Below are 72,089 nucleotides of genomic sequence, written 5' to 3' on the forward strand. Positions count from 1 at the left end.
ATTCCACTCAGCAGCATCAAATATCAGACAAAAAAAGTGGCCAAAACAGTAATTATCTACGTGGAATTCAAAGGCTTGAAAGCCAGTAATTCCAAAGAAATAAAAACAGAGTTCTTTTCATAGTATATGCTTCATCTTAAAGACTGTAATAAGAGCCAGGCCCTAGCTGTGACCCTTTACACTTCAAGGTGAAAAAGTAGGTTAAAGAAAGTAATGGAAATAATCATGGGGCTTTTCTACATAAAACAGTCTCTGAGTGGAGGTCAAGGATCAAATACCCAGGGCACTACCTGCGTCACACAAAGATTTGATCCACAATAGAAATAAAGAACTAAACTAGCAGAAGGGACAGTAAGACTAATCCATTATATCATTATTGGAAAAAGAAAGATGATGAGAAAATAATTTGGTTGTCAAAAGTCTGGATTAGATAAACTAGTATTTTCTTTTATTTTCTTGAATTAATAGTTCTCCGAATTTCCTGGACTTTACTGAAAACTTTCAGAAGAAATGAATTTTAAATATTACCATTTCATCTCTCTCCCCACCATCTAGCGACATGGTTTCACATGATCTGAAATGGACTTTTAAATCTTTTTTTGAACCGCTTTGGATACTTTTACATACAACTGTAAAGATGGGCTTCTCTCAGGGTTGTACTCTATCTCTTTTTAGCCTCGTCTTGTTCAGTTTTAGGAGCCATAGCAATTTAGATCTGTGTTCTAAACTGTACTATGAATTATAGGAACAGATTTCAGATTAAATATTATTAAGGGACAAACAGTTACCCTACTTGCTACTGTGGCCTTCAAGGGTATGTCCACATAATGGCACGTAGGAATGCTCTAGCCTCTGCAGTGTAATGCAGTATTTTATCACTCACCTCATGTAAGCTAATGAAGATAACACTTACTTTTCATGTAAAGGTAGGACAATTCCTAATGTTTGACTTAAATGATGCCTTATTTTACAGCTTTGATATCCTCCAGTGGCTCAGACCTGAAGGGTGCTTAGTGGAAAGGCCTTATTATAGCAAAAAAATGTAGACATACGTGCTTTACTTTGTATACACAGGTGGTTCTATTAACAAGTAGGTGAAAAAAATATAAAAAATAAAGCTGATGGTAAAGCAGATTGTAGAATGCTGGAAAGGGTAGATGCAAAGGCTATAATTTCAAAACTGCATGATCTTGTGAAAAAGGCTATAGGAACTATCACCTGAAACTGCACAAAGCTATTTACATAATAAATATAGGGTCTTCATTTTATCAGCCAATCACTTAATGGCATCATACCTTATAAACACCAGTACCGTCAGAAAAACAGGGATGTTTTGAATAAATACCGATAACAGAACTCCTGTCATCACTGGCTATCTTCTGGTCTGTATTATGAAGAACTTTTGCAGGGCTTATATATTATATCATTCCTATTTTGCAGATACAGTGCAACAGAATAATAAATACAGGATATCACTCCTGGGTTTTTGAGGAAGCTAGCAATGACAAAAGACTATGTTCTCTCTTTTGCTGCTATCACGGAATAGTAAAAAATTCCTTGGATGTCTGAATGCTTTATATCACATAATCTAATAATTCAGTACAGTATTGGGTCACAGAAGGCTGATTCATCTATCTGGCACATTCAGCTACCTATTAGATAAACCCTAACCCTTATGCCCACACCGTACAGAGTACATTCTATAAAAGCTGAAGGAAAATATGACTTGCCTTTATTTTTTCTAATAGGTCAGATAGGTCACAGGGTTCTGAGACCCTGTGCATGGGGTGCACTGCCTATACAATATTTGTTATATTAATTGCATGTGGAATCTCTGTACATCTTCTGTGGTTGAACTGTTCTTCATGATTTTCAGATTGGCTAGGTTGAGACATAAAAACTGTTCCAGTTAGCCTGTAATCTTGGTCCTTAGGTAATCATAATCTAATTTTCTCCCCATACATATTTTAAAACACTCCTGAATGTGTGTGGTCACATTTTTCTCCTGATAAATGAACCCTAATTATTAAATTACCTTTAACGTGTTTAAGTCAAATATTTGCATTCTTTGTCAGATATCAGAAATCATTTCCTCATGATGTAGTTTCAATTAGGAATTATTGGCTGATGACTCCCTAGGAAAGAGAGTTCTTAATGACCAGTGCACTAGAAGATATAATAATGGTCACATTCGCCTTTTGTTTTAGATCTTAATCAGCTAGCAGAAGGTCACTGGGCCTCATACCATTTGATGCAATCTGACTGAGCATGAAGTTAATGCTATGTTCCCTCATTGGGCTGTGATGTTTCAGTATGCAATGTTACAATAAGCAATAACAAGGCTATCATATTGCATCTCTAAAATCCGGAGTTCCATTAATATTATTTCCAACATTGTGGTAGCTCATTTGATAATTATTTGCTTAATTTTATTTTTTAATGATGATTTTATGGTAAATTATAGCCTATCTGTTATGCTTTCTTATTACAAGATAAAAACTTTAAGAGTTTAAATGATTAAAATTGTTTCAGCATCAACCACCTTCTTTGCACCAGATCCTGCCTAACCTAACATTGGTGCCTAACCTAACAAAAGGTGAATGTAGGTGTAATGTTGAATTCAGTCTCATAATAACACAGGCAAATATTGCATATAATTACTCATAAATGGATCAAATTTCACCTTAAAACTAATTTAAAGGTTTGGACAATTCTCTCCCCATGTCATTATTCCTTACTGGACAGGCTATTTCAGAATCTCTCCCTACTGATGGTTAGAAATATTCTAATTTAATTCTTAGCTTATTTATTACCATTTGTTTTTGTGTCAACATTCTTGTTTAGCTTAAATAATAATTCTCCTTCCCTAATGTTTAAACCCCAGATATATTTTCCAAAAGCAACCTCAGCTTTTGTTCTGTTAGGGAAACAAACCAGGTTCTTTTATCCTGCCTTTATAAGACAGGGTCTCCTTTCCTCTGATCAGCCTCATAGCTCTTCTCTGCACCTACTCTAGTCTGAATTCATCTTTATTAGATGACCAGATGGCTGACCAGAATTGTGTGAAATATATCAGACTGCATATAGACAGACCACTAATACTCCCATATCTCTACTAGAAATATCTCATGAGGCATCCTAGGGTGGCATGTGCCTTTTTCACAGCCATATTACACTATTCTTCATCCTGTGATTGATCAGTACAACCTAGTCTCTTTCTTCCTCAGTCACTTCCAACTAATAAGCTTTGTGGCATAGCAAAAATTCTTGTTATTTGTCTGTAAGTGTGTGACCTTGTACTTTCTTGTATTAAATTTCATCCTGTTTCCACTACTCTAGTCCTCAAGGAGTCATCTCACTTTAACTATTCTTTTGGAAAGTTCTTCTACCATTTCTCATCTTCTTTAGGCTAAATAATAATTTTCCATGTTGCACTATATCAGATGCTCTAATGATACTTATCTAAGATTTCTCAGATATCCCAGGTACCCCAGATGTTTACTATATCTGCCTTATTTAAAAAATCACTTAAATTAAGTGAATGATACCAGGTTAGTCTTTTAAACCCATGTTGTATTTCCCCATTTACCTACACAATGCTCTTTCCTTCAAAATTTGACCTAAATCTTATTATAATGTTGATGGCAGATTAATGGGCCTGTCATTATCTCAGTCACCAGGCCTGTATCTGGTTACTGTGGTGACTGAGTTAAGTTAGTATAGCTACTCCAGATTTACCACAGGGTGTAACTCTGAGAAGAATCCTGAAATCATTCCTACACTACATTCAATTATGATCTTCTGTTTTCAAATGGCCGCACACAGGAAAGAAAATATTTAATTAAGAGGCAGAATTGGATTTAGAATCAAACTCTGGAGCCCCTAATCCATGAAGTCTCTATGCTCCACTGTCTCCACAAGGGTGCATCCCCATGAGTGCACACGTGCAGTGGTCCATGTTTCCCGTGGGACAAACAGCAGTGGCGCAAATATATGGCACTGCTATTTGTCCCTGGGCATGGCCCTGAGGACCTCCCGGGGAAGCAGTGGTGCCAAGCTAGTTGCTTGGAGTCTGGCTAGCAGGCAGAGCATGGCTCTGACTGCCCAGGCTCCATTTTCCTATGTGTGGCATATTCTGCTGCCGTGTGTGCTGCAGTGGTTTTTTCAACGGTGGTTTTTGACACTGGGATCTAATTAGCAGTATGGTGAACCAGCGCATGTGCATACTTGTGGGGATGTGCCCAGAGAGAACCACATGCTGTCTTTCACTCGTAAGTTAAAAGAAAGTCAGAGATGCATGCAGTACAGGAGTGATGGCAGGATATAACTCTCAGCTATCTGTATTCTCCTTTTAGACTTGCACAAGGTATCACCCTAGAAGCTGTGTTAAAGCAATCCTGATTTCCATGGAAGTCTAGTAAAGGATGTCAGGATGAAGTGTTTTCGCTTTTAAAAAGGAGAAACCATGTTCTCATTAGAGAGTTAATTGTGAGAGAAATTGTTTTATCAAGGTATGGGGAGGTGAGTATAAATGGTTTGCTGTAATAAGTAGATAGCCAAGCTATTGCAGCTGTAGATTTTAATTTTTAAATGGGCAAAGTAGAACTAGAAAAGCAATAACAGACATGTGTATATGTGTATATACACACTAGACTGTCTCTCTGACAGCAAATGATAAACATTCTTCAAAAAGAGACTATTCCCACCAGAAATCTCCAGTCTCGCTTATAATAATATTATAAATCTCCGCAAAGAAGAAAGATATCTTTAGAATAGAAATTCTGCCAATGAAACTTGCAAGATAATGAGGTAATAGGCCATGTGTTCTGTGACAAATCAGCCTAAGTTCGAAAGCAGAAATGATATGACCCTATTTGGCAGCACTGGAAGGCTGAGAGATTAGATTCTACCTGCTGTCAGTTAAGCTACTTCATCAGTTTGCATGTATTTGCCAGGCTAACCACAAGCCTACACAAATAAAAACATGGATATATGTTTTCAAAACAGTGATTATGGAATTTTATAACAAGTTTGTCAAGGATTTAGGCCAAGTTTTCAATCATTGCCAAAGATTAAACTCCTCTGCATTATCAGCTGGTAACTGATTAGCTTTCATGTGTGCTTCCTGAGTCACTTTTTGGTTGACAGTATTTTTTTTCTGCCTTTGTAGTGGTAAATTCCAAGGGGTTCCTCCATATAGATCTTCCCTCACCTCTGAAGAAAAAATCCTGCCAAATGAGGATAAGACTCATGGGGCACATCCAGATATGAGTGGACATTTGGTTCCCCAGGGACAACTAGCAGCGGTGCACCATGAGCCGCAGCTACTTGTCCCAGGGGACAGCTACTTGTCCCGTCGCAGCTACTTGTCCCATGTCACGTGAGCTTTGGTGTGCAGCAAATTACCATGTAGCCCCTTACCCCATACCCAAGTTATCTGGGGTCCTGGAGGCCTCCCAGGGCTGCAGCCACGGCGATTCTGCCGTGCGGAGCCTGGTTGGCAGTGGAGCGTGCCCCCTGGTGGCCTAGGGTTACTTTTCAGTAGCGCTTGCTGAACAGTTTTTTTCCCGTGGGGTTTTTTGACCCCGCTGCAGCGCACACTCAGGCAGTGTGCCTTTGCAGCATGGAGAACACTGGGCAGTGTGGTATGTGGTGCTGCAAATCTGTTTGTAGCACCCAATACCATATGACCGCACTCGTCTGGATGTGCCCACGAGGCTTATGTAGGATCATCTGTTAAATCTATCTTTTTTGTCTCCCATGTTGTACTCCCACATTACACCTTCATTTTGATGGGGGTGTTTGAACAAAAACCTCAGAGCAGTGATAGTTCTTTGGGTACAGCTGATATCTTTTATTAGACCAACGCAAACAGTTGGAAAAAATTCTTTGCAAGCTTTCAGGCACAAACACCCTTTGTCAGGCTGAGGAAGCATCTGCAGTTGGTCTGTGCTCTTCCTGGATGGAGTGATTTACATTGTCACTGACCAGCTTTCTCTCAGCCTCTGGTTTCTTTGCTATTCATTCCATCCAGGAAGAGCACACACCAACTGCAGATGCTTCCTCAGCCTGACAAAGGGTGTTTGTGCCTGAAAGCTTGCAAAGAAGAATTTTTTCCAACTGTTTGCATTGGTCTAATAAAAGATATCAGATTTACCCAAAGAACCTTGTCTGCCTATGTCTTTAGACCAACACGGTTACAACTCATATCCCTCAGAGCAATAACACCATAACTATCCTGAAAAACAGTCTGCTTTTCTTTTCCTCTGTGACATAATCAACTCCCTCAGTGGCAAGGACTAACAAGTACAATAGTCCAGTATTGTTATCTATGGGTGTGAACAAATGTTTACTGTGCCTGGTCTAGGTCCAGACAGTAAGGCTATGTGAAGCTTCTGTCCCTGATTTGATTCAGCAGAGATTTGGCCAGATTTGGCGGCTGAATCTCCAAAGCCAAACTGAATCAGGAAACCCTTTAATCTCTCCAAACTGAATCGGAACCATCCAAATTGATTCCAAGAGATTCAGAGCGATTTGATGATTCGGACATAGACATAGCTTTATGTTTTTTCTACATACCTCAAGGTTCCAGGCCGCTCATGAATGCTGAGATGGTGGGGCAGATGGAACATCCCATGTGAACGTTTGGGGGGGGGGGCATCCCGGTCCCTGGCATGCTCAGCAGCAGACCTGGAAGTGGACCAGAAGCACTTTCGGTCCTCTTCCAGGTCCTCTGTGGAGCTCAGAGGGGAACCCCCCTTTGCCCCTCAGGTCAGCGACTGGTGCCTCCTGGGTCTGGGGGGGCACCCAGGGTCCCCCCACAGCCAACTGCCAAGCCAGGGAGGCATGGGGCGGGGTGAGCCCCATGTGCTTAGCGGAGGACCAGGTCATGGACCGGAAATACTTCCAGTCCACATCTGGGTCTGCCACTGAGCATGTGGGGGGTGGGGGGGTCTCCCACACTTCTGTGGGATGCTCCATCCGCCCCACCATCTCAGCATTTACGAGCCATGCCTGGTACCTTGAGATATGTAGAAAAAACATTTAAAGCTGTGTCTATGGCTGAATCGCTGATTCTCCAAATCAGCATCAAATATTCAGATTTGGATTCAGCCGAATTGAATTGGAACAGTGATCTGAATCAACAAATTGAATCACTGTCCCCCGAATTGGGCAAATTCGAATCGAATACAGCATGCTTTGCACACCCCTACTAGATAGCTTATTTTAAGCTGCCTAGATCTAGACTAGGAGCTGCTTGTGCAGCAGTTTATTGCTGTTGGGAACAGTGAGTGCAGGCATTTGCTGCTCCTGGAGCTGTGTGGGGAGACTGATGTAAGTAACTCAGGGTGAAGGGAGGGGAGGGTGGGACTGGGGGGATTGGGTGCTAGCAGTTTCATGGTGGGGGTTGACAGGATTGGAGGGGCCTGGTGGGTCTACAATGGGGGTTGGTGGTTCCCAGGCAGGGAGGATGGTTGCCCGGTTAGGGGGAGAGTTGGTGGTAGCAGGGCCAAAAATAGTCCAAGTAAAGGTTGGAGAGGGTGGGATTCATACAGCTCCAGGGCTGGGGTGAGCAGCTGGGCTTTTCCAGCCCCTGGGCTGAGTTGAGAATGTGTACAGGCATTTGGGAGATCAGGTTAACTCTTGCCTAGATCAGGCTAACCTGATCTCAATCTAAATGAATGCATCTCCTCCTCCAACCAAATTAAATCGCCTGAATGCCTGCCCAGTTGGGCTGGTTAAGTCGATCTAAATGTAACACCTGCATATACCCTATTAGATTGGTGCTCTAAATCAATATTCAGTTTGTTTTAAACTAAATTCAAGTAAAAAAAATGTAATGTGCATACTTTGTATGACTTGGACATTTATAAATATTGGCTTCAAAGGAAGTTACAGTTGTTCAGTAACTCTGAAGATTAGATTACTTGTTTCAACTTGTTTGAACTAAAGAGCAAAACAGTCAATCATCTCTATTCTGGGCACCCTGACCTCAGTTCAGACAATGGTTTAAAAAACATCTGGCATTCAATGGACAACACTCTTCAACACAGCGATGCCAACAGATAAAACAACCATCTTGTACCAAATGTTTTCAGCATGGCCTAAAGTTTACTGGATCTGGAGTCTGGTGAGTGAGTGCAAGAATGCAATTTCTATAGCTGATGACCCTTTATACATAGTCGCCTGCCAGCAGCAGCTTCTCTTTTAGGAATCCAGATTTTAAAGTCCCACGACCTGCTAGCAGGCAAAAGAAATCCCCCCAGAACTCATCCTAAAAGCCATCAACTCAAATTCTTCACAGACATTTCACAGCCCATATCTTTTTGGGAAATGGCAGTGTTTTCTGGAACTGGGTTACCAGTCTAGGCAGTGAAAAATCCATAGCTGGATCCTGGGTTGTTCTCTTCCCCAGGTTTACTTTTTCATGTTCATTCTAATTTCATAATAGATCCATTTTCATTCTTGCAGCAGTCCTGCTAAAATGAAACTAATCCCATGCTGCCGCAGAGATGCTCAGGGGAGCAACTGCTCTAAAGAGGAATGCTCTCATATAGGTGCCTACACATTGAAGCCCATAGTGACAGCCACTGGAGGATGCAATGCTGAAAGAGCCCTGCCAAAATCTAACCAATCCCATGCTGTCACCAAGATGCTCAAGGGCAGCAGCAGTGAAGATTTTTTTCTAGGTCATCTTTTCTGACCTAATGCACTCAAAGGGGTTCCCAACTGGAGCTGAGTAGACTCAGAATGCTACTCAGTGTTCACTGGACACAGTGGTCCCTTGAGTACAGCAGCAGCAGCAGCACACTAATAACCTGACACATTGTAACAGTGACCCTTGTATGGTTACGCGCATTCATGTAAAGTGTGGCAACCTGCAAGCACTGATTGCTCTTAAAAATAAATCAGCCTTTTCTGTGGCTGCTTAGGACAGTACACTAATCCATACATCATTTGCATGCACAATTTATGTTTTGAACAAATGATGATTTGTTTGATGGGCTAAAGTAGCAAACAAGCTGTGTGCAGACAACTCATTCTATTTTTGTTCTTGTTGGTTGGTCTGTAAAATCAGAAGGCAACCCAGGGAAAATATGTAATGAGTACAGTCGTTATTAATTTTCAACACAGAAGAGCAGTTCTCTAGTGTGTCTGCACTTGTGTGAAATGTTTTAAGGAGAGTATATAAGAAAGGGAAAATTGCTCCCCATTGATTTGTGTTTTTAAATTTGGGGTTCCTAAATTAAACTTATTTTACTGCTTTACTGTACACATGGTCATTCACAGGACCTGCTCTGTAGCTCATGTATTTGATGTGTAACCTTGAGGGCTTCTTGTGAGGTAATTATCATGCTGGGATGAGCTAATCTAGCACAGAATACTACACCTGCTTCATTCTGCTAACAAATAGGCCTCTGCCTTCTAAAGACTGTCTGACCTGACTTATTATATCTTTCCCATCAGCAGAAAGACTCATATCATCACTGGGCCAAAGGTGAATTGCCTAGAGACAAAGTTGGAATGAATTTTTTGCAGTCCCATTTCACCAGACATTCAAACCACTTCATTCTGAAGAGTGGAGACCTTTAACTCTGTCACATTTATATATGCTTATAAGGCCAGAGAAGGTTCTCTCTGCAAATCTGCTCCAGATGAATGTATCATAATAGGTAATCCAGAAGAAAGTGTTTTTGCCTCTCAAGCCTTTTGTTCAACAACATTATTACTTCAGCAAGAAATATGGAAGTAGACAGTGGCATTGATGCTCCTTATGTTTACGAGAATTTCCAAAGCTGAATGTATGCTAATGCTGTAATACACACAGGAGCATGCAAATATTCAAAGTGCAAATTCATATTCAGTGAGGGGCTGTGAGGAGGGGGGGGGGTGGAGGAATAAGAAATAATATACACATATTTGGAACCTGGTTCAGGAAAATTTTGAGATGCTTTTAGCCACTGCCAGTTTTCCATTTAAAATGTTGCTTTGTATTTATAGTTTTCTTAATCCCTGTAGCAAAAGAGGCTAATATTCATTTAAAACCCAATAACAATTAAAACCCCCAATAACAATTAAAACCTACAATGAAAACTGCTCTAGCTTTGTTTATTGCATGCATAAATAATCATACTTCAATGAACATGTTAGCATCTATGATCTCTTCCCAGATTAAGGTTGCCTCGAGACTGCTTGCTTTGGCTACTGTAAATGTGACATGAATTACACTCAGGAAAATGTGTCTTACATGCTGGGTTTGAAGTAAATTATTTTCTTCTAATATACCTACACAACTGTCACAAAGAATTACACTGCAGATTTAGTGATGTTAAGTGTCAATTGTAATTTGGTGACAGCCATTTTATTGGCTATGCATATTGCTCTGCTAGGACCTGCTTCTCAGTATGGAGGCCACCGTATCATTAAAAACCAGTGATCCTTCACTGATGACATAATTTGACTGGCAGAGAGAGGAGCAGTGAGGGGTTTGCTTCCACCTGCACAGAATCTGCTGTGTGTCAGAGATGAATTTGCCTTCAAATTAGAAACAGCACAGCAGACTAGTGGCTGTGATTTTGCTTGATTTCTTTTAAGGAGTTTCACTGGAATGGTTACTGAGCAGCTGATAGGAGTCTGCTTTAATATGTCAAACATCTATATTATGCAGCCTGTAAACATTTCAAATATTTTTAGCCATAGCACATACTGAGTTATCTGTGAAATAGTTTCAGCTGAACTAAGCCACATTTTTTCCCTGTACACTTATCCATCCATCCATCCATCCATCCATCCATCCATCCATCCATCCATCCTTTTGTCCACAACTCTACCTCTGCAATAGGTTCTGGATATTAAATTTATGTGTTAAAAAGGGAAAAAATGGGTTAACATAAAACCAGTGTTTCAACAGATAAGATAAATCACAGAAGCTGTGTAAAAATGTACAGTAAGAGCAGACCCATAATCATACATTCTGAAAATTTTATAAACTGACAATTCAAGTTATGTGTTTTATGCTAATATACATAGTAGTAGATTCTAACAAACTGTGATTCACTCATAAATAGTAGAAAAGTTGAAGGTATTATATATATTATATATTTTTCACATGCACACCCTCATATGTACATTATGTACTTATTCAGTGAAAAAGGAAATAGATTCCAAGACTTTCTTAGCAAATTTAAATCAATATAGCTGCATTCCATTTTCAGTATTTAAATTAAATTTTTTGCTGCAAGGCACTGTAAGGAACAAAGCAAAGTACCTTAAAAGAAAGTGTTTCCCTAGTAATTTCACCTCATTTCACACCTATTTGGCAGCTTTTCTTAGCCAATTGGTTTCATTGAAAATGCTGACAATGTACACCTATTAGAATTGTGTCCCTCCAGAAGGTGTGTTTTCCCTCAGATTCATTTTATTAATTTTTAACATGGAAAAATAACTTTTTTTCTCTTAGACTGCCAGCATTCCACACTATATTTTTCCTCTTACCATTTTTTAACACTGCTTGTTCTACTTTTTTTTTGAAAAATCTTTACTGAACAATAAACAGCATAAATTATTCAGCCAATTTCAGTCCAGTGGCATAAATCATACTCTAGCAGACATGCTACTTATGACAAATGCTTTGTCTAAGAGAAACATACCACTGAAGGTTTAATCAGAAGCTCTAAACATTTCAGACTTTCTCAATTTTATTCTTGGCAAGAAGCAGTGTTTTTTTTGCTGTATCTTCCAAAGCTTTGGGGGAATGTTCATTTTTCCCATGAGAATACCAAGGCCATTTTTATCCGCTCTAGGAAGGAGGGAGGGTGTTAATAAAAGAGCACTTTCCACAAGAAACATTCAGATAGGATTGGTAAAACTTCTCAGTTTCTAAAAGCTTCTTTCGGAGTCAGTTCTGGATGTTTTAAGTGCTTCCTACATGATGAAACCTCAGGATTTACATTCTGTCCTTTTGGAAGGAATAAACAAAATATCTCCCATCACAATCTTTCATAGGATAAAAGGTTTTCTAATTTTCTATGCTGTAATTTTGGAAAAAATCTTGTTTTTTTTAAAAAGGAGCTCACTAAAATACACATGGCATTGCCATTGTGTGTCCCTAGCACAAACATTTCTTGTGCTAGGGTCTGATTTTGGACTGCTGTTATGTTGATATAGTAGATGACCTTACTACTCTTTCTTCTTTGATGTCACTGGTACTACATGTAGAAGGAGGTATTACTCAAAGTAAGGAAAACAGAATTAAAACTTCAATATCACAGGGACATTTTCAAGTGCTTTAGAGTGTTTTTTTTTTTAACTGTTGTTGTCAGCTCTTCATTTTTTTAAACATTTTTTGAAGAAATTTTTCCTCAGTCAGGGCTGTCTCTTTTCAGATCACTAATATTGAGACCCAATGTCTTAAAGAATTTCATAGATTTCATAGACATTAGGGCTGGAAGGGACCTCGGAAGATCATCGAGTCCAGCCCCCCGCCCAAAGGGCAGGACGTCAGCTGGGGTCATAGGATCCCAGCAAGATAAGCATCCAGTTTCATCTTGAAGGTGTTCAATGAAGGCGCTTGAACAACCTCCGGCGGCAGGCTGTTCCAGACCTTGGGGGCTCGGACAGTAAAGAAATTCTTCCTTATGTCCAGCCTGAAACGATCTTGTAGTAGTTTGTGACCATTCGTCCTCGTCATCCCTTGGGGCGCTCTGGTGAACAAACATTCCCCCAGATACTGGTGATCACCCCTGATAAACTTGTAGGTGGCCATCAGATCACCCCTGAGCCTGCGCTTTTCCAGGCTAAAGAGCCCCAGGGCTCTCAGCCTGTCATCGTAGGGTCTGCTTCCCTGACCCCTGATCATGCGCGTGGCTCTTCTCTAGACTCTCTCAAGCTTCTCGACATCCTTTTTGAATTGTGGAGCCCAAAACTGGACGCAGTACTCCAGCTGCGGCCTCACTAAGGCCGAGTACAGGGGGAGAATGACGTCCCGGGATTTGCTTGAGAAGCATCTATGGATGCAAGCCAGCGTTTTGGTCGCTTTACTAGCCGCAGCATCGCATTGCAGGCTCATGTTCATCTTGTGGTCAATGATGACCCCCAAGTCTCTTTCTTCCATAGTGCTAACCAACATAGCACTGCCGAGCCTATAAGGATGCTGCGGGTTTTTCTTCCTAAGGTGGAGAACCTTGCATTTATCGGCATTGAGCACAAGAAGTATGAATCCAGATCTGAAAATCTCAAAGTTCGTGCATATTCAAATATGACATTTGTAGACTAGGTTTTTCTTTACAGAGTGCTATGGAGCATCAAGCAAAATGGCCTTTTTTCACTTCAGTACTTATATATCAACACCATGAAAAATGTCAGGTCAGGTCCTGGAATAAGAGTCTACTTCTTGGTTCTTCTTGGAGGATTCTTGTACCTCTGGTACAGCCAAGAAAAATACTTTGGAGTCCTCTTTGTATAAAAACAGCAGCTTTAAAAAATTTGGGAATGACAGCAGGGTGGGAAAAGATTTACAGATAAACTGCTGTCACCAAAACAGTAGGGGGCTCACACATTTTTCTGTGAGTGCAACAAAAATTATGAGTATTTTCCAGCCAAGGATCAGAACATTTAAAATATATATGTTTACAATCCAGCAGAAGTTACATACCAGATTACAACAGTTTTAAAATAAACCATATGTAGTATGTAAGCTACTTAAGTGTCTCCTTTAAGAAAATTTACTTTTGTTATTATTAGATTATTGCTGAAGTGAAGAGAGCTATACTGAGAAGGGCCAGAGTCATTCAAATGTCTATGCTGGCATCTGCTATTGTAATTTAATTGCAATCAGCACTGAATTACATAGGAACATGGAATCGTTATCCTGGATCAGACACCATGATCTAGCTACTTTGATATCTTGTGTCCAACAGATGTTTCAAAGGAAGGTGGAAGAATGCAAGTGTGGGCTAATCTATCTTCCACAAAGGTCTCTGCTTAGTCACTATGTATTTACTTGACCTGAAGGTATGAAATGAAGTATCCTTTCCAGAACACTTTTTCTGCATTGTCTATGATAACTCTGGATATTCAGTTCACCTTCGTACTATCCACAAGAAAATCAAGCAGGAATGTGCAAATCCAGTGGTAAACCTAGTGTCACCAAAGAGAAAACATGTATTTTTCAGTCTGGATGACTTGTTTCAAAATGAGGAAAACAAACCAAGTACAATTATTAGCCTTCCATGAGAGAAATAGAGCAAGCAACCATGCATGTAAGTGCAATAGTGATTCACTCGCACGATTTGCATCTGAACAAAATATTGCGGCACAGCTTCTCCAACAGCAGTCAGGGAGTCTTCTCTACCTTTAAAGGAGTGTAAAAGAGCATAAAGAAAATAGACTGACATTTCCTTTCACTTACTTAGCTACCTCCGCCAAACCAACTAGTTTTTCACTAGATACTGTCATCTTAACTTATTGTGACTAGGTTCTTATTCCACAAATAGTTGCTTTGCAATAATTCTTGTGGAATAAGGTGGCTGAATCTGGCCCTTAGTCATGGGTTGAGAGGCAAAGACAAAACCAGATACCATTAAGGGAACCAGATGACACCTTAATGAATGACAGAACCTTTCACACATATGTCAATGATTTGAATTCCATTCATGTTGGTAAGAACAACAAATTCTTGCTGACTGCTGCTCATTCAGTTAAATGAAATGTCTCCTTACCCCCAAGTCCAGCAGAGGGGAGGGGGAGTTTTGGTTGAACTGTCATAGGGATAGACAATGCCTGGGGGTCTGAGGGGTAGAGAAATATTTGTGCTCAGACATGCTGGAGCCTTTCCTCTTTTTGTGTCCCTCCTCATGCCACAGAAGGGCAATGTTTTTCTCTTGCCATTTAGATAGGGGATCTCATACTGAACTTTCATTTTAAGCTGCCCATATAGTCACAATATTGTCAAACTGTGTTTCCAGGATGCTGTGGGTGTGACCTAATCATTTCTTCTGGGAATAAAAAATATCCCATTAGGCCAAATTGGAAAGCCAGTTAACAGCTTTAACATTTTTTTGCCCTCCTTATTATATAAGCTCGGTTTTAGATTAAAAGGAATAATAAGAAAAAAAATGTTAGAAGGAATGTTTAGATTAGTGCTGATGTCTTCTCCATAAAGAAGAAGGAGAAACCTCAAATCTTGAGAGACAGGAACCCCGATGCAGGATTCAGAGGTGGCCTGTGTCCTGGTGGTGACGTTAGGTCACATTGGCCAGTCCTGATTTATTGATTTTATGATCTGAGGCCTGTTAAACCCAAACTGTACACAATATGCTAAGTATTTGAGATAGGAGAGTGAGTGAATAGTGTCCCATCCATTAAAGTTTCAAGCCCATCCCTGCATTTCATTTTCCTGCATGTTCTCATTGATGCATTCTAATTTGCTAGATAGAAACATTAAAATCACTACCACAGAAATACATTGCCTTTACAACTTACATTGCTGTTCCTCTGTCAGTAGTGACTACCAAGAAAGAACACATAGTCTGATTAGTTTGTCTCTTGAATGTCCCACAATAACCCTATAGACACACATAGCCATGTCCTGGGAAAAAGCGTTAGCACATTTTATCCTGCATACTTTAAAGGGACTTGAAGCAGGACAATAGATTTTTATATCTGTAGGATCCCAAGACAAAAAGGCTTTTTCCTGGGACAAATGCTATGTCTATTTACAGCTTAGGAAAGGCAAAAAATGAACAGGGACCAACCTACCCTTTCTGTTTAGAGGCACACTGAATGGATGGTGGAGGAGATGTGTAATGGGTCTGCAGTCTTGTTAATTCAAGCTAAATTTGTACCTATCCCAGGCACAAAGTGAAAAGACTTAAAAACAGATTAACACCACCATCTAAGAAGTCTACATCAATCAACTTTTAGTGCATTGCAAGAATTTAACTCATGACTCAAGATTGTTTACAATTTTCCATGGAAACTAGAGCTTTAATCCACAAAGCCAATTCCTATTCCCCAAATGAAGAAGAGAAGATCCAGAAAAACTTAATGGTTTACTATTCAAACATTAAACACGCACATTCAAAATAAAGATTTTCTTCTGATTGTTGAGTCACTAGTTCAGGTTGGAAGTGGATTATAATCATTTTGCCAGGGGCTTGCCTTTGAAGTGAGAAACCTGGGGAACTGCCCAGGGCAATACAATCTAAGGAGAACGATATATGAATATTTTTTCTTGATAGCTTATTCTCTGGGGTAGCCAAATTCTGACTCTCTCAGGACCAATCCACTGTACCAAGGGTTTGTCTCCCTCCTCCTGTTTTCCATGCCTAAGTGATGACAATATTCTTAGCAAAAAGGTGTTAGTGTGTTGCCTCCATAATGCTACATTTGTCCTTCTACTTTTAGCTTGTTCACGCATACAGAAACCCCTCTTCCACACAGATACTTCTCTTTTCATGAAACACCTAACATTTGTTTCCTTTTCCTATTTTTGCCAGTTATCTAGCCTTTTCATAGCACACCTCAATCCAATAAGTCCTAAATCATTTTGGCAACTTAAAATTTAAAAATCTGAAATAGAAATTACTGTATTACTCATGATAGTCAAATATATTTAAATAATTGTTACAATAACTATCTTGGCAACAAATCTCTGTTCACTAATGTCTCAGCTGGGAATGCATTGGTGGTAGGGTTAGAATAGGGTTAACTGTGAGCATCTGGAAATTTATTCTTGTTTAGTGTATTTTCTTTAGCACAGAGTATATTGAAGTCTTTCTTATAAAAAAATCACATTAAGAACTGGGAAGTACACAGATTTTATAAAGAAGGCCACTTTTCAATAGCACCTTTTAAAATTTGTATTGTTTCTGTGTTTGTCAAAAGTGGTAGGTTTGGCTGGTAACTGGACTGGAGAATGAGAGCCTTTATTCAATTCTGTGCACTTGTGAAAAGACAAAAAACAAGACAAATATACTGTAGCAGTCAATGTTAGTTTTATGAAAAGGAGAGGCCAGCTTTCTGAAGCTGAAGGTTGAATTACTGCTAAAGCTACAATTGAAATTAATCTTCTCTTTATTGAGGAGGAGAGCTGTGTCTTTTAAAGCCTCTATGTAGCACAAAATCCGGCAAATATTTAATCACTCACCTAAGTGTCATAGAGAGATTGAAGATCTCATACACCAGTAGCAAGAGCTCAGCAAAAGAAGACCACGCCACGTGACTGCCTTACATCAGTAAATAAGAAATACACACTTTGCATACACATTCCAGTGATATTTTGCATGTGTTTTTACTATAGATTTCTAGTAATAAGCTGAAGTTTTTTTCAGGAAAAAATAGTGAATTCCAAACACAGTGGTAATTTTCCACTGTGGACAGGGAAAATGTCTGGAAATTTTCATGCTTGGTCAGTACTATGCTATATAATAGTTTTTAATTCTGTGAGGGCCAAAACCAGCATTAAATTATTCTTACAGGATCCAACTGTACAGCTGGTTGGACAAGTGTAAAAGCTAGATCAATGGAAATAATCGCACTGACTAATACAGTTAACACTGCTCTCCCTTTGCAAATGGAGACACTAAAGTTGAACTGTTATATTACTTGCCCGAAGAGTAAGTGTCAAAACAAACTAGAATTACATGGAAAAGTGTGTGGTAAAATCAGTAAAATTTTAAAGCATGGGGATGCTGATGCATGAAACACTGCAGTTTGGTGGAGCACAGTAATTACCAAGCTCCAGCAGACTTGATTAAGTGAATCTGCTCTGACGCACTGTAATTACAGTGTGTTGGCACAGCTTCCCAGCTCGTGTATAGGTGCCCTTAATGTTTTTGGCTCTGTGTTCCCATAGGAAATGAACAGTAGATAATATCTCATAATGTATAATATTTCCTAGGCACATTACAAACATTGACTATCCTTGTAAAGGACCAGTAAAGATATAAAATACTACAGCTACTTTTATAAAGAGATATTTCCATGAGTAACATCGCATGGCATGTTCTTGTTTGCACAGTTATTTAACATACGTTTTGTAAACATGGATTTTCTGCAGACAATGGAGAGTCAAATTTAGAATTTACCAGTAGATGATGACCTAACTCCCAGGACAGAAAACTCTTTAGGGTAAGGTTATAGTTCATTCAACTTATCCCTTTCAACCAGTTTGGAAACTACAACTGTAGGGGACCTACCTTAAAGCCTTGTGACACTTACTAAGTGGCATATCTGTGGAATGTTATATAGTATTAAAGTTAGGACATATTCTGAGCAGTCACACGTTACTGTTTACTATGAACCCTAACATGCACAGCTTGTGCTTTGTTGCTAGAGGGATGGCAAGCAGGCCTCTCAGCATGCCATGCTGGAGTAATTTTTTCCTGTATTTCTGACAGTGGCTGAAAACATCTGAGTGCCAATGAAAGCACCAGTTGGCTGACTGTCTTTCTGAGGATGTGAATTCCAATCTTTCCTACAAGCTCCTGGTCCCGGTGAGGTGTTACTTTGAGGATGGTGATGGTGCTGTGGGCAGCATCCTGGCCTACTTGCAGGAGGCAGAACATGATGCCATGTAAGCTGGGCACTACAGGCCTGGCATTGGATGCTACTTCATGGCTGCTGCACTGGCTGACCGAACCCCAGGGAGGAGCTCTTCAATTACCGTCTGAGCAGCTGGATGGTGATAGAGTGCACCTTTGGGTGCCTAAAGGCATGCTGTAGTTTCCTGGGGGTTGCCCTTGAACTCAGGCTGAAGAACACTCCCAGCTTTGGGGCTGCTGCCTGCATCCTCCACAGTGTTTGTAAGATGAGGGGAGAAACTTGCCTGGAAATGGAAATGGTTCCAGCTGGACTGATGCAGGAGCAAGCCCCTGGCCCTTTGGATGGTCCCTAGGCTGAAGTGGCTGTCTCGACTGAGTGTCTCCGATGTAACCACTGCCATACCAGAGAAGCCTTGACTGACTGCTTTCTGGGGTAACATTGTGCTGGGCAGGGAACCTCTGAGTTACTGTGAACCCTTCATTTGCCACATTGTACCTTTAATGTGCTTTTCCACATTTCAGCAAATATCTTCATGCTAACTTTTGGACTTAACACTTCCTGTTTTGGAGATTGTGGGGGGAGGGGAGACCTGGAGGGGGTGACTGAGGAATGTGAGTGCTGGAAGATTTGTGGGGGAACAGGGATCCTGACCTGGGAGTCTGTGAGGGCTGGATGAGAGGGTGAACCTGAGGCATGGGCCACTGAGTGGGTTGGTGTTGTGAGTCACTCAGTTGAGGCCTGGATAGGAGACGCACAAGGGACCTACTTCATAACTGTTAAAATGTTATTCTTCAAATAAACCTGGAGTAAGCACTTGAAAAAAAAAGGCCATCTCAAAAGCAACTGTGATGAGCTTACAGCTCTTGACATTGTGCAAACTGTTAAATGTGAAATTGTGCTAAATGTGCTGGGATGTACTAAAGTCCTTTAGGTATAGATCTCCCTGCTGGCTGGGAGGGTCCCTGGGAGTGCTGTGTTGTGGAAGCATGCCCCCCCCCACCAAGTCTGAGCTGAATGGCTCCAAGGAGCTCGATAGCTACATCTCCATGGGCAGGTCCAACTCCATGTGCCACCCACAGAGCCCCAATTCACCCCACCAGTCACCTTTGCCCCTGGAGTTGCTGAAACTTACCAGCAACTGGTGCTGGGTTTTCCATATCTGTCTGATTCTTGGCATGTCCTCATCTTGTGCATCCTGGATCTGGGTCTGTTTCTGGATAGGGAACAAGTCCACTGAGCAGGCACCCCTGTGCTCCTCCATGGCCATTTTAGTAGCAGGGGTCAGAGAGGGAAATCCACAATTGTTTTTGTTGTCACTGTTGCACCGCACTAGGTATGCAAGTGTGCAGTACACAGTGTGGTAGGGAGCAACAGTGTGATCTTCCTCAAGGATTCAAGACAGCTCCTCAAGGAAGGGGGCCACAGTCCTCATGGGTCCTGAGACCTTGTTGGCATCCCTGTCCTGAACATACTACAACTTCTTGCACTTGATTTTAGCACAGATCTGCTGTCAATCCCACTGATGCCCTTGAGACCCCATCTGGGCTGTGATGATTTGTAGACTGCCCGGCTATGCTGGCTGCCCTTCATGCCCTTAGCAGTGGTGGTGATTGTTCAGCACCTCATCACAACTCCAGTTCACTTCTGAGCAAGATGAGCAGATCCTGCAGGCAGCTGAAGAGGACATTCTTTGATTTGGTTCACTTCAGAAAGCCAGGTGATCACTGTTTACACTGGATTGATCAAGTAAACGTGACAGGCTTCATCTTCCCTTGATGGCTTCAATGGGTGCTCAGGGTGATGCCATGTGAACCATGGTCCAATCCACCCCCAGGCAGATGAAGGTGTCATCTTGGAGCTGGTACCATCCCTCTGGGCAGTAGATTTCTGGTGGGGCCTTGTAGCAGAAGGGGTGTTGGGGCTTGGAATAGTGCATCCTGGGATGCTGGAGGACTGCAAATTGTTGCCATTATTTCCATGGAACAAGCTGATGCCAGGTGAACATATGTTTCTTAATATGATCTGGAGATATTCCTCACATGAAAAAGTCATAAGGTTGCTAAGATACAAGCATACTTAGTTTGCATTTTACCACTTGAATGCATGGTCACTCATGTTTAACAAATAGTAAGTGTCCCATGTAATGTGTTTCTTAGAGGGTATTCGTGTTTTCCCTGTAGAAGAATCTCTTCTGGTGGCAGGGTTGGATAAAGGAGGTGTAATAATTTATCTGCTCTACCTTCAAGAAAACTAGTCTATAGGGTAGAAGTTAAGTAAAACATTTCCAGGAACAGAACTAGTTTCTATTAAGAATTATCTAATCATCAAAATTAATGGTTATATCATCCACTCCATCACCTTGTTAATGCAAGATTGTTTCCTATGTCCACTCTTTTGGATCAAAAAAGAATTTAGAAGCCCCAAAAGACAGGGTCTCTATTAACTGTCTATAGCCAAACACACTTCAATGTCATATATGCCAGTAAAAAAAATGTAAAATGTCATTCCTGTTATTTCTGGTTACACTGCTTTATACTCCACCTAAAGAATCTCTATTATAATGCTCAAATACTATTGATAGTTAACATGCCTCCTTTTATATAGCTTTTAGCTAAAAACACTATTTGATTAAAGTAATCGAAATGTTTTAGATTAAAAGCACGTGTATATAATGACATTTCTATTGCATTTTAATAAATAAAGAATTTACAGTCTTCCTTAAAATGTAAGGTTGCTTCTCTAATAGTAGTTTGGCATAAGTTCCTCTTATTTTAATACTCATTCACTTTGCATCTAGTGAGATGCTCTTTTCCGATGAAACTTGGAAGTTTTCATTTGAAAAATGATGCGTCTTGTAGATAGTATAGACTAAGCAATTTTAGCTATGGCAGAGCAATAAAAAACATTCTGGCCATGGATTCATTGAAGGTGCAAGGACAGATATTAACCTTGGTAGGTCTATTACAGCATTTATTTTAAAAAAAGCAGGGAAAGAGATTGGTATTTAAATTCTCTCTGTCTTTTATTTGAAAAAGCAAAATTATAAATCTAGGAAAAAAGAAATAATAAAATATAGGTTTAACCATCAGTGTATTTTAAATCATTACAATAAAATATGAAACTATATGGAAATACACATATCTTTCAAAATAGGATTTTTTTGTTTACTGTTAATTATATAAACAATATTTATTTTCTTTATGGATGTAACTTATGATTTTTGATAGATCTATGATAGTGTAGCTAAAGAATTTAGGAAGAGAACTCAACAATAAACAGCTGATGCTCAACGAATAAAGAATATAAAAGACATACATGTGACATGTTTTTATATGTATATTAAGAATGCAATTCATTGAAAGTATCAAAGTATCACAGAAAATCTTCACTTGTCCCTTGAGTTCAAATCATGCCAAATCTGAGCCAGATTTGATGAGTTCTGATCCATTGAAATCAATGGATTTGCTCCACACACATTATTTAGTAATGGGCTGAACCTAGTCCATGTCAAAGATGCCAATCAAAAATATTGACAAGAACTAATGCACTACATATTTCATCTACGTTTTCTCCTACCTCTCTCTTCCCAAATTATTTTTTTCCTTTTTCCCTCTGACAAAACTATATGTAGCCTTCAGCTGAAAAAAGAATTGGCAGCCCCAGCACTGAATGATGCCTACAAAGTTTGTTAGTGTAGACAGGGCCTTTGAGGTTGCTATTTCCCAGATGATAAAATCTAGCACAGTGATTACAGCCACAATTTTGGATTTATTTTAGTTACTCCAAATTCCTAGTTGATCCTACTTCTAGAATTGATGCACATATTTAGGGCTTGGCTTAGAGCCATAAATATCATTAAATTCTCTCTCTGTGCTAGCTACAGAGCGGAGCAGTTCCAGGCAACAAAATGTTTGCAAGTCAGTGCAACTTCTTAAATACCCCTAAGATGGAAAAAGAAAAAGTAAATGAATTATTCAGGAGAAAGTTGGTAATCAAAGACTGAGAGGCTTTATTAAACAAGAACAAAGCCCTTACCATCAATTAAAGCATTGCTGTCTTTAAGTAAACTCTGAACAAAAGAGGAGAAACAAAGCCGTTTTTTCCATTCTTTCCAGCAGTGCATATGGCTTACTTGAAGGGCATACTTAAGCTCTTACCCTACAAACTGCTTCACATGGGCCGGGTCCTGTCCCCACAGAGAACCTAGTGACTTCTGCTTATAGGATCAGAGCCTGCCTCTGATTTTGTCAAAACCTCACAGATTCCTATTTGGCAGCAGAACTTCCTAGTGCAAAACTCAGGGCTACACAGCCCTTCCCTAGAGAAAGGCAATAAACAGCAACAAGCAAACCATTTCCAAACTATGGAAGCATTACTCATGAAGCCACTAATTCCAGTGCATTCTCTTCCTTAGTGTGTTCTTCTTCGTTTGAATGCTAATAATTCAATTAAATGGAACATGACTACTTTTAAATTAAAAAATAATAACGAACTGTGAATTTGTGCATACTTGGTATGTATATATGCCTCTGTGAAGGAACGAATGAGCTAGTTTATAGCTGCACTTCTTATACTGCATTGAATTATTGGTTTCTGATGGAAATAATATTATCAGGTCACCGTAATGCTAAGCAGTATTAGAGTTTAGCTGATAATTTCTGAAAAGTGCTTACTTTTGAAATAAAAATGTGAAAGAAGAAACCCCAGCAACAGTGCTGACTGGAAAAAAAATATTTATATTTATATTAAACCCCTCAGCTAGATTCTCAGACACATCACTGCTTAAAATGCAGTCACCTGACAAAAACAGTTCTAATTATTACCCCCTTGGGCTAACATTTTTCAGAGTGACTGGCTAAAATGCACTCTAGCTCATAATTTCTATCTCTGACAGTGGAAGACATAACCTAGTTTCCTCTAATGCAAAAGTCTCTAATCTAGAGGGCAAGACCCTGTTCCGTATAACACTGAAGGGAGAAAATGCAATTTGAGCACAAGGAAATTGCACACATAGTTTGATAGTTCTACCATTCCCATTTTTTCCTCAGGTTTAAATGTCTTGTTTTATTTTATGCTAAATTATGACCTGGTTAGAATTTGTATATATTCTTTGTCATATACTAGAAACTTTATAGTATAAAAATAAAGGGTATGGAAATAAAGGAAACTCTCGTGTTCATGTTTTTGCCATAAAACATTCAAAATATCTGTGTTCTGTGGAGTGATATTTTCCATAATTGACAGTTTTAGCAAAATGAACTCACACACAATAAGGTCCACCCACTTTTGGGCTATCCAGTTGGATATTGGTGTCACTTGACTGATTTTAAATTGGTTTAAGCCAATGATGAATCAGACCCTAATGCTTGGGAACAAATACCAGATGAAGATCTACATGTGTCTGTTGCGATGCTGTTGATTCTTGGCATAATTTTCTTGTCATGCATTTTTCACCATTAAAAAGAAGTGCCAACATTTTTTGTGCTCTTGAACAATACAGGGAGCAAAATGAGACTATATCTTGAATAGTAAACTGCCTGAATTATACATGCAATTAAGTGGTTAGAACCTCAACTGCTCCTAGTCACAAAAAAAGCTGCTAGCAAATATCATGGACTGTAGAGGTACAAACAAAATGGCTAACAAAGTCAATGCTAAATGCATCTTATTTGGAAACTTAAGAGCCAGAACAGAAAGATTCCTGGTATTGCTAGGAGAGCTGAATTACCCCAAATAGTTCTGGTTCAGTTCACATAGGCATTGTCTGAATAATAAATTGACCGCAACCTGATAAGCCCAAAATGCTGAAGAAATTTCAAGGAAGGGAGTCAGGATCTTGGAAGACATGCTTTTTCTCCCAATTTAAGTACCTCTCCTCCCATTATAGCCTGACAGCTGCTGCTGAACATGTATCTTTGAGCTGGGAAGCTGGCTGGATGAATGCTTTTGAAACTAAGGCCAGCATAGCTTCTTAGTGAGCAACTGGGACATCCATTTCCTTTGGAAGAATGCACCTGTCATCTTCATGCTTCATGCATCTCCCATCATTCCATTAAATAGATGAGGAATATTTGGTATCTAAAGTACAGTCCAAATTGAGTAAGAATGAAAGCTTCCTTCTATTACATGTCTGTTATTACTCTGTTTATAGTCAAAATTATCTTGCAATAACTGAGGATTTTTGTAGGTAATACCATTGAAGCAATCGAATGCTTGGGATAGAGTTGGACAAGCATTCAAATGCAATGCCTCTTCCCTATTTCCTGGGCCATCATGGCTACAACATCATTCCAACTCTTGAGAACAAGAATTGTGTGAATTCTTGCACAGATTTTCACATTTTTTTGCAGCATCATGGCCCACATACTCCAGACCGGATTCAGTGTGTATTTATGTATTGAACTTTCTTAAGTTAGTTTAAATTGATGAATATTTGGCTTCTGGCTAGAACTGCATTTGATTTTTGGTACAGTGTAAGTTTTGCATAATGCCACATAGCATATGACACATGATACAGTGGTTGATGGAGAAGGGGTTGTATTTTAAGCTATGTAATTTTTAAAAATGCCATATACCTAAATATGACATGTTTTTATGAGTTTTCACTCATATTTGTGCTGTGAGAGGGACAAGCAGGTATGGATAAAAAGTTTTATTCATTGTTGAATAAAAGCAGAAGTAATTAATCCTCAAATTACATTATTTGTCTGTATAATTCACATTTCTCTGCCTGTCAGTCAGGCCACAGGATCCTTTCCTTTTCTTACGTCCTTATATGACAAGGTATTTAGCAGAATTCACAGATTCACTGGAATCTGACAGGGCTGCACCATGCACAGTTCTGCTTTGGGCTCAAACTTGCAATTTCTGGGCTGTCAATTGTGCACCTTAGTGACCATACTACCCTTGCCTCAGGCCACAGGATCAATCATCAGAGGTCTATGAAATCTTCATCCTTAAACAAATGTGGCAGTGCTAATTGCCTCTCTACGTATTATAATTTCCCCACACAAATCGGCTTTCATCCTGCCCTTGAAGGACCACTTGAAGTGAACAAATTATTCCATTTCTATGATTAATTATTCCTTCTGTACCTTACTTAAACAGACAACTAAGAAATTATGATGTTGAGCTTCAGATGCAGATGGCCACCAGCTCATTGCAAACTTTATAGGCTTGTGAGTAACCACAAATATTTCAGTTACTGGTGACTAGGTGATTTTCAGATTTATTGTAAAGTTTCCCTATCCATTATCAATTCACTTTATCACATTATTCACTTTAGCAATACAAACACCCTCTTATGACTTGGTTTCATAATTGAACATTCTTGAATGGAGATTGAAAGATTCCAATATTCCTTTAAAATTTACTTGGTATATCTTCTATTGGGCCAACTTTATAGGTGGGAGAGATGTTAAAAGGCTTACAGGCAAAAGAAGCCCTTTCTCAGGTCCCAGAAAGCAAGAGAAACAGCGCAAGATGTAACCGGTGTTTATCTTAGCCTGTATCCATTTCTACCTCAGACTTGAGAAATTATGTTTTGTGCCCAATAGCTAACACCTCTCCCAACTATAATGTTGGTCTATTAAAGATATTACTAAACAAATTTTGTTTCTCACATTTTCATCTGTCATGCCAACTATAATACCACTACTATATTTTGCTTTGCCTTTCCACTGTCCTTGACAAGCAGAGGGCAAATCCAGAAAAACATTTCTATTATTTGAAATATTTACATTCAGAATCCTCAGTGTACATGTAAACATAATTTAAGGAATATTGATGTGTTGGTATGGGATGCACTGTATAAGATATAATTTTTCCTTCTTTACTTTCAGTAGTTTGTAAAATCAGGCATTAATATACCCGCATGAGAAAAGGTTTGCTGTTGTAATCTGAGCATATTCATGAAAATTTCACTCAAACGTTCATTCTATGCTTTTTGTCATTGTTTTCATCTATGTGCTTCAGAATCAGAAGAAACTGCACTGCAGACAAGAGCCCCCAACTGAGAATGTGGGAAGACCCTGACAAGGTAGCTGTGTTACTAGCTATACTCAGTTACTTGTAAGTATTGCCATCTGCATAGATCTTTTTTACTTGCACTATATCATCGTTTGACTAGTCTCTTAACTGTGCTGCTTTAGTTGTGAATCATCGAGTGGACTTGAACCTGGATTTTCTGTAGGGCATTTTCCTTTATAATTATATTTAGTTTTCAGAACTTTTCCCAGACAGTGTTCCCATTGCCATAAAATAAATTGACTGAGACTTTGAGGAACGATAGCATTGGTTAAGGAATGCACCATGAATTAAGTCCATGAGGTGCAGGCTGTTAGTATTTTAATTATTCATAGGTACACAGGAACCTCATAAAGTCTATTTTTATAATTATATCTCTCTTGCAGGAGAAGGAGTAAAATCTGGGAATTATGATAAAGAGGGAAGAATTCTTGTGGGTGATATTCTTTTTTGGACCAACTGCATGGATGAGATATTTAAGGACAGCAACTGGCAATGTTTCTGAGATAGAAAAAGTAGACCAAATGCTCCACTTCCTCTATCTAGCTCTCTAAAGCAACAGGTCTTAATGTGGCTCAACAGATATAATACATCCCTAGGAAGATAATGTGACAACACAATTTTAATCCTTTTTGGTTTTTTTTTCCAAGCCACTGGCTGATCCTTGCTTCAAATATAATACTGAGATCACAGCATTTATCATTAATATACAGTAGTGGGGTTTTTGGTTTTTTGTTTAGCTGATTCTAGAAAATGTTGGTCAGGTGACTATTCCTATGTAGTACATTGCAAAATATGAAGCAAATACTGACCAGAGGAAAAATATTTGCTGACTGTACTTAAAGTTAGAAAAAAGGATATTTTAGTATGAGACCGCTGAACAGAAATAATTTAAAGGAAGGAATATATTACATGGCACCTCATGAAGAGAGATCTTCAAAACATATATCAGCAGAAGTTTTGCATGAGAGCAAGAGTAGAATATAGGCCTATGCATTCCTTTTGGAACAGAAAGTCAATCCTTGTATCAATAATTAAAACAACATAGGCTAAGCTATCATGGACATAGTAAGAGAGAGAGAGAGAAAATTACTAGACCTGTAGACAGGAAAAGTGGCATACTGTGAGCTAGGTTTTTGGAGATATTTTGTGTGACAGGAGAGGGCAGCCACTGGACTGAAACTGAACATCCCTTAAGATGAAAATTATTCCTTTGCAAATAGTCAACAAAATGCACCAGTGAGGTCTATATTAAGTAAGTAGAAAGAAAAACATAAGACTATAATATCTCACACATTTTCTGAAGTAAATGGAAATTTCTCAGGAATAATAGATAAACCAGAATTAATTCTCCTTTCCACTTTAGGTCTAGGTACAGACAGTCAAAAATCCTGAAGCTGAATCGATTCAGTCTTCCCAGGTTAGACTAAAGTGTGTGGATTGAATCAATAAGAAAGTAAACCAGGGGCAGGCAATTATTTCAGCTGGATGGCTGCTTAATGAGTTTTGGTGAGCTGTCAAGGACCGCCAAGGCCCTGCCCTTTGACAGGTGTTCACCCCCTGGCTGCCATCTTGGGACTGGGAGTCCTGCCCCTAACCTCTGACTTTTACCCCTGGAAGTCCCTCCCCTTAACCCCTGTTGGGAGGGGAGGGTTGCCATCTTGGAATCAGAAAAAACCCAAAATCATATACTAAAAATCAAACAGCTACTATAACATATTTTAATTTTACTACAAAAATATTTTTGTTATGATTTTTGTTTGCATAGTGCATATAGAGATGATTACATAATAAGTGCAAAATAAAATCTTAGGTAGTTTGTGTGGGGGGGTGTGAGGTTTGGTTGGGGGTGGGAATGTGCATGGTGGGGCGTGTGGGGTGGGGGTGTGTATGGAGGGAGATGGAGTGTGTGTGTGTGGGGGGTTGTGGCTATATGTGAGAAGCAATAGGGTATGTATATGTGGGGGCTTGTGGGTGTGTGGCATTTGTGGGGTGTGAGGGAGGATGGGGGGTGCAGGGACCCCCCCACACGCTCCCCTCTGTAGTGCACAGCCTCCACCAGTGGCAACAGAAGCAGCAGCAGCAGGTGGGGATGCTTATGTCCCATGCAAGTGCTGATGCCAGCTGCATGTAGCTCTAGCCAGGGCTGCACATAGGGGTGAGGAGTGTAGCCAGGGTGGCCTGCTTCTATCATGCAGGGCTTGCTCCCCACAGTGCACGTGCAGCTCCTGCACTTGTATGCCACCAGGGGAAACCCTGCATGATGGAGCCAGCTGCCTTTGCCACCCCCTGCTGTGCAGGTTCCAGACTCTGCCAGAAGTGGAGAGGAGCCCTGGCTCCTGCTTCCTTGCAGAATTCCAGGACCTGTGCAGCAGGGAGCAGTGAAGGCAGCTGGCTTCATAGCACGGGGCTTCCTATACCAGTGAGCAGGACACCAGGGAAGCTGAGCAGGTCCCCCTGCAGCTGCCACAGTGACAGCAGCAGCCCTGTCCAGAAGCTGTGCGCTAGCTGGATCGAGCCTTTCCATGCACAAGGGTGGGAGCAAGACACTAGAGAGGATGTTGGGGGTGTGTGTGTGTGTATATGGGCACCTCACTTCCACCCTTGTGAGCGGAAGGGCTGGGTGGGGTACAATTGGCGGGCAGTTGTGGGCTGGATGAAATGGCCTGGCAGGCCGGATCTGGCCCACAGGCTGTAGTTTGCCTGCCCCTGAAGTAAACAGACATTCTCTTTTGAATCTGAAATGCAGCCACATGTCTGCAGTGGCTCAGCCCAGAAGCTGGGTGGTGCTAGAGTATGGGTCCATGCTTGGCTGAAGCAAATAGCTTGGGCCAAGGCTAGCCCACCCATCCTGCAAAGGAAGGCTTGTGGGGAGGTGCAAAGCATCCTGGGATGTTGGAGGACTGTGAATTAACTTGAATCTGGAGGGGATATGGGACAGAAGTTTAATAAACTGATTTAAACTAAATCAGTTCAGTCTGATACTACATCCATCCAGGTTTATCTTAAACTGGTGTTGGCCATATTGAAAGCAGTTTATGTGCACTGAACTTCTGTTGTGTTACTGATTTGTACTGGTTTCCAATCACTTATACCAGTTGATGTGTAACTTCTGTCCCTAGCCTAAGGGAATCCACTTTAAACAAGAAAGAAAAGAATGATTTTAGTGAATGGGTGTACTTAATGTTATTATATCACTCAGTAAGCGAAAGAGTGATTGAAGCTGGGCTTGATAAGGCTGAGAATGAAATTCTGGACCCAATTCCATGAGTGGGAGCTGTCAATTGACTGCATTAAGTCCAGGGCTTTATCCTAAGGTAGCAGCTGACAAAAATATTTTCCTTTAAATTTGTTTTAGAAATTTTTTTTTCAGTTGGATGGTTAGCAATTTTAAGAAGTGTCTATATTATTAAATTGTTTTGTCATTGGCATAATTGGAACAGGACAGTACCACCACTCTGGTATAATTCACTACATTATCTAATAGCTATAATCATATAAGTTTTCTTAATGTGCTGTGGTGTCCAGAAGCATATTCAGACTGTGAAAAAGATAATACTATTTCAACATGTTTAAACATCTACCAGATACAGTGTAAAGATACAAAATGCCATTTTTTCCCTACTGAGTTCTTAACCATAATTGTTAAACTGTAGCCCATTTGACAATTTTCAGCCTGGTATAATGAAGCTTATGTTTCAAGGGTTTTTGTATTGGTCAAGAATAGAACACTTTAAGGAACTCAAAAAATGAAAGCAGGAGCACTACATAGGCACATTTTGATAGCATCATATTGTTGCAATAGACTTACTGATTTGATTATCCTTTCTTGAACCACTTCCCTGATTTGTTTGGGTTTAATTTACATGCATGTACCAAAAATATTTTATGTTTAATTAATTTACAGTGTCACAAGGATTGGAAAGAATGGTATGCATGTGCATGCGCGCACACACACACACACACACACACACACACACACACACGCCTGCATGCTTCACCCCCTCCCAAAAAATAACCCAAAGAAATAAAACCTCACCACTGTTTAAAAAGTGTGGTGCTATAAATCTTTATTCACCTGTGAAATGCTGATTTAGGGAAGTCGTCGAAAGGACTTTGTACCAGGAAGCTTAGCATTAATGTTTTATACTCACTTCTGCATAGGCTACATTAAACACTCTGAAGTGATTTTACATTGCAATCTTGTGGACTGCAATTTTGAAACAATCCAAATACGCTGGGCCATGAAATAAGACCAAACAGAATTCAGAAAGTGTAGGATTCCAACACATTCCCCAAAGATCAGAGTACCGCTGCGCATTCTTGCTCAATTTAAACAAACTAAACTCCAGTTAGTATACCCTCCCCTAATGGGCACCCCCACTGGGGACATTGTTAGATTACCACCATGGACAAGGCCTCGGTACAGCTGGATATGTAAACAAGGCCATAATCCTTCTGAAAGAACTCTCACAGCTTGGCAGAGCTCACAGTGTTGTTAACATATTGTGCCAAAGCAATAACAAAGCCATCATTTTTAAGTTTATTCACAGACTTGTATTAATCAAGAAATTTTCCAGAAATTGCTTCTAAAGAACCTTCCAGAAATTTACCATTTGGAAAGAAGGTTTCCAGATGACTTTTTGCTTATCTGCAACATGTTCCTCGCAATAAATTACAATTTAGTCCAAGTTCAATTGAGACAGAAAACACATTGCTGCCGTATAGTATAAAGGGGCCTTTTTCTTTTTTTTGTAAGGCAAGTCAGTTTTGGGGTCATAGCTAGCCCCGATTTATAGCAATAACTTGACTGCATTGCAACTTAGGGATCTTGAGGAAAGAAAGCATGCTTTACAATTCTTATGATGCATTGACTGTTTTTAATTGGCTAATTATATATTACAGATTTACATTCATTTAAAAGTTTTTGTAGGTTTTAGAGACAGGGACACAAATTTGTAAGTGTACACGATTAAAAGACATAATTTTGAAAAAAACCCTTTAACACGACCACAGTTTGGCAGACTTGGAACACTGTGTGGGTGTAAAACTATACCCGCAGCTACATGCTGAACATAATTTATGTCATAGAGATGTCTAAACCAGCAATCTAACAAACTGTAGGCTTTAGTGTTTTAAAATCTGATCTTAAAACTTAAGGCCAGAGCTATTTGGAAAATCTCCTTATTAAGGGGGTGGGGGCATAACAGAGATAAGTGTGAGTTTTTATTTTTGGAAATGTTTATTATAAATCAATCCCGGTGAAACTTATTTTGGGTGGGGAGTGGGGAAAGGGGAGGTTGCATTGTTAAAGATAGTTTTCTGAAAGCTTAAGATGTAATTTTTTCCACATATTGCAGTGGCTGCAACAGGAAATTATTTATATAGATTTTATATACACACACGTTGTATCTCTGTGTGCAATTTAGGTGACATTTTAATATAACTGTAAACATTCCTATCTATTGGCCGAGTTCATGTTTATGAATATATTTCTTTAAACATATTGTTGAGTCAAATAGCTATGATTATTTCTTTGGAGTGGGTGAGATTCTATTGTTTAAATCCACTGTATACTTAGTGGTGCACCACAATATTATGTTTGCCACTGCACTATGGAAGAGATCCAGCACAAATTGCCATTTGCCTTAAAAGCCTCTGAAACCTCAGAAAGTTGTAATTGCTGACTATTTGGCAAGTTGACCTACTCAAAGCAAAGATCAAAAACTACTTGGTCTGTAGCCCACACTTCCAGAGCTGTCTGGGGAGTAGGAAGTTCACAGCGAGGACTCTCAACCTCTCTGCCTGTGGGCAGGAAAAGTAAATCCAGAGCAAGAGCTGTAACAACATACATGTGTCACATGTTTATATGTGTGGGGTATATGTGGTTGGACTGATGTGTCTAGAGAAGTGTCTCTGGGTAGGAATGATTCTTATAGTTAGCAGATCTGTGATTTAACACCCTACAGTACTCATGAACTGAATTATCTGGCCCCAAATTGGGGGACCAAGAATATTAATCCTCTTTTGGTGAGACTTTTTTCTAAAGCATTCTGAAATCTGAAAGAATTCTTGGGATTGTTGACCATAAAACGTAAGAACTCCTCCACCACTAGCCATATTCTGCTGCAAAGCTGATCATGGAATTTATATAATAATATCTATCTGCCAGGTCATTCAGGAGATGTCCAGCTTAAGCAGAACTTATACTACATTGACACTGATGATGCATGCCACATAGTTTCGGATATCAACCTTTTGCTTTAACATAACATCCACCAGCCAAGCCAAGCACCTCCCTTTGGAGTTAGGTTTGAAATAGAGATGCTACAAAAGTTTCAATGGCAGCGGGGGTCACATTTTGCTATAGCTTGTAGAACAAACATTGAAAAAAAATTCACTAGGAAAATGTCTGCTTTGACATTTGAAAAATGTCAGCCTTCAATGTTGGCTTTTTTTTTTTAAATGAGCATTTCTAACTTAACATGTTTACATTTTCAGTTGTAAATGTTTCATTTTGGCTTTTGGGAAACCTTCCCCCCCAGTTTTAGGATATGGATTTTATTTCTTTGCCTCTTCAATTCTCATTTTCCCTAGTGGAAAATAAGAAAGAAAGGTAATGGAAAAGAATGGTCAGAAAGTGGAATTATTATTTTTTTTATTGTTTTCCAAAGGAAAACCTAGAAAAAAATAAGAATGTAATAGTAGATTAGTAATAGTAAGGCAGCATGGGAAAATATGGGAAATAATTTCAATGTTCATCTTTGCTTAATCTTCCATTGGAAACATAGCTTACCTTTATTTCTTCTAGTCTAGAGAACTACTGGCAATTCTTGAATATAAACAGTTCACCATTATACGAGAAAGAAATTTACCAGGTAAGAGACCTAAGTTTCAAATGCTTGCCTACAAAATTGTCAAAGAGTTGTCAAAACTTGTTGCATAAAATTGTTTGCTTGTTCTGGCAAACAGACTTTTACAAATGCTACATGTAGGATTCATTTTTAAGTGAAAATGTGAACATATTTCTTAAGAACAATATCACTGTAGAGAAGAATGTTAAACTTGCCTTTCTGTTCCCTCTGAGGGGAGGTTCAGAGGTCACAGTTAGGCATTAAAATATAATGAATCTCTGAAAAAGCAGACCCCCTGTTATTGAGGTTTGAATTATTTTGGCTCTGTAGAGGTAAGGCTGTTAAATAATTTTGTCTTCTGTTGAAACAATATATAACCTCTTCAGTTATTATACATAGCTATCATGCATACTGTTTGAAGAAAAAGTGATTTATCCACCTGATTTCCTATATAATCTTGAGATATAAATTTACATAGTAGGAGTTTTAGAGTATTTATGATGCATAGTAAATTGTATTTAAAAAGTAACTTGTGCAGTATATTGTACAACCCTGCTTTAGTCTGCTCACCCAGTGCTTATACAAAAGCCTGAATTTCACATTTAAGAGCTGACCTGGCCCTTCTCTTCTGAGTCTCAAACATGAATGGTACCAAAAGAAATTGAGAAAATGTTTCTCCAATGTTTCCCCTTTAACTAGCTCATTTAGTATACACCTTGTTTTTATTCCTATATGAAAAAGACCTTCTCTGAGCCAGCCCAGCCAAAATGAATGATAACAGCCGTGAAGGGCTGAACAATTATAGTCATAACAGAATGGAACAGAAAAAGAACATAATCTAGTTTGTTTTACCTATACACCAGCTGCATTTACTCCAAAAAAAGGCTTTAGGATATTGTCGTAATCAAAGAGGCCAAACCCTACAATACATTGTCATCTTTGTAGAAATCACCATGGAATGTTGTAGCATTATAATATCAATAGGGTAAGGGACATTGGTTAATGATGACAAATTACTTTATAATCCTATTGTGCCTTCCATATAATGATCTTGTCTTACTTTTTAGTGAGCCAAAATGCTTCTGTCACCACAAGTGTGTCACTTGCTATTGTTGCCATTTTACAGATGTGAACACTGTGGCCACAAGCAATTTGTTGTAAAGGTGGATTTAGCATCTGGATCTTCTAATGCTTTAACCACAAAACTATTCTTCATCTCTTTAGCACCATTTATCCAAGAACTGAAAGAATGTGGATTGATTTGAGCTATTTTGATGCTTCCGTTTCAATACTTGTGGCAGGGCACTTGATGTGACTGTGACTTTGAGAGGTCAGGCAGCCTGTTGAGCCACTGACAGGTCGGTGGTTAGGGCCAGCAGGTGTGGCTAGGCCTGATTAAAGGTGTCGCCCAAGTGAAGGGAGTCTCCTGGTTGAGGGAGCACTGGGCATGGACTAGGTATAAGCCCAGACCCTGAGAGCTGGGTTGGCAGTAACATCTTAGGAGCTGGTGTAGGAACGTCACCCAGCAGGAAGGCTGCCATTCCTGAATGCCAGCAAGGAGAATGACATCTGGAGATTTGCATAGAAACTAAGGGGATGGAGGAAGTTCCTGGGGACCCTGTGTGGGGTCCAGTGCCCTGAGAAAGGAGCTGAGTGCCTCAGGCCTGTAGAGAGGCTGGACGAGCCCAGAGAGAGAGGGGCTGAGTGTCCATGGCTTGTTGAGAGGAAGGCTCAGGACAAGCTCAGAGAGGAGTTTTATGCACAGGGGCTTTGTGAGAGGCCAGGGGGGGCCTGGATGAACCCAGAGAAGGAGGGGGATGCAGTAAGGAAGACCTATGGAGGGCTCTGAGTCTGTAGAGAGAGAAAGAGGGAGTGACCCATGGAGGGGCCTGAGTGGGTGGGCCCCCAGAGAGAGGGCTGGCAGTTGGAGGACAGACCCTGGGAACCTTGACTGGCCTATGCTGTGGCTAGGGACCAAGAGGGGCTGAAGGTTGAGAAAGCCCATTGTGAGAGATAGCCAGAGCTGGGAGCCTGGAGGCTTGACTGGCCTAGAGGCAAGACCAGGGCCTAGGAGAGGCACAAAGGTCCTTGTGGGGCTACAGTCAAGTGGGAGGGATCAGGGAACATGCAGTCCAGGATGATGATGGCTGGTCGGGGTCCAAGAGTGAATTGGGGGCAGAGATAGAGGACTCAGATGCAAGATGGAGCCAGAATCAGGGGGCTCAGTGGTTAGCAGCCCAAGAGGGGTGTAGGGCATCTAGGAAAGAACCCAGAGAGAGACATGTAAGACCAGGAAGGTTTGGAAACTGGTCCTGGGTAAGACCTAAAATTGCACCCTACTGGAGTTGGTTGGTGTGGATGGGCTGCCTGTGGCAGGGCAGCCTCCATGAAATGCCATGCATGGGCCACTCCAGGAAAAGGTGAATATGGGATGCCAGAAAACCTCAGCTCCCACTGCCTTGTGGGTGACCCTATGGAGAGGGAAGGCTAGGAGAGCACACCCCAACAGAAAAGCACTCGCTGGGCAAGACCAGGACCATGAGGGTCCAGAGGCCCAGTGAGGGCCAGGGGAGATCAGGACCATGTAGGTCCAGAAGCCCAGTAAGGGGTCTGAGGCGAATAGTGAGGCCCAGTAGGTGTACTGAGAGGGGCCAGGAGAGAGACTGAGGGGCCTGGTGGCCTAGGGAGTGGTTGGGTGAGACTGAGGGGTCTGAGGGCCCAGAGAGCACCCTGGAGGAGAGACCAAGGGTTCTGGCAACTGGAGAAGGGGCTATGAGGAGAGACCAAGGAGTCTGAGGCTTGGATTTACGCTGAGAGGCCTAGAGAGGGGCTGTATCACTGACTGGCAGAACATCTGCAAGGATGCCATCTGCGAGGCATGGGGTGTGGTGTAGGGAAGGATTTGGAGCCATGCAATTATCCCCTAAGGGTCAAGGTGCTATCTGGGGGCACAGTTATCAAGTGAGGCCCAGTGAGGGGCCTGGACACAGGTAGAGGCCAATGGGGGCTCAGTAGAACCAGACCATGCAAAGGCATGTGGTCCGCCTCCATAATTATTTTACCATTAAGGCGTGGCAGAAGAGACAGGAAGGCACCCAATGGATGGAGTAGGATATGACTGCAGAGCCTCCAGGGGAATGTCATGCTCGCCCCTGGTACCTGACCTTGTGACAATACTGTAGTAAAAACCAGGAGTTGTTAATCTCGGTGGACAGCTACTAGTGGACTTGACTACTTTGATCGCCTAAGTCTGGAAGTCACTTGAAAAGCTGTGTCTATCCTCTTGTATCTTCTGGTCTATTGATAGAGTATTCAAAGATATGCCTCTTAAATTCCTATTAATTTGGTCAGGAAATGTCTAGTCAAGACATCTTGTGCTGTATCTTCATTATACATAGGTTTTATGACACCTGATTTTTAAGCATTGTTAAGAATATGGGCATAGCGGTACAAAATGAAAGATAACTATAGATGCATGGTTGGAAAGAATAATGGGAATCAGAGTAATGGATCAATTTACTATCTCATGTTATATCAAGCAAGTGAATAATTTAAAAAATGCGGGAGTAAGTGGAATAAGCTAATGGCAAAATAATACAACAGTCATAATGGTAACAATATATTATTTTAACTCAACCTACAGTGATTCAGTTCTGAATCACCTTGTCATTTCTGTTACCTTTAATTTCAGGCCCTCACCCAGGGTCCCTTCAAGACAATGTAAAGACTCCCATTGACTTCAGTGAACATAGTGGGTATGTGAAGAAATAATTTGTACCAGCAAAAATTCTGTGACACCTCAATAACACATTGCTAACAAAAATCTTTTCATATATGTGTGGGAGCAAGGTGGCTCATTAATGCACAAGTCCTAGGAGGTGCTCGTGGAATTTACATAATGCACGTATATTGGAGAGAGCAAGCATCTATTGTCTTCAAAAAGCATAAGGAGTCATACTTTACTCACACTCCAAGACAGCTCTCATAAGTTAACAGGACTATTGTAGTTTAACCAGGAACAGAATTTGACCAATTTTGTATTCAAACAAATTCTATATGTTTTCAGGATCACCATCTGACCAGTTATGGAAATGGACATGAGAGAGAAGTAAGCTAAGCATTTCCTTTTTTTAACTCAAGACAAAAACAGCAGTCACCAAAATGGCATCATTAAACTATTAAAATATCATGTGTGCTGAAGAAAAAAACCCAAACAAACAGTACTTTAGAGGAAAAAATTACTGCCTCTTATTACAAAATGACTGGAGAAATGTGTCTCCTTGCCTCAAAGAGTTTGGGAGAGTGCTTCATGACATACCCTGAAGGGCATCACAGGATAAGGAGGAGGAGGGGTAGTGGTAGCTCCTGAAAGAATAATTGAGAACTACGGAAATCCTTTGTGCAGCCCAAAGTTGCAGCACTGAAGATATCAGCCATAGGGGTGTCTGGAAAGAGGCAGTGTGGAGGTCTGTATTTATTGATGTATGAATGGGTATAAAGAAACTACATTGCCTTTGTTTTTCAAGCTGCCAGATCTGGGCTCTGGACTGATCACATTCAGGTTAGAACTTCAGTTCACTCTGCTTTTGGCTAGGCTCAGGCATAACATGGCAGCTCCACGCTCAGGACAGTGCTGCTGGTTGCAGTGGCATTGGTGTGGTCATCCACGGCTGCAGCAATGGCTATTTCTATGCCCCTGCACAAAGTTGGCACCTGGGGCTGCTGCCTTGGTTGACTCTTATTAATTATACTACTAGGCTCAGGGTCCTAGTAGGACCTTGAGTACCCTTTCTTTACAGCCTTTTACCAAAGTGAATAATCAGATGTATTTTTGTACCTTTCATACATGCACAGACGGGTGAAGATCACATGCTGGCAGATAGCTTTTATATTTTAGCCACAGTGCTGATTTAATTTATTAAGATGATAAGAAAATGGATATTCAGCAAGATCCAACATGTAAATTTAAGAATGTACAGAAACTTACAGTCCTTCTTTCTATAATGCAGAGGTAAAAAAAAAAAAAGACTTCAACATGAACGTCATAGGGGATAGTGAACTAGCAGCAGCATGTTTGCTATACAGGCCTGACAAACACTACAGCTGTGTTGTTTTGTTTTATGTGATGTCATTGTGTGTGGCATTCTGGTGCAATTTATTATCTTGGTAAAAGCCAGAATTATTAAAGTAAACACTCTCTCAGGCTATTTCAGCCATCCTGTAGGAGATCTCCCTACTACCTCTAGTCTGAACCTCTCAAGCTCTCTTAGTAAATCATGAGCCAAAGCTCTTGCTAAACTTCATGAAAACTCACACACTGTTCCTATATTACTCTGCACTTTCTGAATAGCTAGTAAATAATAAAAAAAATCCTTTATTTGGTATACAGAGAGTTTTGACATTGCGCATAGTCTGCATTCTTTCTGAGCACAGATCATACAGCTGTTTTATTTTAAGACTTGTTTGGAAATAATTGCCCATACGGGGTCATTGTCTGTTCCAATTTGGGGAAGCATGGTCCTAATTTGGATAAATATATCTTGATCAAAGGGACCATAGAATGGAAAATGCCCTCAGCTTCGTAAAACGATACAGAATCTAAGGCAAGGAGAGCCCATGGCAACAAAAATACCCAGATAACTAAAGAAAGATTCAAATACTGAAAAGAAGATATTGAAATAAGTGATAAGTACTTCAGGCTGTTAATTAGAAAGCATATAAAGTACTGAAATAGAAGGACTGAACATACAGAGATAAGCCAAAAATTCTGTTAAAAACCCTACAGGAACATTTTTATTGGCAGCCTTTTATTCTTCCCCAATGTAAATCTTATTGACCAGACTCCCTGAAATATAAATAAGTGTACAGAGAGAACTTCTGCCATACTGACCTCCTGCTGGATTATAGTTCAACTCTATCAGCAACTGTAGAGGGCCACAGAAGCAATTTCAATGAATATTTCATTACATGGGAACATATTTGTCAGTATTTCAAATAAATAAATACATGTTCTTACTTGGTGGACACTTGCTGAGAAACTTCTATAGCTTTCATTTTCAGGCTCCTTTTTTATGTCCAGAGAGGTCAATTTGTTTTTTCAGTACTCAGCTTGATTATTTATAGGAGAGAAATGTTTTCATCTTTTACTGTTTTAAACAGCCAAGTGGTTACTGAAATTGTCGGTCATCAAGTTCATCTCAAAGGCCTGGTATAGTTCTATTTAGATGAGACAGGGTAGCTTAAAGCAGATAACAGGAAGTTATATGAATGATTATAAATATTGGGAAATTCTTGTGCCTGGTGTCTCCATGACTCACCTCCCTTCTCTCTGAATTGCCCACACAAAACACAGCCCTATGACTAATTGAGTTCTTTTTCTTTAAGGCTGGGAAGAAGGAGACAGAAAAAAGACTGTTACAGTTATTTTTCATTTCTTAGGAAATGCTCTGCCATTATGGTAATAGGTCGCATAAATGTCTAAATATATGGAAACAGGTATGCAGGGAAAACAATATATAATTTGGGGGATTTTTTTAAAGTGAAAGATAACTATTTTTTATTATTATGGATGGCTTCATGCCAGAAGGATATGCCTGCAGGAAAGTTAATCGTAACAGCTTCAGAGAAGAGATGGCTTTGTGTGATGGTCTGCCACTCACTCCTTCTTTGACCTTGGACAATTCATTTAATCTCTCTAGGCCTCCATTCTCCACCTGTCAAACAGGGATAATAATACTGCCTTTCTTCCAACCTTTGCCAACCTGCCGATTCCGATTAAAAGTTCTTTGGGGGTGGACTTCTTCATACTGTGTGTTTGTAGAGCACCTGGCACAATGACATCTTGATTTCAGGCTCTCTTGTGCTAGTCTAACAAAAATAAATATGATATACTATAGTAATTCAGACTATTAAGTTTCCACTTGTTCTGAATATTCCATTTGTGCTAAATGCATATTGGATCAATCACAATATGAGTTTAAGGGCAGACAAAACCTAGCTAATATATTCCTTCTTGTATTCTCTTAGCTCTGTCTACATATAGACATTTGGTTGCTCCACCTTCATTGCACAATGGTCACAAGAAACCCTTGCAAATACTAATGCTACTTCTGGCAGTGAAAAAGTACTTATGAGAAGTATAGGACAGAAAGGGACCTTCTGGCTCATTAAGTCCACATTAGTAAACCTCACTAATATCACAGACAACTGCATTATAAACTGAACAAAGTTTATCTTAAAAGTAATTAAGTTTTTTGCCCATACTACAGCTATAAGGAAGGCTGTACCAGAACGTCACTCCTCAGGTAGTTAAAAACTGTCTTTTCATTGTCAGACAATTTATTCATGCTCAGTTTTACCATTCATTCTTTTGCCATGACTGTCATTTGGCTTAAATAGTTCTTCTCTCTCCTTTAATGTTAATCTTCCCTGATGTATTTATAGATAGAAACCATATCCCCTTTCAGTTTTCATTTTGCTAGGCAAAACCTGAAAAACTCCTTTAGGGTGTGAACAAGCATTTGCAGGACCTGGTTTAGGTTTAGGCAGCTTAAAGTAAGCTGGTTAAACCTAAACTGAAACATTCGCCCCCTGCTGGTACTGTCATAGGCAGCCTGAAGTTGGGATCAGGGCGGGGCTGGCAGGTCTGTGGGAGGTGGTTGATTGGTTCAGGGTGGGGAGTGTAGTTTGTAGGCTAAAAATAGCCTGGTCATAGTCAGGAGAATGGGAAGAGCACAGCTCCAGTGCTGTAGCAAGTGGCTGGGCTTTCCCAGCCCCAGGGCTGTGCTGTGAATATATACAGATGCTCATTACACTAGGTTAACCCATTTTAGATCACGTTAACTGAGGCAACCTCAAGTTAATTCAGCATTTTTTAGGATGACCGAAGTCTTGTGAACATGCCTAGCCATTGAAATCAGCATGCAGTATTCCAGATAAAGTCTCTCCAGTGCTTTGTACAGTAGCAATACCTTTTCTGAAATTATAGGAATAATCAAATTTGTCTTTTCTCATGCATGTGTCATCCTGGCAGTCCATATTCATTATGTGATCAAGTAATGTAGCCCAAGTCTTTTTCTTTCTTAGTCAATTTTCTTTGGGCCTGCAGTTTACAGCAAAAATTCTTATTCACCCCTATTGGGCAGATCCCTAGAAGTAAATACCCATGAGTTAAGTGTTGCAACACCTAAATCTGAGGTGCTAGTTCCCCAGTGTTACCTAACCTAAGCTCTCTATAAAGATAACTTTAATACATTAGAAGAACCCCAAAAATCTGTATCCTGGAGGGCACCCTTCATTCCCCATGTTGAAAATGGGTCATGGGGAGCAAAGGATGGACAATCCATAGGACTAGAAGGAAAATAAGTCAGAAGAAGTCTGATTTGTAGGCTAGTGGTTACATATAACCCAGCTACGAGGGGGAGTTCTGATTTCAATCCCTGTTTAGGATGCACCTACTATAATGAGTCTTTCTGGGGACTTAGATGATGCTTCATTTAGTGCCTGGATCAAAATGTAACTTAGCTTTTAGCTAGAATAAAAAGGAAGGTCACCAGTGACTAATGAGTTTAGGCTGTGGAACAGGGATTTGGGGATCAGATTTTTAGATATAGCTTTACCTTCATAACATTGCATTTTCTATTATTTTAATTTCATTTCATCCCCAGTCCTCAAAGCCATGCAGTTCTTTCTGTGTGATCTCTGACTCTTCCTTTGCATTGATAATGACTCTCAACATTATGACACCAGCAAGTTTTGTTACTTCACTAAGCTTGTACCAAGGTCATTAATGAAAACAGTCTAAAACATCAATCCTAGAACAGATCCTTGCAGAATTCCTCATCTCTCTAGCCTTGTAGGGCTCTGGCAGACATTACATTTATTGCTATTTTTTATACTCTAAAAATGGCAGATCCACCACAACACTGGCCAATCTGCCCCAAATAACTTGTATCACCAGGGATGTTGGTGATGTTCGAAACAGCTGAAAACTGTTGTGTGACAAATTCAATATCTGGACAGGTTTCTCTGACTCCTTGTATCCCACAGTGCTCTGTTTTCCCTTCCCTCCTCCAAGGCAGAAGGAGGGAGGATGGCTGACTGCCTCTCTGATAGCTCCCCACTGGACAGGCTATTGGGTGGGCGGGTTCTTTACGCACCATCCAGAAGCCAGCTGGGAGTGAGATTCTGGTACAAGGGTCTATCAGGCAGAAGAAATGATAGGATCAGACTTTGCTGCTGCATGCAGTTTACAGGCAGCCCTGTCCCTGTTGCTACCTGACAGCAAGGGTGATGGGGCTTTCTGAGAGGTGAGAACTTTAGAAGACTGTTGGTGCTCAGTTAGACGCATATAAGCAAATGTGGACAACTGGTGTGTTGTGCCACCCCAATATGTCCATGGTGAAATTCATAAATCTACAGATAAAATAGGCAAGCAAGGTTCTTTGGGTAGATGTGATATCTTTCCGGCTATTTAGTTGGTCTAATAAAAAATATCACATCTACCCAAAGAACCTTGCCTGCCTATGTCCTTAGACCAACACAACTACTACCAACATCCCTACAGATAAAATATGCACAGTTAGGCAAAAAAAATCACTATTTGCACTTGCTGTTCATGTGTGGAAGGCAGGCACAAAAGAATACATGCAACTGCATAAACTTTACATATCTGATCCTAAGAGTCTTTCAGATAAAACAGTTACTTCAGTACAGGCCTCCTTCCTGTTTTTAACTCTGGGTTTCTGCAATAAATGTTAGAACTTCACTCCTTCCAAAAAACAAAACAAAACAGAAACCCCCCAAAAAACAAATTTATTTGTTTGAATTCCAGGTTCCTAAACACAATACTAGAATATAGTCTTCTCAGCTATAAACTAAGATTTTGTTGATCAAAAGTTCATTTCTTCTCCTTAGTTTTCAACCCAAATAAGAGGCCAGGACTGGTGTATTGACTCAGCAAGTTCCCAAGTCATTGGTATTTTCTTCTGAAATTACTTTTTGTTATTTAAATTTTTAAAATGAAATAATTATTTAGATTTATACAAGAAAACCTGAGAATATATATGTTGTTATTAAAACAGAAAAAAAATTAGTGACAGATTATACTATATTGGCCCTATAAATCCCAATATGAGATGGATTTTGTTGTAATAAAAATGGAAGAATTGAACAGAATCATCTTTCAAATTCTCAAAATGAATGCAGGAACAGAGAGACAGTTATAATATTGACTTCACAGAAGTCAAATTAAATAAAGTCCGGAATACATATTCTGTAACAGATTTTCAATACTTGAACAGTACCATCACGAAGACAAATATTTTATGTCAAATGGAATATTCCCATCTGAGAAATGGAAAGAGGAAGAAAAGAAAGCAAACAGGGAGAAAAGATGTGGATAGAGTTAAAGAAATCTCAGAATTTTAGTATGATACAAATTATAGGTACCACCCAGAGAATCAAGCTAAGATTTACTAGTTCATCCTCTTTGACTGTCTTCACAGAGTCAGGTATCTGCATTTGAAAGTAAAATATGAGCTCACTTCTTCTGGGGAAAAACCTGCAATAACACTCTTCAATCTTCTTTTTTGGTGCTAATGACAAGACAGGATCTTAATTAGCTGTTATCATTAGGGGCACAATTAAGGTTCAAAGGAAGCTTGGAATCAAAATTTCTACATGAGCATTGCTAAAGATGCTTGTAGAAAGCAGAAACACATTTACATCAGTGCTCACAAATTTTGTTTATGTTCATGGTGCTGAAGTAGTATTGGCAATGGTAGGAAATATTTTGCAACCTTTGCTAAAGAAGGCATATATCTAAAATCAATGGAAAACTTTAGTGGGCTATGAAGTACCTTTGAGTGCTAGTTTTCTAACTTTCATTAAATCTGAGGCTGAACACTGCTGGAAAAACATCTATGGGGCTAATTCCTGAGGCTTTTTCAGTTAGTCCCAACAATGAAATACTTTGATGTCTCATCTAGTATTTCTACCTTCCTATATAGTGAGAGCTTCATTAAGGACACTCTAATTCAGCCTGAACATCATGAAATCAATGGAGCTATGGCAACTGACACTTGCTGAAGATCTACCCCTTTGAATTGTATTATGCAATTGCACAAGTGTTACCAGTGTTCTAGGTATGATCCTTGAATTGTGTTAAATAAGGGTCACATGAGGCAATTTTCTACTCATTGGCAAACCTAACCACAAATGCTCCAAATGTCATTGTGTGTTTCAATACCTGAGCTTGCAGTTAAAGTAGTTGGGTTGTTTTCTTTGTGGAAAGAAGAGACAGTTGATGCAGAGTTCTCTTCTGAGTGCTTTTTCCCTTTGCTTTTGAAAGCCTTAGAGATAAACCACTTTTCAGATTTTCAATCTCCATTGCTTTTGGTCTGAATTTACAGATACTAAAAACCACAAACCAGCTTCTCAAGGTGCATTCCAACTCCCTTCACAGACAGACTGCCAGATTGCCCAATTCAAAGAAACCATTACCCAGAAAATAATTCCTACATTAGATGCTGGCTGGTGGGCAACCATGAAACACATCTACCTTCTACCTTCCTCAAACCAGGGATAGTTCCAAATTCCAGCAGGAAACACAGACTTTATGCTAATCGTCAGCTGATCATTAATTTCACTTATAGACAGTAGGTCAAAGAACTTTCAATCTGTGCCGCCTTGCACAACAGATTTAAAATGCATCTTCAAAGGTTTTTTTTTTTTAATTTAATTTATTTATCCCCTTAAGATAGATGATAAGGTATTGAATGTATTCCCATTTCTCCTTAAGTCATCTTTCCGTACTGTACACTCCATCTGTATAAACACATTTATGAGAGAAGAATCTTGTACAGGAAAATACAGGAAAAAAATGTTTCACCTTGATAGATGAATAGGTTTAATTTTGATGGACTTAAAATTATATTTCCTCTCTTGAGATGAAGATTCAAAAAGTTTAATTATTTGATATATACAGGCAACCCCCACTTAGTGCTCTTAATTGGTTCCTGAAAAATTGGGCATTAAGCGAAACAAGTGTTAAGTGAAACCGAAAGTATTTGACGATCCAAGATGGAGACTGCAAGTGTTTTTAATGATCCAAGATGGTAACCATGAGCATTATAAGGAAACTCACTGAGCGCTAAGTGAAATCAGGTGTCAATTTAAACGAGCCTTATAGCGAAATAGCGTTAAGTGGGGGTTGTCCGTAGATCACTTCAAAACTAGAATAAAATATACGTGCCTTGTGTCAAAGAAGGAACTAAGGGTGATGAAGCTGAATATAAATGTTAACTCATTTTCAATTTTTCCATTTGTTCATAAGATTGTAGGAAAGTAGGGCTGGAAGGGACCTCGGGAAATCATTTAGCCCGGTCCCTTGCTCAAGGCAGGATCATCCCTGAGTAAACCATCCAGTCAAGCAACTGTCTAATGTACTTCTTTAAACTTCCAGGGATGGAGAGTCCACACTTCTCTGGGTATTCTGTTTCAATGCTTGACCATATGAATAATCAGAAAGTTCTTTCTACTCTCCAACTTAAATGTCCTCTGCTGCAGCTTGAGTCTATTGCTCCTGTTCCTGTGCCCTACAGCCACAGATCAAAGGCTATCTATGTCCTCTTTATAACTGTACTTCAGGTATTTGAAAACTGTTATCAAGTCTCCCTTTAGTGTTCTCTTCTCCTGATCAGATAACCATTTTTTTCAGCTTTTCCTTATAAGCCATACTTCCCAGGTCTCTAATAATTTGTGTTGCCCTCCACTGGACTCCTAATCTGGCCGTTGGACACATGGCTCCGGGTAAGGCCTCACCAATGCCAGAGTGAAATAATCACTTCTCTTGATGAACTCCTGTTAGCACATGACAGTAGCTATTATGTTCTTACTATACTTCTTTGTTGAGTCAGTTATTTTCTTTTTGTACTGATTTTTCAATATATTATTCAAAATTATCTTATATTATATAATAGTATATTGTATTATATTAATTAGAAGTGGACTCTTCTAAAATGACGCTCATAACTGGTGACCTAATTAAACCCTGGTTGGACCAGGCTGTATAGCTCCAAGGTAGGTTTCTCATCTGATTCATCAAAATATCTTGGAGGGAAGAATGGCAAAGTTAAATTTGCTAGAGTGAAAGACAAGAGGGAGAAACATCACCTTCTGGGTCAAGAAAACAGCTGGGATGACACTGCCCTTCCAGAATCTCTAAGTCCAGGGAAAGGAACTCATGAATGGTGTCCACAGCCTTTTAAGGCCTTTAAAAGGCTAGTAGCTGGAATGGCTGCAAGTGAGAAACCCTGTGCTAGCAGAACATCATCATCTGACTCTTGACTACAGCCCCGGGTCTTACCTTATGAAAAACTAGAAACCTGCAAGAGCTGTCCTGTGCTTTCCTAAGCATTTCATTTTTAACTTCTTTTCTATTTTCATTAGCTGAGTGATATCCCAGTCTTCTTTATTCATAGTTGTGAAAGTGGGTGTGCATATACATGCGTGTGTGTATGCATATGTGATTCCCTATAAAATCTACATGGGCAAGGTGCCCTCCCCTCAATTGTTCATGGTTAAACAGCCCTAAATGTTGTCTAATAAAATACTAACTAGCATGAGTTAGTCTAGAGCTAGATAAAATACTAACTAGCATGAGTTAGTCTAGAGCTAGTCTAGATCTCTAGAGCTTTGCAATTGTCAACTGCAATTAGTGGTGAATAAGATTTGTCAAATGTCTGCTATCAACAGTGTTCTGTTAGCTGTCTATATTATGCCATTTCTATTTGGAAGGGAAGGGTTAATCCCTCCACAAAAAATGAAGTTTAAGGAAGAAGCTATATAATAAGCTCTTAGGTTATGGTTCAGAAATAATAAAATATCTGATTCTTAAATATCTGAGAATAGATTGGTTTTAGTATTAAGTTATTTAACATTCACATTACATATTTTGTTGATTTTAGATGAATTCTTTAGTTGTAATCTATAACAAATGGCAGTTACGTTTTGACTCTTTGTTAGAATTTGTATAAGATTTGATTTTTTTTTTATATTAATTTGATAGAACTAATTTACTGGTTTAATTCCAGTCCAATATAGGGATTGGAATTCACCAATATGTGGATTTGTTCTTGATTAGAGAGTTAGATTGCTTTATTGTTAGTTTAGTATTACTAAAAATAGCTTGGATTTGATGAAAAGTTTTCTTGATTTTTAAGTGTGTTAATAAAATGTATAAAATGACACTGAATCACAGTGCCTTTGATAAGCCTCATATCTGGACTCTGAGGATGTGGATGAATACTAGCTGGTCAGATTAAAAGGTTGTGCTCTGTCTACTTAATCTTTGATTCTCACAGCTAACTAAAAGTCTATATACATTTGAAATAAACGTGCATCTTTAGGCTTCTTAATGGCTGATGTTAGAAAGTATTGCATTTAAAGACTTGTCAGCTTGGGATACTTTAGTTTCTCCCATGAGTACTTGAAGTTTTTGGGAAACTTACATTCCATGGGGAATGGTAGTAGTGTTTCTTTAAATGAATATATTGCAGCTGATGGAGCAAAAAATTGTTTTTAAGAAACCTTGCACCAATCTATTTCACCTAGCTTAGTCAGACAGCCACAGAGAAAATTAAATTCACAGAAATGAGAGACTCTCACAAGATAACGAGTAAGCAAAAATCAAGAGAACCAAGGGAGCATGTCGTCTGCTTCCTAGAATAACTCTATGGTGTACAGAGTGGTCTGTTGTTAGGTGACAGGGTGGCATGGGAAAATGATACAGCTTAGTGTAAATCATTTTTAATATATGGTATTAATACACTACTTTATCAGGCAGCAGAAAGTGGGACAAGTAGGTTGATTTGGCATGGAAAAAATCCTTGTTAGTGAGCTCATATTATCTGATAATTTCCCCCATTTTTATTTATATGTTGCATCTTAATTTTAAATACAGTTGAATGAATACATTGTTTTCTAGTAATAGAACTGTCTTGTTTAAGCAATTTCTTCATTTTAATGTATTCAAAGTGCCTGTAATGTAACTACATGCAAAACATGAATTGAAAACTCAAATATAGCAAATTTTGAATTTCATATTAAATTGAAAAAACCCATAATGCTGTGCTGGAATGGAAACAAACCTATGATTAATGTAATAAACAGTGGGGGGTTTTTTTGTGGTTTTTTTTTGGTAACCAACCTTCTGTAAATATTTTTTTCTTTGCATACTAAGAAATATTGGCTAAAGATATTCACAAGTTTGAGCAAAGAATGCATCAAAAATCTGCAGTCTTCTCTGGAGCTGTAAGCAGAGCTGCATTAAGAAAGCTATATTATTTCTGATTTGAGAGGTAGCGCACATGGAATGAGTTCAGTGTGTCCTGATATAGTGTTGTCAGATTCCATAATGGAGTGGTACAGACATTATTTTGGTGAACACCAAAAAAAAGTATCATTAAATGAATAAATACTTGCAATTTGCTTGTTCATGTCTAGCTTTAAAGTTTCTGTAAACATGCAGTCACCATGAAATTGCTAGAGCCATAAACTTAAGTGCTCATCTGTCTTTCTCCCACACAATCTCAATACATTCTTCTTTTCTTCTCATTATTTATGCATGTCAAATGTTTATAACCATCATATTTACTTGAATACAGGATGAGGTTTTTCCCCACAATTGGCACGGTAGAAAAGCCCCTCATCTTATAATCACATACAAGGAAAGCTCACTAAATATGTTGTCAACCATTAAACTGCACCAAAAGCAGCATGTATTAAGCAACAGAAATTAACTATGACATTAATGAAATGCAGCCAACACTGAGCCTGACTATAAAACACATGGCCCACACTAGGCAAACATACTGATGGGACCCTACCATGACACTAGGTTAACACAACCCATTTGAACAAGATTAAGCATAGTCCCCCTCACTGCTGATTCTTTTTCCAAGTCATGGTGAGCCACAACATTGCTCTCTCTGTCATCTCCTCTCTCAACCTGGTCTACATGATTAGTGTGGCCCTGCTCTCCATGAGGTGAAGCCAGACCAGGTTGCTTTGCATCTTATCTGCATATAAATTTATAAATCCCAGGACTTGCGATAAGAACACCCAGTTCTAAGCATGAGTGGGGAAAAATTAGCACATGGATCTTTTGTTGGGGGGGAAATGGGGGGTATTTGGAATGCACACACACACACACACACACACACACACACACACACACACACACACACACACTGAGCAGTGCTGAACTGTGGGGGCACTGTGAGGCTGGGGCCACACTAGTCATAGTCATGTGCACCAGGGTGAATGAGTGTGCAACTGAAGGATTCTGGGTGAACTGTGTGCATTGTCATGGCTCATCATTGCTTGAAATGCTATTGACTCTGGTGGAGCCCAGCCAAGTGAATGATGTGATAAATCATGAGCCTTTTTGCTTTAGACTAATATAAAGCATGTTCTACATGAGATATTAGTATGTGCGAAAGTGCTGCTTAAAAGTGTGTTCATGGAGTACCTGTGCTAAAACTTGCAACAGTTTGAAAAAAAAGGTTATATGCATCAATTCTCGATGTACTAGGTCTATGGGTATTATATGAGAATTGCTACAGCTATGTTTAAATTTCAAGGTTACTGTTTTCAAATTTGCTCCTTATTTCCATGTGCTCAGGGAGAGCAGTGTCTGACAGTAAGGGGAGGGGCTGCCAGAGGAAAACATTGGGGGCAGGGAGTGGAGAGCCAAGGGACTACCTGACCCCCCCCCCAGATTTATTTTCCCTGTTGTAGCAGTGAAAGGGGTCAAATTCAAAGCAAACCTTCAATAAGTGTATTTTATACCTGGAAACTTATAACAAATTTATAATTTTTCCATATGTAGAATCTAATTATTGTGGGGAGCAGTCTTATAATCACGGTCATCTATTCAAGTACATATTGTATATAGAAGGATTTTATATGGATGTTGACCATTTCTGTGGTTCTCTTTTTGATCCTTACCTTTTAATTTCTGTCAACATAGATAACATGTGGAAATCAGAAAGTAAAGTATAGATTTGTCATAATTGAAAAAGAGACACAAATTATTTACTGAAGGCCACACAAGTCAGTATTAGAACCCAGCTTGATAATCAGACCTGGAGCATAAACTTCATCTTTACCACAGTAGAGGTCTAACTTCCAGAAGCATTTAGTGCTTAAAATTCCCAGTGCCTTAAGTAGAAGCTGAGAGAACTTAGGCCCTCTGGGAATTCTGACCACCAAATGCTGATCGGCTGTGACTGACACAAATCCACATGGGGGTAACCTCTGCACTTGTAACACCATATGGCAGCTATATAACTGGTATGAATTGTCTCTCCTTTCCTACTGGAGTATTAAAGAACATAGTATTAAGCAACACAATGTAAGGAATAAAGTGGTTTGGTTGGTTCATAACAATGAGAAGCCTACATGTGCTTTTAGCAAAATGTAGCAAAAACATAATTTTGCATTATGTGCAAAAACATAATTTGCTCTTCTACCTGCTATAAAAATAACTCAAACTTTCAAAAACATTTCTATTTTGTCTTTAACTTCATTAAGTTTCATACAAACTCAGTCTCAATGAATGATTTCTCCTGGGGCCTGTACAATTTGGGGAACATAGCCCAAATCAAACCAGAATCAAAGATGCTTTCTTTCAAATAAAATTATATCTTATTTCTAGAACAGCTCCATTTCTTTGTGCTTGGCCATTCTCACTCTCACTAGCATGGAGTCATCCCTGCCTTCTTCTGCATGATTCTAACATACAATTTGATACAGTTATACCTATAAAATTTTTTTAAAATTTTCCTGTGCAACTAGGGTATATGTAAGGTATTTTCCCCTAAATTTGTGCTCCTGTATAGCTGTTAGCCAGAATCTGATTGAGATTATGGCTAGATATAGACATTCAAAACACCCGAGGAGAAATCAAGCTAAGTTATGCTGTTTTCTGTATGCGGCATAGTTTAGATAGGTAGTGAACAGAACATACATTTGCCCATTGGTATGGGGGGGTGAGAGGGTGAATTTTAGACTGGGTTCCACCAGTTTTAAACCAGTCTGTATGTGTCACACTTTTGTTCTGTTATGGGTATAGAATAGTTTACTTTTCAAGGTTGATTTTAATGTCATGCTACTGTAAAACAGGAATACAAACTGTAGAATTGGTTTTGTACTATCATCACCTCTATTCCAGCCTGCCTAATAACCCATAAGATATGTGTTATAGGCAGTAAGTAGTTATGAGTCTCGTCTGAATAAAACTAAAAAGATGTTTTCTATTTTTACTGTAAAGTGTTAACTAATACCCTGTAAACTGAACAGATAAAATGACTACCAGTCAGAAATGATGATGAAAATATATTTGACTGCCTAAACTTCCAAAAGCCAATAAAGACCTAAAGGATTTGATAGACAGAAATCTGTTTCTACTCATAGTCATGTATGTATCCAGGACGAGGAACATCATGCCAGAATTACTAGGAGTAAGTCATTACCTCATAATCACCTCAATGATTTTTTTTAATACAGCAAATAAAGAGAGATTTTCATGAGAGAATAAAATACAGACTCAGAGATAAGGGGGAAACTTGACTTTGCTCACTTTGAAATGAAGTGCAACATAAAACTTTTATTTCTGTAGCTATAGTAGTTCTAAGAGTCCTTTCAGTGTAGTTTTTAAATTCTGATTAGACTCAGTAGGGCTTGTCAACAGAAATTGCTTGTAGCCAGCCAAACCAAAAATTTATGAGTATGAGTACCATGGGGACTGTTGTATGGGTGTCCAAAACATCATCATGACAAAGTATAAGAGTGAATGAAACAACCTTCTGAAGACAAGGCCAAGAATAACCATATGTACTACCAAGGAGAAAAGGAACCGAGTAAAAGATGACAGAACTTATATAATACAGAATCTCCTTGCTTTTGTGGGTATTTGATTTTTAACATGGATCTCCTCACTTTGCTAAAATATTCCTGGCTTTTCAAAAAAAGAAGTGGCCAAGTTCCCTGATAAGGTAACAGCAATGTGAAGACATAGTTTCCATGACACAGGATAACATGAAAATATTGTTTTCACATTTGACAACAACATGGCTGGGGCACAAGTGCTTCAGTGCGGGTCTAGCCTGCAGCCCCCACCCACTCCGAAGGACCTTCATGCCAGCCCCATCAGTTTCTGCATGTGTGCTGATGTGGAGTTTATTATTTTACTCCAGCTTAATAGTCTTGTATGTATAGATGGTGAGGTGTTTACTGCAGAGCTAATTAGTCTACTCCACAGTGTGTAGACTCACGCAAGCAATCATAAATTGGTGATCTTTGACATTTGGGTTCAAGTAAAAAATCTCTACCCAACCCTCAGTTTAAATTATATGCACTTTGTTTCATGTTGAAACCATGGAGAATGCATATATCACACATGATTTCAATGGGAAAATAAAAAATGGCTTAATTTTGCTAAAAATTAGTTGAGAAGCACCAAAACTGCATAAATGTTGAGTCTGAATCACAGGTTTGCAATAAAATTCAGGTCAGCTTTGTATGCCCATAGGTTTTACTGCAAAAGTTCACATAGCTCTAATAAAGATGAATGGATGAAAAAAAATGCCCACCTTGCTAGCCATGGAAAGGCTTGGATAGAGCTGGGAATACTCTTTTGAGCCAGCATGGGGGAAGAAAGGAAGAAATTGGGAGCAGATGAGGCAATGTTCCATATACCTTCTTTTTCTTCCTCCACTACTTTGCTTTCAGGGTGATGGGACACCTTTTTTCTCTTCCCCTTTCTTTCTATGTGTTTGTGCTAGGAGAAATGAAAGAAAGATCCATATGGTGGATTCTGGCTAGGATTCTAGGACCTATCTTGATGAAAACTACTGTTATTGGGATGTGGTAAAGATGCTGGGTCAGAGGCTCCCATTTGATTGTGATGGAGGAATGATACAGTTTACATTGTAGGGGTGTGTCTACATGAAATGTTTACTGCAGAGCAGCCTAATTACTTCTGTAGTAAAGTCTCAGCATCTACTGCAGTTCACTGCAGCCTAATAGGGCAGCCCTATTAGGTTACAGTAAACTAATAAATACTGTGCTAGGCTAGTACTTGTAAACACAATCCTATGGCGGCATTATTTAGTGTACTGCAACACATGTGTAGACACTGACGGGGCTGGCTGGGGCATAAGGGTTCTTCAGTGTGGTGGTTGCCTGCTGACTAGCCCTACATTGGAGTACCCTTGTGACCCAGCCAGCCACTCTGCAGCACATTGAGCCTGGATCAGAGCAGCCTTCAGTTGGCAGGTTTACCTCCCAACCCCCCTGCCACCCGGGGCTGCTGTGACCTAGCTCACCATGCTGCACTCCCCATGGGCAAGTGTAAATGTGGCACCCAGAAGCAATAAACTTCAGTTTACAATGCATTAATATTGTGTACTGTTTATTGTGTTGCACTAATATCACATGTAGATGCACCCCTAGTTGAGGCAGCCATTGCGGGTTCTTTATTGTGGATGGTATCACACCATTAATCTACTTGCTGCCATTGATGCTCAGCTAGATTGAGCACCAGTTCTATAACCTTGATTTTCCCAGCTGGGAAAAAAATGGCAGCGTATGTGGGAATCATCATTTTCCATCTGGCATTCAGGAGGTTTGGTTTGAGGGTTAAAAGGATAATTATTACCATCTAATATGGTTGGTGATTTAGAAAGGGTCCAATTTGGGTCCTTCCAACTCATTGAGACAGTGATTTAAGTATCTGGCATGGCAGTGCATGTTGAAGGATATTTGATGTGGCTCGTAGATCCTCTTATCTATCCTCTTCAGTATGCAGGAGGAACATTGACTGGGTCTCTCTTTGGCATAGCTGATGGTATAGTGAGGACATGTGTGTTAAGGTTTACAGGTCATTAATATCACTGGAAGAAACCCTGTGGGAAGTTTGGGGTAGTTATTCCACTTAGGTAACAAGTTTAAATAAATTTGCAGCCCCTACTTTTTAGCCTCGTATGATAGCTGTCTCATTATTTCTGTGTTCATATCAACTATATGTTTAAAATAGATGTCATTGTTTTCTAAAGGGTGCTTTAAAAAAATGGCTGTTAGACATTATTTTGAATTACATTTGTTGCATAGTACAACCCAGATGAAAAACACTTTCATATTTGAGCTCAGAATGTTGCACAAGCTAAATTTGTGCCCTAAGTTCCAGTTTAGTGCAACAAGAAGTAGCTGAGCTGGTAAACCTTGAAAATCAGGATTTGCAATGGCTAAACTGACTCACTGAAACTACCCACACCACCGCCGTGTTCTCTACTGGCTATGCAACTGGTAGAAATACACTTAAAGAGGTAATCTGTCCTTTTAGGTAATAACATCAAAATGAGACCTTTTTCTTCACTTTGCCTGGACCTCTAACCTTTAAAGGTGAGTTAGACAGCTGCAGAAAACCTGATCTCATTTTCTGCCCCTGGCAAGATTTTTTCAAGTTCATCTTCTTTTTTCCCTTCTCTCAAAATCTGATGAAAAATGAAATGTCATGAAAACAGGCTCTCAGGCTAAAAAACCTCTGTCTGTCTCTGTGACAGATGTCAGTTTGAAAGGTTTCAGGTCACCTGTCAGAAGTATGTCAGTATGATCTGTACAAACATCTACTCAACCTCTAACACTAACATTGAGTTCTGCTTTTTAAAATACCCCTTGAAAAAGAATCAAATGATTTCAAGTCACTGCCTTTTCCCCTTTCTTTTAACTCTGATTAATGAGCCAAACTCTTAGGCAAAAAAAAAGAGAAAAAAAAAAAAGAAAAAAAAAGAAGCCTTTAAAAAAGGACAGCTTGACCTTTATGTGCCCCTGGCAGTGAACCAATCAGCATTCTCGTAATCCAAACACAGATGCCTGGAGCTAAACAAATCCTATACTTGTGAACAAGAATTCAGTTTGCTGTCAAAATACAGTGATGAGTAGCACAGTGCTGCTTTTAAACAAAATATCCTGAATTAAATTAAAGTTAAAATGTTTGCAATTAATAAGGGAGGTAATGCAAGTAAAGGAGTAGATCACTAATAGTATGGTTTAGTAGCAATTCCTGATATTTTCATGTATTTATTATAGGTCTATATTTAATATGCAGTATCACATCTAAATAGGATGTCATTTCCTAATATTTTATGTTACCAGAAACATTGCTTATGTTCTCCTGTAACTTATTATTTTGTAATGATTAATTAATGGGGTTGAATGTTATTCTGCTGCTGCCTTAGTGTCAGAGTGTTTGCATAATATCTCACAACTAAATTCTGCCCTTTTAAAAAACTGAGCCTCTATACTGGTAAAAAAATAGTAATTGCATAATTAAAGAGAAACTTTTAGATCTGTGACACTTTCTTATCAGCCTGCTCAGTTAATAGTCATTAAATAATCTACTGTGGAGATACACTGAGAGGTTTTTCCATCACCTTTCTGTAAATGCTTCAAATACATTTTACTGAAAAGGTTCTTGATGGAAATGACCATGTTCTTGGATGTTCCTTAAAAATGTATAATGTCTGTTTTCTAGACCCAAGTAATTATGGACAAGGGAAACCTGAATATCATACCCGAAGGACCACATAATACAGCTGAACTGAATTTTCATTATACTCTGCATACTTCTGTACTAATTAATTTCAGGATTAAATTTTTGTTTATGCAGTAAACAGATAGCAAAATGAGGGTGACGTATGCTTTATGCATGTGAAACAATTCTTAGTGCATTGCCCTCCTTTTTTATCTCTGTCTATCCCATTATTTGTGTTATGCTGTTCATTAAGGCTGCTTACAGACATAAAAAAACAAAAAATGGTGCTTGGTTTAAACTTAGTGTGCCCTTGCACTGAACCCAGCACATGGCCAGAAGAGGCACTGCATTAGTTGAACCTGCCTTGCCCAACATCTGTATATATCAGACACTTTAGTGGGGCTTTTTGATACTTTTATCTAATAGCTGATTGAATCAGCTACCCAAAAAGGCTTGCCGAAGTGCCCAATCTATACAGATGTTGCAGAGCTGGGCTGAATTTACATGCTGCCTCTTCTGGTAAAATGCATCGTCCCTCCCCCACATCAGCAGCCTGACTATTCATAATACCAACCCATAGTAGTGAGCCAACGTGCCAAAAAAACCCTACTAAACTATGTTGATGTAACAATCATACTTTAAAATCATCAGTTATGGCACTATTCCATACTCTAGTAGTTAATTTCTTTAATATTTATGATTTGACTCTTGAGATATGATAGTAGTCTACTTGGAATCAAAGTTATAGTTTTTCTTTACATGAATACCAACGTACTTTTAGACAGTCCTACAAAGAACAATTTAATGTAGAACTATCCAGTTAGACCTATCCTGATTGTTTAGACCAAGATGACCACAAACATCCTGAAATATGTATCCATGTCTGATCTCTCAGTGAGTCATGTTTACATTGCATTACTTTACCTTCCCTTCCCTTGATTCAACATTATTTGTTTTTTAATACAGTCATGGAGGGGAAATGGTTATGGCAATTTAGTTACAAGATTGATCCTGGTTATTCCACTGTGCCAATAGGAACTATTCATTCCACTAGCAAAATCAACTACACCAATTTTCTCCCTATGGCTTTGACTGCAGGAGAGATGGACTAATTGCTTGAATATTTGATGATGTAACTCCAGAATTTAAGCTTTCAAATAAAGACCTTGAAAAATTCCTTGTTTTTGCAAAACTGCATGCATGTGTATAGATGTGTGTGTGTACACATGTATAAGAATTATATTTTGTCTAGTGTACTTATAACTTTCAGGTTTGTGAATAAATCTATAGGATATTATCCATTTCCCACTGAAAAGCTTATTAATCCAAATGCTAACGATGAGAATGTTTCAACACGATACCCTATTCACTTAAACCTTCTTGCCTCTAGTTATTTTCAGCAGTTAGGCTGTGCCACTGTTCACTTGAATAAGAGCATGAACTAAAAAAGGTTTACACAATACTTATCATACAGTGAGCCCTTTTAGAACCTAATAAATTAATTACATCTCCAAAGAAAGTCTTTCACTTGCCTCCCTTATTTTGCACTGCTAGTTTCATCTGGCTAGCTGGCCAGATACTGAGAGGGCATTATTGCAGATTATGATCAGAAATGTTGAAGCAGCTATTGGTGTCACACTGGAATAGCACATTAACATTGCCACAAACAGTCTTTTCCTTGTAAGAATAGTCCTTTGATGTTCCGGCCCCTAGGAAGAATATTAGGAAACAAAAAAAATGGGGGGAGGGGGGTTAAACAATGATTAGGTCTTCACAGCAATGATTGTGAAGACAGATTTCCCAGCTGAAATTAATAATTCTGAGTAGCACTAAAATTAATTACTCTGTAGTTGTAAGCAGGCAGCGGATTTATGGTAAATGACAGAGTGTTTGCAAATTTTCCTGACTACTCGATTAGAAAATGCACCAAGTAGAGGCGTCAGCCGAGCATGCATTATTTAAGTGGTTGGTGTCTGGCGACAATCTGGAAGCTGCAATTGTTGTGGTTGCCTGTAGGAAAATTCGCACTTTCTGAGAGAAATTCTTTCACCTTTGTGTGCCCACAGCACGGATCTTTCCTCATGGCAGCTGTAGGATACACTGGAACTCCATGACCTGGAAAATGTGGGACAACTGACACAAGGTGACCCTTGAATGCTGGGGTAGGCCCAATTAATTTAAAATTTTGCTTGGCCTTGTCTCTTCCAATTTTCTAAATCCTCTGGAAAAATGATTAATGCGTACACTGCCAATGCGAAAATATTTTTGACCCTATTAAAGTCGACCAAGGGTAAACCAAGTGTAGGCTGGCATTGTATCAAACTAGCTTTATTAAATTTGATTGGAGGTTTGTATGAGGAAGGGACAGACAAGGACATTATTTTGCACAGCAACTCCCTTTTAAATGAAAATACTGAGAGGAATACAAAGTACTCATATGCATTGTTACAGAGTTGTTTTTAATCTAGTAAAATTACATGAAGGACTAATGTTTTCTCCTTTCTTTTGCTTTTGCATAAGCTATGCTTCCCTAGCATTTCACTTCTATGAAAGTATTTTGTCAATAAAGTTGATTTATTATATGACAGCCTTGTTTCCTCTGTTTATAGATGAGCGAGAATCATTCATTCCTTGCTTTCTTTTTCCTGTTTCTTAGCATTTTATTCCACTCTTTGTTATGACTTCCCTGTTTTGTCAGTCCCAGCACTTGGGACCAGATCCCTTAAAGAATTTAGATACCTGAAATGGGACTTAAGTACCTAAATCCAAGAGTGTGATTCTTAAAACCCCTGCCTAATTATATAGATGCCTAATTTTTTTGCCTGTAAAGCTACCTATAGTTCTGTCTCTACATATGCAGAAAGGTTCCTCTATCCTGGCACAGATGAATGGCAAGTTTATTTCATACCTTAGCTCAGAGAAAACAGGAAGGGTGGGGAGAGTATCACCACCTGAGAACAGCCAATAGCTGACTGCTTTGAGCACTCTCCTGGCAGCTGAGAGGTATGTATTTGAATCCCTTCAAACTTAAAATGGATTTCAACCCAGATCTCTTACGCCTGGGTGAGTGCTCTGATCCATTGAATAAAATAGGGACAACTACTATCCCTCCCACTACTGCCATGTTTTAAAATAAATAAGCGAAACCTGCTCTGTTTTGAAAGGAATGACTTAGGTGCCTCTTTCTAGTGGGCCGTGAATCCTAATCTGATACAACCTTAGTTTTAGACAACATCCTCTGCAGCATTCCTAATTGACTAGTTTAGTCAGATTCCTTTTCCACCTCCTTCCCGCCCCTTCTAGCTCATGCCTCCTTTCTGAGGTGCTCACTCTACCCTTGCATAGCACAGAGAGCCTAAGCATCTCACTCATGGCTGATGGTTTTAGTTTGGAAAGTACGTACCAAAAGTTAGGCATTACAGCACCTCACATGGAGGCACCTAAGTTTTCCTGTGGATCTAGCCTTTAGTGAATTAGGGCTGCTTGCCCTTACCACCCATCCATGACCCACCAAGTAATAAGGTAAACACTATTGCGTGCTTTCAAATAGTCAGCCTGTTTACACTGATTTAAGCATGGTTTCCAGAGAGCTATTTTTGTAAGGAAAAAAATTCAGGTCCAAGGATTTATTTCCCTATCTACAAGCAAGAGCTTACTAGTTCCATTTACTTGGTATACACACTATAATGTGATGTAGTGAATACAATTTTAAGAGTAAGAAAGGCATTGATTATAGAATCACTGTGGAAACCATTTTCTACTTCAGTTTACTGTAGACCACTGAAACAATTAAATATCATTATGGTGGTGACAGACAGTAAAAAAAAAGAAGTTCAAAATTCTCTGTGACTTCTGGTAGTGTTTATTTTATTATTATGAAAAGTGTTGTCCTTACAGCAATTCAGTCATAGGAACAAAAGCAGACAAAAAGCCAGAATTATTTTGGTTCTCCAATTTTGCATTGAGAAGGGAACTACCTTGAGAAGTAGCAATTCAGTTCCTTGATTATTCACTGCAATTGCTTGAAGAGAACCAATTAATTTTTTATGTTAATTTTGCTGATAAACTCTTGTCCAGTAGGAACTCAGTTTAGAACAACAGCTCATTTAACAGGTACCAATGAATAGGCATCAACTGCTAAAATCACCAATTTGGCTCAAATTTGAATAGCTTAAAGCAAATGTCTCTACCACATCCTATTGAATTTCCCCAAAATGTAAAGCTAATATATTCAGTGAACATGATTATATCTATCTCATTATTGTATTTAGAGTGCCAAGTGAGTTTAAGTGGCAAGATAGCCCATATGATCTAATGAGTAAAATATTTACATAGATAGTTAAAAATACACATTGCATAGTTAGGAGCTTTGAAAAGGATAAATAACTTTCTGTACATTGAAATAAAAATGAAATAGTTTATTCAAAGTTTTAACCTGTCCCTTTCCTAGAACCAAATAATATAAAATTGATTGACAAATATTTTAAATACAGTTTTATTGGAGAGTCGTATGTAGAAATTTACATGTTGAGGATTTAGTAAGAGAGTACTCTGATTGGGTAAAGTACTGACTACCAAATGAAGCATTTTTAAAGTGGGATTTTTTTTGTTTGCCAAAATAGCAGTAGTGAAAAATTATACTACTGAATTACTGATTGCTACAGTAATGAAACTTAATTTTTAAAACTGAATGTGTGAATATAAAAATGGTCTTTAAACAGCTGAAATGTATCTTGCAACCATATTAAAAAGACTTAATTGATTTTGTATGAAAAAGGGAAGAATAGGTAAAAAAAAAAAAAAGATTTGGCTTAAAGGTTTTGTGTTGGGTTTCAGTGCAGTGGGAAAATGTGGTTGGCTGAATTTAAACTCCTAACTAATATTGAAGGAGTGAATGAAATGCTGACACAACCTGAACCAGAGCAGTGCTAGTGGGTACTGCTGTTATACTTGAATTATTTCATAGTTTGCAAGTGAGTGGACTTGGTAACTTCTCCAGCAAATTAGCCTTTCTAGCACATAGTGGACAGCCTACAGCATTTTTACGAAACCAGCAGATCCAAGAACAAAAAGGCATTATTTGAGCAATTCTGAACTACTTTCAAATCTGAAACTTCAAAGATGAGTTCAACAAGGGGTGAGATGACTTGTAAACTCTGCAATTCTAATTTGCTAAAGAGATACAGTTACAAACATTCCTTATTTTATCAGTCTGCTTCATGTACTTATTAGGTGCCCATCATTTTGCTACCATGCATTTTGGTACCACCTGTAGGGTGGTTCAACGAAATATTTTTTGCACTTCTCATTAGTAATGATATTACAGAGTAGTATCTGTGGCAACTGTTTTGCAAATGCTGTTTTGGTAACACATCAGAAGTATTTTTTACTTTTGTGCATAAATTCTGGGTTTAGACTTACCTGAAGACTTCCACTATCACAAGCCATACAATCACCCATTGAAGAGCAGTAGAGGAAAAGGGAGAAGCTATTTACAACATAGAATGAAGTCAGTGCAGGACATATATCAGTTTACCAGGAATGAGGAAACATGGCATGAATCTGAGTGGGGAATAGATCTCAAACTTGCTGTGGGAAGTGGGAAATTCAGTATCAATTTTGCAAGGAGGTAAAGTATTGTACTCAATTGCTTGTTCCAGAAACCCCTAACCCTGTTCAGATATAAGTAGTAATGCACAGAAACTTACTACTACTGATATCCATGACAACCACACAGCAATGCCTAAGGGACAAGCTGTAAATGCTTCACTTACTGCCTGTGGAAGCTCATGCCTTTCGGAATCAGTTAGTCTCTAAAGTGCCACCCTGCCCTATCTTCTGCCTCACTTCAGACTAACATTTTTTTTCAAACCACATGAATCTTTTTGGAGCAGACACATCTGGAGTATCCATATAGGAATGCTTAAATCTCTAGAGCAGTTGTTTTCAACCTTTTTTAGACTCATTAGGCTTAAGGCATCTTTTGAAAATGCCAGCTCCTAGTTTTCTGGGTTGTTGGTTGTAGCCATGTTGGTCTAAGGACACAGGCAGACAAGGTTCTTTGAGTAAATGTGATATCTTTTATTAGACCAACTAAATAGTTGGAAAAATTGTCCTTTGCAAACTTTTGGGCGCAACCACCCTTCTAAATATCTCCTAGGTTTCACACATTTAGTTGGCTATAGAAATATAATTAAGCAGTTATTCTATTGCAGAGATATAGGCTATAGCCTATCAGAAAGGCTATAACAGGTCAGATTATTTTAACATTATGAATTCTTATTTGAAACCATTGGGCACTTTTACACGTGCTCTGGGGACAAGGGGGGCAGGGCTTTTATTAGAGCAACTTGAGATCCACTCTAATTAAAGGGGATGGCAAATTGGGGTGACCACCCTGGGCCCCACACTTTGTGGGGCCCCATGGAGCTGGGCAGAGCCATCATGGCCCCTCCCGCGGGGCCTGCCTGGAGCTGGTGACTCAGCCCCGTGCTGCGGAAGAACCATGGAGACCTCCCCCCTTTGTGCAGGTACCACGGCCCTGCACAGTGTTAAGGAGGCCCCACACAGGCTGATTTGGGCCTAGGGTCAGCTCTGCATAGTATCTCATGTATCAGTGCTCCAAAATGGCAGTAAGGGCACATGAACTAAAGCTTATTTAATGAGCTTTAGCTCAAGTGCCCCCATCACCATTTTGAAGTGCAGGGACACTGATGCATAAGATGTGGGAGGCTGCTGGAGCATGGTAATTACCATGTTTCAGCAGACATTATTAACTGAGTCTGCTCTGATGTGCTGTAATTACAGTGTGTTGGAGCAGCCTCCATGCTCATGTACAGGCACCCCTAGGGTTTATCTTGTGAATCACATTTGTACACCTAACAGTACTAATATTGTGGCACCCCACAGCACTCCTAAAAGGCCCTCTTAATCTTCTGAGAGCTCCTCATTTACTAGGTAAAAGGCTTCTTACCTGATATTAATCTCAGAAGCAGAGAGAGAAACACATTATGCTTCCTTTCCCTTGCTTATGCAGGTGAGTCCTGGCTTTTTAGTTCCTTTCCTGAACTGATTTGCTTGACCAGGGGGAAAGAACTCAGTTGTCCAAACTTGCAACAAGTTGGCACCCTGCTGAAGAGAGCAGCAGCATTTTTAGAGTCTGGACAGTGTGTATCAGTCTGCTAGATCTTAGTGTTGTGCTGGTAAAGTATGAATGTCTGGTGAGTGGGGATGTAGGTTGTAGCCATGTTGGTCTAAGGACATAGGCAGACAAGGTTCCTTGGGTGAATTTGATATCTTTTATTAGACCAACTTTCTGGTGAGTGGGGAGGCAGAGTGTCAGTTTTCAGGGTGTGAGCTAGGAAAGTACAGTAACAGTTTGCTCAGGAATATAGAGTTCCTCTTTGAAGGCAAGGGAGCAAGCACAAAATCAGAAATCAACTGGTGATGTGGACTGATGAGAGAGGCCCATCACTAGGGACTCTTGGTTAACTGTCCACAGTATAAATTAAAAAAAAGGGGATATTCCTGTTCACATAGGAGGCTGCCACACAGATGGCTAAGATCTGGCAGTAGTGAGGGATAGTGGGGTGGTGCCTCCACATCAGAAGAGTTCAGTACAATGTAGCTTCACTTCCCCTTCAGATTTCTGAATGAAAAATCAGACATGTAGAGTTAATCATGAAAACAATTTTTTATAAAGCTGACGTCATGGAACAGTGAAGAGGGGCACTTTCTCTTATGGATGCAAATACTGTATGCTTATGTGAAATTTAGAAGAAAGCATCTTTATCACTGGCAAAAGTAAAGCAAAGCTATGAGAATGGGTTGTCCATTCATCCCATGGCTTGGATAGATAAAAAAATAATTACTTAAGCTTGTAGGAATAAGCAGTCACCGTATATTTTGAACTCTAGGTGCCAGTTGGGTGCTTAGAACATGCAATTATAAATTTTCAGGTAAGTCTTCGTGTAGATAAACCTGAAAAGTTGGTACTGTAATTTAAAAAATACACTAAAAAAAGCAATGACTGATGCAGTTCTAATTGTCATGGATATACTCTGAAGTATATTATCTTTAGTAAAGCTTGAAATCATTACCTATAGTGCTATAAAATATGTGCATGCATACTTTCTTAACCAGAAGATAACAACTTTATTTTGCATAATTACCTGCTCATATTATCAACACATGTATGTGAAAACTTGAGAACTAGAAATTACAACCCCCAGACACCAGCCAACTTGAATGAATGGAGGGGGCTTTTGTTTTGTTTTGTTTTCTTTTCTTTTGAAGCACCCAAAAGGAACAAAGGTAAATCTGATGAAAGCTGTGAATTATAAGTAGCCAAAGTGAAACTTGTAGACATCCTGAAGAATTCTACAGTGCAACTCATATGGACATACAGCATACACAGAGTGCGGGTTTAGTATGCACTTCATCTCCTCTTCTGTCAGAATAGGAATAAGATCGTCATAGACCAGGCCTCTATATTTAAAATAAATGCAATTGCTGTTTGTATGGAAAATAGCAATAGCCACTGGGCTTTCAGCAAGTTAAGGCCTTTGGTTGGACAAAGTTTGAAAGCTTCAGTTGATATGTTTATATTACCTTGTTATATCTGGGTTTTGCAGTACATATCAGTCCCTCTAATGGCTCTTGGTAGAGGATTTAAACACCAAACAAAAAGCTAATAGTATGGGTTTTTTTTAGCTCAAATGGTAAGATTTACTGATTTGGTATCCAAATGGAAAGGCCTTTAGTTCAAGATTCAGCAGAAGCAAAATCCTCACAAGCTTGTGCCCAATTAGTACTTCAAATCCCAGATCTCTAAAAGTATTTTATTAAGCGCTTAAGACTTAATACTCTATCACCATTAAAAGTGATCTACTAACAGAGACCAGCTATTTCCTGTATTTGGTGTCATAAAAATGTGGTATTTCAACTCCTGACAATTCCTAGGGGACTGAGGAATATTTTATATATACTATTTTCTCCTGGGAGCCTAATGGTTGTTGCTATGCTACAGAAAATGACCATTTGAAATTTCAAAGCAAAAGCAGAGAGGTCCCAAAGAATAGATCACTAGTTTTTGAATCTATTGGAGACTTTTAGATAAATGGTATAGTAGGTGGCTTAGCTGAGCAGTTTTGATCCTACATAATAGAAATAATGGGCACATACACTATCTAGGACATCAAGCTATCTGAACAGGGTCATATCCTGTGACTCTCATATCTAAACCCTGATGCACTACTGACTAGCTATTCTGGCTGGGTTCATCCAATACTTTGTAAGCCACTCACATAATATTTGTAATATGATTCTGCATATATTAGACACATGAGTAAGTGTCTAGGCATTTTTAAGATGTGTATTTCCCTTTGTAATTTATTGAACACTGAATGGACACCTTCAGTAGGACTGGGTCAACCTCAGGCTTAGAAGCAGTTACAAACTCCTGTTCACCACAGCTGTTTGTTAAAAGCTTTATCCATTCATCTTAGCTATCCAAAGATAACTAAAAATATAAGTACAATGTTATATTCTAAAATTTTGTATTTAATTCTGAGGTACTGCACCATGCCAGTGCACTTCTATCATGTCACATTGTGTTATATAGAGTTACAGTGAGAAGAAATTTAACAGGATGTGACATGGTGTAAGTGATGCACTGACATGTATAATTTAAAGACTACACTCTTGTTGGAAGCAGACACCTGCAATTAATTCAGATATTGGGAATTCAAAATGAAACTGATGATTAAAGCCAGAAGGGACTTAAGATGCATATTAAACTCATGGACTGGTGAATTTTGATGTTTACCAAGCAGTTTGGTTCCAGTACACTTAGTAAATTTGTGCTTATAGCTCATTTGCAGAGCATCATTGCTGGTGTTTAGACAGAATATATAAAATATTCAATCTTTCAGGTTTCTCCAGTTCTTACCTCACAGCTGAATAAAATCAGAGATTGAATACTAAACATTTAATGTGTGGAAACGTCCTTGCCTCCTGTTCTTTTAGTTTTTGTATTAAATTAGTTAATATCTGAACTGCTAGTGGATTTATTCAGTCAAATACATTTCCACAAAGCTAGAGTCTATGTGTATTGGACTTTAGGCCCTCTGTGAAGCAGCGCTACATCATGAGAGATCAGGAGTAACTTTTTTGAGACAGTTACATGATGCTTTGATGTTACTACTGGAAGGACCAGTTTCAGGGACATTGGGTATGTCTGCATGTGATGCTATATCACAGTAGCAATGTGCTATGGAGATGTAGCACCTGCGGGCATCTACATGTGACCAGCAGCTCCTTTGCTGTAGCGACACAATCCCCCAGTACAGCACACCACTATGGCAAAGTAGCTGCTAAAAATAACCATGTACTGCACAGTACAGAAAGGAAGTACTAAATCATGAGGCAGTAATAATGTCGCCATAGGGATATGTGTAGATGCGCCCAGTATTTCTAGAAGTAATGTAATAGAACTTTACACAGTGTACCCACTACTGCTTAGGATATTTTTATAGTTACATCCGTACAGTTGGAAAAAAAATCAGTATGTTGTTAATCTCTCATTCTTAGTTCCTTTACAATTTAAGAACTATGCAGTTATAATAATTCAATATTGGGATTAAGATTAAAAAAACCCAAGCACTTTCTGATTGCTTATTTCAATACTAAAACACAAGAAGAATCTATCTTCATCCAGTAACTAGCATTTTGAAAAAAGCTATATGAAAGCCTAGTAAACTTAACATAGAAAACATATGAGAGCCATAAACGTATATGGATATGGCCAGCTATGCAGTTCAGAAATAAATCTGACAAATTTTGGGGCATAAAGCACTCTTCTTCAGGATCTTAGGGCCACGTATGAGAGGCCAAGAGTGATTTCTGAGACAGTTTCATGATGCTGTGAAGTTACCATTAGAAATATCAGGTTCAGGTACAGTACTTCCAGAAATAATGTAACAGAACTGTAGACAGTATACCTACCACTGCTTTGGATATTTTACAGCTACATCTGAAAAGCTGAAAAAAAATATTTTGTTAATCTTATATTAGAAAATAGCCCTAAAGAAGTGTGCTTTGTGTCTGGAAACTTTTTCAAGCTTCTCTCCCAACTGTACAGCTGCTCCAATAATGAATGTCACAAAAAGATCCTTGCCACTCGCATACTTCTTGGATCATCACAGTTGCAACACTCCAACCCAATATACAAAATATATTAATTTAATGAGAAAAATCAGAGGGCCAAAAAATAAAAGATCTACCCTAGTACAATACAAAAGTTACACTAAGAGTACATTAACATCTGAGGTGTCCTATCACTGTAGAAGTGTAGACCAACACCTACTCAAAGCATGATAACTACATTTCAAGCAATTGTCCATCAGGAGTGTTGCTTTCCATATGCTCTGCGTACACATAGATATTTAAATTTATATAAAAACATCAGAGATAAGGATTTTTGTTTTCTAAAAATGTATCATGGGATTTATTGCTTAATTTTATTAAAGAAGTTCTTCCTTATTTTTTAAAAAAAGAAACATTTGATGACTTTCATTTAATAAATCCACAACTTGAAATTATAAGAAAAGTAAAACTTCCCATATTCTGCAACAATAAAGAAAGAATTCTTATCTATATTTAAAAATAGCAGTTAAATAAGGGTAGTGTCCCAAGATTCAGAATGCATACATGTGTAACTGGAATAAATGTAAAGCCCAATAGAATTTTCCAAATGGACCAAATGGATCAAACCCACAAAGATATGTAATTACTGTACTGCAAAATGAAATTGACTGTTATCAGTAGTGCTGCCAAGAACTGCCATTGGCAAGTTATGACACCTCTTGCTTTCAAATATGGTGAAAGATGCATTTGTCTTGCATTTCAAATATATGCTAATACTTCTGGCAAAGTTCTTAAGCACAGCTAGTCTGTTTGATGTCCACTGAATTGCCTATTAGACATTCTTCAATATCCTGTCATTTCTGGGATTGTTTGGTTAGGCAAACATTTCTCTTGTTCTGGCTAGACCGCTTTCTATCAACCAATACCAAGGGTTTGAATTATGAGGCTAGCCTACCCATTATAATGTACATGGTTCACATTTTTCCCTAAAGAGTTTGGCAGTCTTGAAAGACATGCTCATAGTAAACGAACAGCTGAGAATGTAATTAAGAGTTGTGTTAAACTATAAAAAAGGGGCAGTAACCACAGTATGCTTTCATTAATTAAAGCACTTTCTAATATCAGCCAATTACATCAACCTCCTCTGGCCTCGATATTTCTTAAGCTTTGTGTAACTGGCCCCTTTATCTCTAGTGGGACCCTTATAATGCTGACCATGTGGCTTTAGAACAACACCAAAATGCTAATCTATTCCCCAATGCTGCCCAAAGGCATTACACGGGCCCTGACATGGATCCAAGATTGGTGGCACCCTAATTCAAATAAAAGCAAGAATTAGTGCTGATCAGGTGGCTCAGTGACAACAGTACAATGAGCTACTGGGGAGGACCAGCAAGCGATCAGGCACATTTCAAATGTAATTGGTCTCTAGGGAAGGTGTGAGTTGCTCCTATAGACCACTTTTACAGAGCCCTTTACACCTTGCCAGCTGGAGGGAAAGTGCAACTACTATAAGGAAAGAGAGCCAGGGGTGATGGAATTATATGTAGAGGAAAATGGCAAATCTAAAACCGAAGTGGGTAATAATATCCCACATATTTAAGTGAGACTTAAGATCATATGTTGCATAAGGTCTTATTAATCATTTTCTTCTGTATCATGTTACCTGTGTAAATGTTAAAACTAGTTGCATAAGGTAAAATTTTATTTTAGGACTTACTTTTCCTAAAAAGACTACTCAAAATGTAGGGGCATATATTTTAGCACCTATCACTTGGTCTGTGGCACATATAATCTAAAGACTTCAAAAGCACAGCAAGGCTTCCATGAGTTTCAAGTATTTTTTATTAAAATGACACTAATAATAGTATTTGCACTTATGCAGCACTCATTCAGAGAACTCAAAAGTTTCTATAACTGCATGAAAGGATCATTAGCCCTGTTTTATAAATGGGACAAATGTAGCACAGAAAGCATGCGTAGCTTGCCCAAACACAATATAAACCCTAGAATAGAACTTCCATTTCTGCACTCTGACCAGCAGATTGCAGCTGCCCCTCTATTTTTACACATCCCCCCATGGTTTTCAGATATTAGCACTGTGCTTTCTAGATACATTTGAAACAGAAAGCAGAACAATAAACCAAACACATGTAGGAACGTTTCAGCTCTTTGCTGCTTTTAGGTACTCACCCTAGGAATTCCTTTTCTCTGACCTCCCCCTGCTTCTTGCTTTGCCCCTTCTGGTACCAGCAGGTCTAACTTTAGTCTTTCATCACCAGTGAGGCAGTGACTAACCTTTACAGAAGTTAACCAGTACGTAAGATTTAGTCAATGGATTTAACAACGTCTTCTAAGACCCCTCTCCTCCTGACTGTGCCCTTTACTCTGTGCCCTGTCCGATCATGTCTTTTCTTTTGAACATCAGAGAAGGAACATTAACTGTCCTATTTATTTCTGGTTAGGGAAGTTCCCATTAGAACTCCCTTATGAATACTGTAAGATGGCAATTTGGGCTTTTGCGTCCAGATTCTCATCATGTGTTTTCCCACCCTTTTTAGTCTGTATCTTTATGCCTGTGCGTGAGAGCAGTTATGTGCAATAAATAAAGCTTGTTTCAGTTGAAATATGAGATTCTTCCATCTCATTCAAGGCACAGATAACTTAATAGACTAAAAATATGTTAGAGAGATGGCTGTATGTGATATGTGATATGTCAGTTCAATTTTTGACTTAGGTACCTGAATGAGAGAATTGGTCAGATATTTTTTTGGTTTGTTTGAAATAACAAAACCTCAATTACTTCACTAAAATTTCAGCGATGTGGCAAAATATATCTGAAAAGGCTTTGGAGTCCCTTAATTTCATATCTGATATGAAGCAGAGCTGACATTAAGAACATTTGTATTAAAGGGAAGATGGGCCACAGGTTCTGAGTCCTAGGTCTAGAGTCCTCAGTCTTAAAAAGCCACTTGCCTTGAGGCAGCTACACTCACTCTGTGGCTTGTGAACTTTATGCAACTCTTAGTAAGTGGTTTGTGGCTCATTATGACACAATTTACTCCATAACAGACTATGTGTTTTTATGTTCTACCTATAAAGTAGATTCAAATAAGAACTATAGACTATTCTCTCTATATTTTAATGCTGGGACTATAGCCAAGTTGTAATGGCTTAGAGCTATATCTTAATTTACCTTGGTAATAATGAGGAATAAACATAGACACACACTATAACAAGTGGTTAAAATAGTTGTAAAGCCACCCATTTTACACTGTTAGGAACAAGGGAGGTAGTTTAGCTTACATTGAGGAGAGAGTGCACTGGTAAGGATATAGCATCCCATGCTCCTCTGGAAATTAATGTCAACTTCCCCGGTCGAATGCAGAATCTTAAAATGTATATGGGTGGAGCCTTATCCCCATCTTTCTAAGAATATTATATAAAAATGGAAAAGGAGCAGAGAATTACCCATTTCCTCACATTGTAAAACACAGTTCCCTCTTACATGACAGATGGTATTGAAGGTTACCTGCAGAGTACATACTGCAGCTTCACTTTTAGTCCTCTTTTCAACAGATTTGCTTGCTGTGGGTATAAATATATTCTCTTAATTCTGCAGATTGTGACAGTTCTGATTATGTTTTTAACTGCTTTACTGATCACACTGTTGGGCTTATAAAGCTTGATCTTGAAAAGACAACTAATTTTCATTTTCAATCAGGTTCTCCACAAGATTTTTCACATACGCTCCCCTCACACCACTAATTTCACTTTAGAGCTGGCATCATATCTCACATCCCTTTGCCTGCTGTGCTAACGTGTTTTCACATGCTTATCTTTTATTAACATAAGAGAAGCAAAACTGAACCACACATCTCTTAATTTAAGAAAAGTGCCAGAGTAGGATCCTAACCCTACAAATAAGAAACAAATGATTAGAAGTATGTGTGTGTGCGTGTGCATTTTTTAAGCAGAAAACATTGAGCCTATGCTAACTTGTTAACGATAAGCAAGGTTTGAAGCATCTCCAGTGTTACGATTCAGTGGCGCTTAGCTATGAAGGAATCATTTAGTCAACATTAGAGATTGACCAGTTTTTTAGTTCACACTATAGTTCACATGGATTGGGGGGGGAGTGTGGGAAGGGGACAACTTTTTGCATTTCATATCTTGAGTTTCAGGTTGAGATTTAATTACATAGATATTATAGGGCTCAAGTCATGGATTTGTTCTACTTCTGTGACTGGCTAAATCCACCCTTGTGTTCACGTGGAGGCAATAGCTGTATGTTGCCTGTTCTTTCTAGGTCATGCAGAAGAAACCTAGTATCTCTATTTGTTTGGGAACTGAAGACCTGAATTTTTCTTGTTCTCCATTTGCAAAGCTTTCTGGGACTTATTTTCTCTAAGACTACTCTAGATAAGGGATGCTTGCAGTGGACTTTTAAAAGTCCTTCACCTTCACCCCTCAAAAACACCAGATAGTTGGGCTCATCCTCAAAGAGCACCCTAAAGCAGAGGTTCTCAAACTGGTCCATGGGCCACAACTAGTCCACAAGCTCCGTTCAGGTGGTCCGCGGAAAGGTTGCAGAACAATCGAGAATATCAGTACTTGTAAGGTAAGGTAAGACTACTGGTATTAAAATATGAGTTGTGTGCTTCGATTTGTAGAACAAAAAAAAGTTTAAGTGGTCCACTGAGACCCTCAGCAATTTTCAAGTGGGCTGCAAAAAAAACACGTTTGAGAACCACTGCCCTAAAGGACAGCAGACCACAGGCATTTATCTCACTAAGAACAGAACACCAAAGAAAACCAAGAAAAGGTTTTGCATTGAAACAGAGAGCACAGGTCTGGGCTCACTCAAGAACTACCCATTTCCCAGATGAGAATGATCACAACCTTTCTGCATTTATCCGTCA

Source organism: Alligator mississippiensis, chromosome 3 (genome assembly GCF_030867095.1).
Source record: "Alligator mississippiensis isolate rAllMis1 chromosome 3, rAllMis1, whole genome shotgun sequence".
Taxonomy (NCBI): domain Eukaryota; kingdom Metazoa; phylum Chordata; order Crocodylia; family Alligatoridae; genus Alligator; species Alligator mississippiensis.